Source organism: Mesocricetus auratus, unplaced genomic scaffold, assembly GCF_017639785.1.
Source record: "Mesocricetus auratus isolate SY011 unplaced genomic scaffold, BCM_Maur_2.0 scaffold_1961_pilon_subseq_17204277:17276671_obj, whole genome shotgun sequence".
Taxonomy (NCBI): Eukaryota; Metazoa; Chordata; class Mammalia; order Rodentia; family Cricetidae; genus Mesocricetus; species Mesocricetus auratus.
In genome coordinates, this window is record NW_024432609.1 from 1 (window position 1) to 72,089 (window position 72,089).

At 41.4% G+C, this 72,089-nt stretch overlaps 3 protein-coding genes across 7 annotated transcripts; all 3 read right to left on the bottom strand.

The window, feature by feature from the left end:
• Nucleotides 1-1,684: 1,684 nt before the first annotated feature.
• Nucleotides 1,685-27,540, bottom strand: LOC101826240 (tripartite motif-containing protein 30A). Of its 5 annotated transcripts, XM_040741088.1 has the most exons (9): nucleotides 27,365-27,540; nucleotides 20,396-20,871; nucleotides 10,931-11,026; nucleotides 10,116-10,346; nucleotides 8,720-8,759; nucleotides 4,935-4,957; nucleotides 3,325-3,425; nucleotides 3,023-3,049; nucleotides 2,596-2,771 (listed from the first exon to the last, which is right to left on the bottom strand). In XM_040741088.1, the coding sequence occupies exons 2-9, from the start codon at nucleotides 20,813-20,815 to the stop codon at nucleotides 2,741-2,743; spliced, it is 969 nt and encodes a 322-aa protein (XP_040597022.1). In that variant the 5' UTR covers nucleotides 20,816-20,871; nucleotides 27,365-27,540; the 3' UTR covers nucleotides 2,596-2,740. The 5 variants fall into 5 exon arrangements, with proteins under 5 accessions (XP_040597019.1, XP_040597020.1, XP_040597021.1 ...); XM_040741085.1 differs by lacking the exon at nucleotides 8,720-8,759 and having other exon boundaries at nucleotides 1,685-2,771; XM_040741086.1 differs by lacking the exon at nucleotides 8,720-8,759 and having other exon boundaries at nucleotides 1,685-2,771; nucleotides 27,226-27,540.
• Nucleotides 27,541-60,388: 32,848 nt separating this feature from the next.
• LOC121138371 (THO complex subunit 4-like) lies at nucleotides 60,389-61,145 on the bottom strand. The gene is made up of 2 exons (XM_040741084.1): nucleotides 60,857-61,145; nucleotides 60,389-60,780 (listed from the first exon to the last, which is right to left on the bottom strand). Exons 1-2 carry the CDS (start codon nucleotides 61,143-61,145, stop codon nucleotides 60,389-60,391), a joined length of 681 nt encoding a protein of 226 aa, XP_040597018.1.
• Nucleotides 61,146-63,729: 2,584 nt separating this feature from the next.
• On the bottom strand, nucleotides 63,730-65,821 carry LOC121138372 (THO complex subunit 4-like). Its single transcript, XM_040741090.1, has 2 exons — nucleotides 65,666-65,821; nucleotides 63,730-64,930 (listed from the first exon to the last, which is right to left on the bottom strand). The coding sequence occupies exon 2, from the start codon at nucleotides 64,872-64,874 to the stop codon at nucleotides 64,104-64,106; it is 771 nt and encodes a 256-aa protein (XP_040597024.1). The 5' UTR covers nucleotides 64,875-64,930; nucleotides 65,666-65,821; the 3' UTR covers nucleotides 63,730-64,103.
• Nucleotides 65,822-72,089: the final 6,268 nt, after the last annotated feature.

Sequence of the window (72,089 nt, forward strand, 5' to 3'; positions counted from 1 at the left end):
TAACAGCAAGACATCAGGAAAGTCAAATCTTTCTTTCCAGATGCCCACTTTTGCATGGAACACCAGACTAGGAACGACTACCCAGTAATTAATAAAACAACCATGTACTGTGTATGTAATGGATGTTTGATACATATTGAACTTCCTCTTTTGCAAATATTACATAATTTATTTGACATTTGGGTATGTGTTTAGGCCTGTGTGTGCTACAGCATATCTGTAGAGGTAGGGGTTAATCTGTAGGACTTGGCTGCCTCCTTCTACCATGTAGTTTAAGTAACTGAACTCAGGTCACTGGGCTTGGAAGAAAATGCTTTTATCCTCAGAGCCTTCTAACACATCTCTAATTTATTTTCTGACACTAACCTACAGCATTTGTGAATTCTTTGCAGTAAAATTATAAAACACAACAAACAAATCAAAAACAACCCCCCCAAAAAAGTATAGGCTTTTGAGGATGTTACTCAGGGTTACAGTGCTATGTGGAGTAGTAGAAGGATTAGAACCCAGATACTGGGAACACATGGTTTAGTGAGTTTATTAGAGTGGGTAACATTGGAGATGTTTACTTCTTTTTTTTTTTTTTTTTTTTTTTTTTTTGGTTTTACGAGACAGGGTTTCTCTGTTTTGGAGGCTGTCGGTCCAGCCTGGCCTCGAACTCACAGAGATCCGCCTGCCTCTGCCTCCCGAGTGCTGGGATTAAAGGCGTGCGCCACCAATGCCCGGCGAGATGTTTACTTCTTGGAGCACAAGCATGTGATTAAACTAACAGTAAGTGTTGCAGCATAGGTGCTGGGTTCTCACAGGTCCATGGAAATAAGACTCAGAAGCACCTTAAGAATGACTGTAGCCTTTCTCTCTCTACTACAGGGTGGATCCAGCCTCTAAGAACTCAACCACTTTCCTTTTACCCAGGGATTCTTTTACTGTTCTCCAATTTTACACTTTAGCAAGTTGGTTTCCATTATCCTCAAAAAAAAAAAAAGAAAAAAAAGAAAAAGAAAAAAACCTGATGAAGCTCCTATAGGGATAATCCAGAGTACAAATTCTCAATTCCAGAGGTACCACGGTTTTCCAGGTTTCTCCTCAACCAGGTTTTGCATAGGCTTTGTATTCATGGGGAAACTCTCAGGCAAGATTCACGTATAGGACAACAGGAGAAACAAAAAGTATCTGCTAAACAAAAAATGGATGAGGGCTGGGTGCTCACATTCTGGAGCCAGACCAGGTATAGCCCAGTGGGAATGCTCCCACAACCAAAGGCTCATTCCTAGACTAGAGACTCCTACATAGAATTTTAAAACTAATAGATAAGCGAGTGAAGACCTTTCTTTCACATTTTGTCAGTGACAGAGGAATGGGGTTGTGGAGCCATGGCAGAGTTGAGACAAAGTAACTCAGTGACAGAGCACCTCCTCAGCATGCACAGGGCCCTGGCTTCCTTCTGTGGTACCACAAAATGGGCGGTGGGGGGTAGCAGAGGTAGCACCTAATGAGGAAGAATTATTTTCTTTTGGAATGTGGGAAATGATGAATTACTATTGCTCTATAAATAGACAAGCAACAGGATCAAGGAAAAGATTTGTATGAGAAGTGAATATTACTAAAGAGAAAGACCAAATGTAAGTGCCAGTGTTTACCCACCAGGCTAAGGTTGGCTGCAAGGAATGAAGCCAGGCACAGGTTGGAGGTGCCACAGCAAGACTGAAGCTGTGACAATTTTATTGAGAGCAATCAGGCTTTTTATACTTTTATCAGAAACAAAATATGATGATAATTTCCAGGATCAATACAGTTGCAGTTACCAGGAAATAATGAAGTTTTCAAGCTATACAGGCTACACAAAATTAACATCTAATACCAATTGTCCTGTCAAGCTTCCCTGGTTCCTTGACTACTAAGGGAACAAGCAGAGAAACCTAAAGTGGCCCCAACACTTCACTGCCTGAGAGAATGCATTGGTCTGTCAGGAATTGGAAGGTACATTGTGCCCCAGGAACCATGGACTCTAACCTGACAAACTCACAATACATGTTTTTCAAGGCAGCTAGGCAATACAACTCCATGGTTCACTGAACCAAAGATTACAAAAAAAAGTTAAAATGATCCCACAGAGCTCAGTTACATGAGACAAAGAAGACAAGGAGGCACTGTGCAGATATGGGTGAGGGTTTAGGGGGGTGGTCCACAGATTGTCATTGGTTCTGAACATGCCATAGGATTAAAATATGGATAAAGTGCATCAGGGAAGGAAGGTTCATAGACTTTGTAGATGAGAGCTCCACGGTTGGAAACATTATAAAATGAGAGAGTGCAAGCTTCTCTGTCCAAGAAAACTCCAACACGACTGGGAGGACGAATCAGGGAGAGGGCCAAGTCACTGACACTTTCGGTGAAAGAACACTGTTCAAAGCCATGATATAAAGACCTATTCGCCATACCTATAACCCAGTAGCCATGTTTAGGCTGATAATTTACATGATGTTTAACAACAGAATTATATATGACTTTAAAGCCATGCATTTCATTCACTGCATGAAGGTAGGATTGAGCACATCTTCCATCATTTAATCCCAGCAGCCAGGCATCACTTCCAGACACGTCTACTTCCCAGTAATGTTTCCCTGAGTAGATAGCTGGATATCCAAGGACACCCAAATCATAGGTCTCAAAAAATTGCAAATGAGTTCTATACTTTCTATGTCGTATTTGTCTTTTATCCATGTTAATGACAACATTTTTATTGTAGACTTGAGGCAGGGTCACGTGAACTGCAGAAAAATGAGACATATAAGTTAAGGGTCACATTAGAAGCAAGGTACAATCTTATTTGTGATGTAAAGAGCAGAAGCCTAAGGGGAGAGTGAAAGGGAACTTAGAGAAACCATGTTTAAAGTCAAGAAGAGACAGAATGCTGTGTTTATTGACAGAAGTAACATGAATCACATAAGGGTTGGTAGAGAAACAAATTCTGAAAGGCATTAAGAAGAGAGTGGCATATAGTGCTATGATTTCTCCTTACCCCAGTAGCGTCGGGCATACATGAGCCCTGAAATGATGAAAATTCACAGCATTAAATGGAAGCAAAGGAATCAAAACATTAAAGTCAATGTCCTCTCCAGATGAGGGGAAAGGTTGCAAATAGTGATATGGGAAGGGATGAATAATGATTTTTCCATTAAATATGGTGACATCACTGGGATACACTATCTGTTCTTCAGAGCCCAGCTATCCAAATGCAGAAACATCACTCTCTTCCAAGAGAGTGTAGCCCCAGCCCCAGCTAGAATCCCCCAGTTACCCACAGAATGCAGCTGCTCTCACCATGAAACACTTCCAGCATGTCTTTCAGATCTGAAGCTTGAAAGTTCCTTCTCTGTTTTCTTGGAAGCATTTTGGGCTGTTTCAGTATTAAGGTCTGATTCCTAGGAACAAAGGATAGACCTCCACATATCAGATAGTGTGACCTTGACCACCGCTGACTCCCTATCATTCTAATCATAGACATCCTGGAGCTCTCCAGAGAATTCTGAGACTGGAAAGAGGGTAGACTACTAACTCTATAGACACTTAATTGGTTATGTGATGTTGGGAAAGCCTTAATCTTCAGGAGTAGAACTCCTCACTTGTATAGTCAAAAACTTGCTAATGATGAATTGGAAAATTTTTAAACAAATCAAACTAAAGTACCTAAAAAATAATTTTTTGGGGCAGGCATGAAGTCAAAGATTTTAATCCCTAGACTTAGGGGGTAGGGGCAGTTGGATCTCTGAGATCACGACCGGCATGAATAGTCTGCAGAGTCAGTTCCATACAAGCAAAGGCAAGAAAGAAAGAGAGAGAGAGAGACAGACAGACAGACAGACAGACAGAGAGACAGAGAGATAGACAGAGAGAGAGGGAGAGAGGGAGGGAGGAAGGGAGGGAGGGATAGGGGGAGAGGGAGGGAGAGAGGGAGAAAGAGACAGAGAGAGGGGGGAGGAAGAAGAAAGAAAGAAAGAAAGAAAGAAAGAAAGAAAGAAAGAAAGAAAGAAAGAAAGAAAGAAAGAAAGAAAGAAAAAGAAAGAAGGTGGATTTTCATGGACAGTGTAACGTGGGCAATTCAGAAGCTGTTCTTGGGTAATAGAGTTATGTAGTGTAAGAACACCATCTGGAGAAAGCCAAAACTTCAAACACCTTTTGTCAGTGTGAACACTCTTGGCCAGCTTCTGAATCTTCAAGTTCTTTTTTGGAAACATAGATAGGAACATCAAACTAAAGCTGACATGAGTCCCATATGTTCAGAACAAGCTGATGTCAACATCCTGAGTGTGACTCTTTACATACAAGGTCACAGCTTTCCAGTCTTCTGAAGTATGTGACTCATGTGGAGCAGCTGGACCCACAGACTCAAGTCTGTTTGTGAAAAAGGTAAGCACAACCACAAAGGAACTCTGGATCTCTTCCATCCCACCAGAAACACACAGATCCCCAGGAATTTTCCCAGTGTGCAAATCTGTGAACATTGCTGACAAGGAACACACGGCCTACCTAGGATGAAGCTATGAATCAAGTCTTGTTAACTGCAGACAGAGCCAGACACAAGCACACAGCGTGGACAGAATGATGGACCCACGGGGAGTCTGTTCCATTTGCCTCGTCTCACTGCTGAGCCTAACTCTGGACTCCCCATTACCCAGTCCCCTAAAAGAATCAATCAATCTGTTCTCAGTAGTTACAAAACATACAGAGCCTGCCTCCTCCTCCTCCTCCTCCTCCTCCTCCTCCTCCTCCTCCTCCTCCTCCTCCTCCTCCTCCTCCTTCTCCTCCTTACTGGAACTTCAAAATAACACTTTGTCTAAATCCCCCAAACCCATGACACTTTTATTCAAGTTGGACACTAAATCATTCTGGCCACACAACAGGGCTAATCTTCCCTGTCAGCCCACACATACCTTGTTAGGACAGAATTCACACCCTAGGGAGGAGGAAGAAAACACAGTTAATAGCATGTTCTGCATGTTCTTACTCATCCTGGTCATACTCTCACAGGCCACAGAGACAAAGTCAAAAGAGAATGAAGCCAGCCACCCCCAGTTCTCCAAGACATGATATAAATATGATACATGGCCCCTTACTGACTTACATGTAAATTAATAGACTATTTCTGTCTCATGCTCTAAGGCTTTGGAGACCAACGATGAAAAACAATAGTTTGAAAACTTCCATAGGTTTTTGCTGTGTGTACAACTAAACACATAAACAAATTATTTTTCACTGGCTACATGTTAGTGATCCATTACCTTACTTGCAACTAACATTATGAGAAGCTGATTTCCATATTATTTTAGTCATTTAGACACAATTTGATATATTAGTAATGAAAATGCCACAAGGACCAGAATCTTAGTTCATTTGATACTTAAAACCCAGCTAACTGGCCGAGCGGTGGTGGTGCACGCCTTTAATCCCAGCACTCAGGAGGCAGAGGCAGGCGGATCTCTGTGAGTTCGAGGCTGGGCTGGACCAACAGCCTCCAAAACAAATCAGAGAAACCCTGTCTCGTAAAAACCAAAAACAAAAAAAAAAACCCCCAGCTAACTGTCCGCCTTCCACTAGCCCTCCTTGGTGGTCTCCTGGCTTGGGGGATGGTGCACAGCTGGATTTGCACCAGCAGGCCAAGGTATCCAGAGTCTGCCGACATCCCAGGGCTAGTCCCGCCTCCACACACCTGGAGACTACTTCATAGCAGCATTATTTGTAATAGCCAGAACCTGGAAGCAACCTAGATGTCCCTCAACCAAAAAAGGATAAAGAAAATGTGGTACATTTTTTTCTGTGGAATACTACTCAGCAAAAAAAAAAAAAAAAAAAAAAAACAATGAAATCTTGAAATTCCCAGGCAATGGATGGAACTAGAAGAAACCATCCTGAGTGAGGTATCCCAGTCACAGAAAGACAAACATGGTATGTACTCACTCATATATAGATTTTATACACAGAGGAAAGGATTACCAGCGTACAACCCACACCTCAAAAGAAGCTAAGAAACAAGCAGGACCCTAAGAGAGACATACATAGTCCCTCAGAGAAGGGGAAAGTGGCAAGAGTTCCTGAACAAATTGGAAGCATGAAGGAGGGAGAAGGGGAGAGGGAGGGAGGGAGGAGAAAGAAGAAGAGAGAAGAGAAGGGGAAAGGAGACCATGAGAGATCAGGAAGATTGAGTTAGGGGATGAATAGAGGAGAGCAAGAAAAGAGATACCTTAATAGAGGGAGTCATTACAGGTTTAAAGAGAAATCGGGCACTAAGGAAATGTCCAGAAATTCACAAGGATGACCCCAACTAACAATCTAAGCAACAGTGGAGAGGCTACCTTAAATGCTCTTCCCCTATAATAGATTGATGACTATCTTAAATGCCACACTAGAGCCTTCATCCAGAGAGACACAACTAAGCACTGAGCTGAACTCCTGGATTCCAGTTGTAGAGATGGAGGAGTGATGAGCAAAGGGGTCACAACCATTCTGGTGAAACCCACAGAAACAGCTGACCTGAGCAAGTGGGAGTTCATGGGCCCCAGTCTGACAGCCAGGGAATCAGCATAAAGCCAAACCAGGTTCCCTGAATGCGGGTGTCAGTTGGGGGTCTGGGCAGTCTATGGGGCCTCTTTCAGGGGAACCAGTATTTACTTCTAGTACATAAATGTTCTTTGGGAGTCCATTCTCCCATTGAGGGATACTCTCTCAGCCTAAATACACCAGGAAGGGTCTAGGCCCTGCCCCAAATGATGTGACAGATTTTTATGATTCCCCTGTAGAAGGCCTCACCCTCCCTGGGGAGCAGAAGGGGGATGGGATGGGGGCTTAGTGGGGAGCATAGGAGCATGGGTGGATGGGAGAGAGCGGGAACTGGGATTGATATGTAAAATATGATTGTTTCTTATTTAAATTAAAAAAAAGAACAACAATAAAAACAGTTAATCATATCCCTCTTTCTCTTTTTATTCTCTCCCTGTAATTGTCCTTGTAGGAAAAGAAGTTAATCTAAAGAGACATGTTTGTCTCTCAATTTAACAAACCCTTGAAACAATGATCATGCCCAAAAATGGTCATTTCCCCAGGAATCTCATATTGGGAGAAGGAAAACAGCTTTAGCCAGAGAGAGAGCTGGCCTCCTAAAAGATTTCAAACAGTTTTAATTTCTTGCACTACTACCTTAAGAAGGAGTCTGTAACCCAGATAATGATGACAGAATTAAGGACAGGACCACACCTTGACCTGGACTCCTCATGTATGCACATCCTAGATTCTGTTTAAACTTTAATCTCACTTAGGGAAACTGAAGATGGACAGAGGGTTTGTTTTTAATTTTTTTATCTCTTTGTCCATTTTTCAAATGCTGCCACATTAATGAATATCCTTTTCCAACTTTCCTCAGCTAGCCATTTGTTCTGAGTTTGAGACCTAAAACTACGAAAGTGTTCTCAGGGAGGTTAGCTGAGATGATCTAGCCTCACAGAATACTCTAGCCAGGACTTGAGACAAACTCTGCACTCTCCCATTATGCTTAGACTGGACAAAAAATGATATAGCTTGACAGTTAACTCAAGTCTTTGTTTTCAGGATCCCTTAAAGAAGCCATGATCTCCAGACAGCAGGAAGTGACTTTAAGAACATGATGCCCGAGACAGCTGATCCGAACAGGGGAGAGCTCTTGGACCCCAGACTGACAGCTGGGAGGCCAGCATGGGACTGATCCAGACCCCCCTGAGTGTGAGAGTCAGTGAGGAGGCCTGGGCAACCTATGGGGTCCTGAGCAGTGAATCGGTGTTTATCCCTCGAATACTAACAGACATCTTGTGTCCATAACACAAAGAGGGATGCTCTCTCAGCCTGGACTCTTAGGGGAGTGCCTGGACCCTACCCTGAGTGAAATGACAGACTCTAGATATCCCCTATGTGGAAGGAATTGGCAATAGGGTGGGATGATGGGGGGGATGGAGAGGGGTGCAGGAGGAGGGGGAGGGAGAGGGAACTGGAATTGACATGTAAAACAAGCTATTTAAAATTAAAATAATAAAATATATATATAAAGAACATGATGCCCACATTCCCAAGAGGTAGGGTGGATAGTTTTTGGTCACTCGTTGTGTTATGGATATTTGTCATTGTTTAGGGAGATTGGTTACCAAGTATTGTTGGTTACAGTCAGGAATAAAGTTGAGCAAAGGGGATTGGATTCAAGATTTTTGTTGTGAAAAGAAAAAGGATACAGATATGATAGGGAAAAAAAGGGTAGATTATTGAATTTACTCTGAAAAGAAAAAAGGAGGCTATAGATATGATAAGATATATAAAATGTAAAGTATTTAGAGACAGTAAAATATAATTTGATAATGCAAATTAGAATAAAAATTAAATTAGGTACAAGACTTTGGACTCGCCAAGATAGAATAGATAATGGAGTATTTTCTCTGAATTTGTCAAATGCAAATTAACTAGACATTGTTAATGAATTTGTTACCTCTATTATTGTACTTATTGTACGTAGTTTTTCTTCTGTTAGTTGTAGCCTTCTTTTGTATTAGACAAAAAGGGGCAACTGTGGTGATATATTATTTATGATTTATTAAAGCTTGCCTGAGGATTCAGAAAGTAAAGTCAGTCACAAGCTATAGAGGTCAGGCAGTGGTGATACACACCTTTAATCCCAGCAGCCACAGAGTTAGGCAGTACATACCTTTAATCCCAGGACTCAGGATTAAGAGGTCGACAGATCTCTGTTAGTTCAAGGACACATGAAATCAATTCAGTCCTAAAAGAAACAGCTCATACAAAGGTGATCTCAGCACTTGGAATCATGTGGCTTTTATCCCAGCACTAGAGAGGTGGAGACAGAAGTGATACGCCAGGGCAGAGAAAGGACTATAAGGGGGAGGAGACAGGATCTGAGAGCTTTTCTGAGGATTTGTGGAGACGGGATTGCCATTTCAGCTGGGTAGAGGTAAGAGCTACTACCTTGGCTGCTTTGCTTTCTGATCCAGCTTGGAGCTTGAATCCCAATATAAGTCTCTGGGACCTTTATTTTCTTAGTTACACGTATATGTTAAAATATTAACCATTCAAAGCAAGAAGTATTGATATTTGTGACAACTTGGCTGAACTCAGAAAACGCATGTTATACTAAACCAGCTGGGCACAGGAAAAGACAACACTAAGTAATGCTATTTAAGTGTGTCAGGTACAAAAACTGATCTCACAAAGCAAAGATTAGAATTTGTGTCATTATGGACAGAGGCAGAGAAAGGTGAGCAGATTCTTTTGTCAAGAAATACAATCTCAGGCTGGTAGAGTATTGTAGCTGTAGTTAGTATCTATGGGAACTAGCTTAACTTAGTCTATACCTATAATTCCATCTAATATAGGTAATAAATGAGTGTTCTCAATAATAATTAAATCCACACAATGGAAAGCAATTAATTAAAGGGAGTATGAAATGTTCCTAGAACTACCAAGGTCTATAAGATTGACAATTGAGACTAAAGATACAAATTTCCTACAGAGATATTCATCACCAGAATATGACTTTTGTTTAAATTACTTAAAAATGTCATAGAGATAAAACACAATACAAACTTTGCACCTGTGAGGATAAAGAAGACACAATTCATCTCAGCAATTCAAAGATAGAATCAGGGATAACTTTCTGAGATCTCTGAAGGTAACTCTTCTCCCTCTGACCACATCACTGCAATAGGAGACTGTGGGAAAGTCTCCAAACATCCCAGGGGAGGAACAATTTCTACTAATTTAAAATTCAGGTACAGTGATGACAGTTCAAAATGTGCTTCACACATGCTCAGCATTGCAGCAGGGTAGAAACTACCCATGATGCAACACATCTTCTCTACCAGGTTCTGCATCTTTACTGTACTTGATAACCTAAAAAAATGCAATTTCCCCTTGCCACCATGCATGCAATGATTCCACAGCCTCTGAAACTGGCTCAGGAAAGAGTTCAGGGAGGGCACAGAGAGCCCTACTGTCCTCACCAGGAAGATCTCAGAAGCACAGAGGGAGGGCAATGGCTTCCAGGTCTCCTGACTCTCTGATGCTGGGACCTCCTGCGGTCTTACCTGCAGCATTTCAAAGGTTGAGCACTGCAACTGATGCTCCACATCTGAGATGAGGTCTCTCACTGCCTCCCTCTGCTTCTCCAGCTCAGTTTGAGACTCTCCCAGGCTGTTCATGATGCCTTCCTTCTCCTGCATCAGCTTCTGCAGCTCACTCTTCTCCTCGGAGTCCAGGAATTCCCGCAGCCTTTTAAACTCCATCCGAACATTTTCTTCTTCACTGTGTATTTGGTTCTTGAGGGATAAAAAAGGGGAGAGAAATTCAGACTGTCCTGAAGGGACTGGAGAACAGAAAACCACTGTGGTGATGAGAACTTCTCACAGGGAACTGAGCTTGGGGAGGGAAGGGAGTCTTAGGGAAGCATGTGTCTCCTTTCAATGTCTGTTCATGACATTCCAAAACAAAGATCTTAGGTCACCTTTACCAAGGCCACCTGGGTCACAGTGGGATGCCTGGGTGTGGCTCAGTTTTCACACAGCTGCTCCAGACTCTATTTCTGCCTCATTCTACCTCTGAAGCCCTCAGGTAATTTAACCCCAAGAATAAAATAGTGAATGTTCCCAAGCATCTTCCCAACAGTCACAGCTCCAGAAAACACCACAGGAGTGAGACCCAGGACTCAGTGCCCATTCTCACCAGGCCTCTCCATGGCTTCAGCTCCTAACGTAGCCAGGCTCAGTTGTGCATGCACTGTGCAGCCCCAGCTCCAAGGGAACAGGTAGAGAGGACTAATCAGGCCCCTTGGCCTCATCAACTACCAAGGAATGAAGAGTCAGGGAGCATCAGGCTGACTCCCTCAGGAAGGGTCCTCACTTGCCTCCCAGAAAGTTCTCTCCTTTTGCAGGTCAACTTCCCATTCATCACATCTTTTGTTATTTGCCATCTGCATCTCCATAGCAACCTGGAGCTTCTCCTGTGGGAAAGGAATTACATCAGAATCAAGCTGGGTGCTTGGTAGTACTGCTGCCCCTAATCAAAGGTCAAGAAACCCTTGTGGAAAGACAGCAAGCCTAAGATAAGATTGTTCTTTTTAAAAACTTGTGCCAGGATTTATGCACAAAATGTATGTAAATCTTCAGTTTGTAGTTCAATCTTTTTATTTTTACTTTTTATTGAGCTACACATTTTCTTCACTCCCCTTCCCTCCTCCCCTCTCCCCTTCCATCTTATATCCTATCCCCCATGCTCCTAATTTACTCAGTAGGTTTTGTCTTTTTCACCTTCCTAGGCAGATCCTAGGGTCCTCTTTGTTACATAGGTTCTCTGGTATTTTGACCTGTAGGCTGTTGTCTTTTTGTTTTATGTATAGTATCCACTTATGAGTAAGTACATATTATATTTGTCTTTCAGGGTCTGGGTTACCTCACTAAGGATGGCTTTTTCTGAGTCTATGCATCTGCCTACAAATTTCAAGATGTCCTTTTTTTTTAACCACTGAGTAGTACTCCATCTGTTATGCAAATGTACCATATTTTCCTTATCTGTTGTTCAGTTGAGGAGCATTTAGATTGTTTCCAGGTTCTGGCTATTATGAATAATGCTGCTATATGAACATAGTTGAGCAAGTGTCCTTGTGGTGTGAGTGTGAATCCTTTGGGTGTATGCTTAAGAGTGAAATTGCTGGGTCTTGAGATAGACTAATTCCCATTTTCCTTAGAAACTGACATACTGATTTCCAAGTTAGCACTCCCACCAGCAATGGAGGAGTGTTCCCCTTTCTCTACCCTCTCCAGAATACCCTTTCATTAGTGTTTTTGATCTTGGTCATTCTGACAAGTGTAAGATGGTATCTCAGAGTCCTTTTGATTTACAGTTCCCTGATGACTAAGGATGTTGAGCTTTTTCTTAAGTGTCTTCCTCCCATTTGAGATTCCTCTGTTGAGAGTTTTCTGTTTAGATCTTTCCCCATTTTTTATTGGATTATTTGGCTTCTTGATATTGAGTTTCTTGAGTTCTTAGTATATTTTGGAGATCAGACATCTATCAGTTATAGGGTTGGTAAAGATCTATTCCCATTCTTCAGGCTTCTTTACTGTTTTGTCTTATTTACTGTGTCCTTTGCTTTACAGAAGCTTCTCAGTTTCAGAAGGTCCCATTTATCAATTGCTGCTCTCAGTGTCTGTGCTACTGGTGTTATATTTAGGAAGTGGTCTCCTGTGCCAATGTATCCAAGGCTACTTCCCACTTTCTCTTCTAAGAGATTCTGTGTAGAAGCCACATGTGGAGGCTTCTACTATGTCTTTTCCAGCTCAGAGGCAGCTTCCTCTGTGTCTCTCCTGGAATGGTGCACGGCCTCAATCAATTCTTATATTTATACATACACAGCCCCCTACAGAGACACGGAAATCTCTCTTAGTCAATCATCCTACCAAGTACAAACCTCTTACTTTGATTCTGGCATCAGAGAACTAGGGTAATTAAGTTAGCTTTTTGATCTTTCATATAAATATATACATACATAATATACCTCGCAACATATATCATATGCCCCCACAATATACACAGGCACTTTTTTTGATAATGAATCTCTCCATGTAGCCTGGCTGGTCTGGAATTCCTGTGTAGACCTATATACCTTCAAACTCTTCAGTTGTCAGAGTTCTGGGACTGAGCCATGCACCAGTACACTAGCCACATGTACTTTCTTTGTCGTTTCTTTTCCTTTTTTCTGTAGTTAGGTTTCTTTTTCCTTCACTGAAAACAGATTTTTCACACAATACAATGTGACTACAGGTCCCCCTGACTCTACTCCTCCCAGTTCCTCTCTACCTCCCATCCCATGCAGATCCACGCCCTTTATGTCTTCTGTTTCAAAGCAGGTATCTGTTTCTCAGCCTCAACTGATTGATGCAAATATAGCAAAAGTTTTGCTGAAACATCTCACTCAAAACCAGACATAAAGGCTCTACTTTACATATCACTACAGCCCATACTTAACATTATGAGAAAAAAAAACTCCAAATGTGGGTTCACTACATTTTGTGTGGTCAGTCATCTATGGTTTATCTCCCCATTGAGACTACCTTGGAGAAAATTAATGTTTTTCATTTACAAGAAGCTATCAAATGGATATCGTATGTGGGTTAGGGATGGGGGCATGTGCCCACCTCTTCCAGCTCCAGGATCCCATCTGGTGTAGACCCTTGCAGGCCCTGTGCATGCTGCAACAGTCTCTGTGGATTTATATGGGGACTCAAAAACAAACAACAGAAAATAAAGACCCAACACAGACCTTGCCTCTGTGTATCTCATTATAGAATTCTTTCCCCTCTTTCTATATGTTTCAGTTGTCGTATGCACATTCTATTGCTGCTGTATGTCATTCATTTACTAACCCCAGTATTGATGGTCACTAGACTGGATTTTAGGTACTATAAATGAATCTCACATGAGCATTGAAAGAAGATAAATATGGGATAAACTGCTCTTGGCTTTTCTTAGTCATGGACTTAAACTCACAAGGACAATTCCATGACATTTTTGTTGTTTTTTATTAATTTTTATTTAAATTAATGGCATTCTTCTTTTACATTCCAATCAGGTTCTCTCTCTCTCCTGTCCTCCCATTCTCCATACCAACCCCCATCCACTTCTCACTCCTCAGAGGGTGAGGTATCCCATGGGGGATCATCGAAGTCTGTCACATCATTTGGGGCAGGGCCTAGATCCTCCCCCATGCATCTAGGCTGAGATGTGTACATACAGCCGGAAGTGGCAGTGACCACATCTCTAGGCCGGCAGCTTTTGCTGGATCTCAGTATAGACTGTGACGGTGGGCTGGAATCACGCTTACGCCTACCATCTTGGAAAAACTGCAGTTTAAACCGCCACGGTTTTAACAGATAAGACACGTGGCCAGAAAAACATAAAGATTTGCAGTAAAGTCAGACTTGGATGAAGAAAAATCTCTAAATGTTTACAGTGTGTTTTAAAATATACGTTAAGATTGAGAGAGAAAAAGAAACGGCATAGTGGTAAATAAATACAGAAGCCGGCTGTGGTGGCGCATGCCGGTAGGATTTGCTGCAGAGGCAGAGGCAGGCGGATTTCCAAAGAGAAACCCTGTCTCAGAGAAAAATAAATAAAAGTAAAAGAAATAGAATAATAATAATAGATAAATAAATAAGCCACGTAAAGATGGAAAATACACAGAAAGTCTGGATACTGTACGCTATTGTGTTTTTCAGTTTTTTGATTGCTAAGGAACAATGACTAAAGTACACTTGATTATAAATGCTGCTGAATTAATTCAACTTATATCTTTTGAAAATGCCTTGACTTCAAAATTTGAGTATAAGGATATGTTACTTTAGAAAGGAGTTATTGTTTGTGTTTCTACAGAAAATGAAAAGCTGAGGATTCCTTCCAGGCTTCTGTGGTTTGATGAAACAAGACCTATCCAGTGGTGAGAGTGGAGTGTTGAAGTCTCCCACTATAACTGTGTGGGGTTTAATGTGTGATTTGAGTTTTGGTAATGTTTCCTTTACCAATGTGGGTGCCTTTGTATTTGTGGCATAGATGTCCAGAATTGAGACTTCATCCTGATGGATTTTTCTGTGATGAATATGAAATGTCCTTCTTCATCTCTTTTGATTAATTTTAGTTTGAAGTCTATTCTGTTAGATATTAGGATAGCAATACCCGCTTGCTTCTTATGTCCATGTGATTGGAAAATCTTTTCCCAACCCTTAACTCCGAGGTAAATTCTGTCTTTGAAATTGAGGTGTGTTTCTTGTATGCGGCAGAAGGATGGATTCTGTCTTCCTATCCATTGTGTTAGCCTGTGTCTTTTTACAGGTGAGTTAAGACCATTGATATTGAGAGGTATTAATGACCATTGATTGTTGATTCTTTTTTGTTTTAGATTCATTTTTGGTGGTAATATTGTGTGTGACCCAACTGGGTTTAACAGACATCTATAGAACATTCCACCCAAACACAAAAGAATATACTTTCTTCTCAGCATCACATTGAACCTTCTCTAAAATCGACCACATACTTGGCAATAAAGCAAACTTCAACACATACAAAAAAATGGGAATAACCCCTGTATCTTATGGGACCACCATGGCTTAAAATTAGAATTCAACATCAACACAAATTGTAGAAGCCCCACAAATTCATGGAAATTGAGCAATGCTCAATTGCATCACTCCTGAGTAAAGGAAGAAATAAAGAAAGAAATCAAGCCGGGCATTGGTGGTCCACGCCTTTAATCCAAGCACTCGGGAGGCAGAGGCATGTGGATCTCTGTGAGTTCGAGGCCAGCCTGGTCTACAGAGAGAGTTCCAAGACAGCCTCCAAAACAATACAGAGAAACCCTGTCAAAAATCAAAAACAAAACAAAAAAGGAAATCAATGACTTACTAGAATTCAATGGAAATGAAGGAACTACATATCCAAACCTATGGGACACTCTGAAAGCAGTTCTAAGAGGAAAGTTCATAGCACTAAGTGCCCACATGAAGAAACTGGAGAATAGCCACACTAGAGAATTAACAGAACACCTGAAAGCTCTAGAACAAAAAGAAGTAAACTCACCCAGGAGGAGTAGATGCCAGGAAATAATCATATTGAGAGCTGAAATCAATAATGTAGAAACAAAGAAAACAATACAAAGAATCAATGAAACAAAGAGTTGGTTCTTTGAGAAAAATCAACAAGCTAGATAAACCTTTATCCAACCCAACCAAAAGACAGAGAGAACATGCTAATTAACAAAATCAGAAATGAAAAGGGGGACATAACAATAGATGCTGGGGAAATCCAGAGAATCATCAGGTCATACTTGGAAAACCTGTACCCTGCTGGAGATGGCTCAGTGGTTATGAGCACTGACTGTTCTTCCAGAGGTCTTGAGTTCAAATCCAGGCAACCACATGGTGGCTCACAACCACCTTGAGTGAGATCTGGTGCCCTCTGCTGGCATGCAGGCAGAAGACTACACACAAAACAAATAAATAAAATATTTAAAAAAAAAGAAAACCTGTACTCCACAAAATTGGAAATTCAAAGGAAATGAATGATTTTTTGGATAGATATCACTTACCAAAATTAAATCAAGAAAAGATAGACAATCTAAATAGATCTATAATCCCTAAAGAAATAGAAAACCATAAAGGAAGGTGGCAGGATACAAAATTAACTCAAAAAAATCAGGAGCTCTACTATATATAGACAATAAAGGGGCCGAGAAAGAAACCTTTTTCAGTAGCCACAAACAACATAAAATATCTTGGAGTAACTCTAACCAAACAGGTGAAAGACCTGAATGACAAAAACTTTGAGTCTTTAAAGAAAGAAATTAAAGAAGATACTAGAAAATGGAAAGGTCTCTAATGCTCTTGGATAGGTAGGATCAACATAGTAAAAATGGCAATCTTGCCAAAAGCAAGCTCAGATTCAATGTAACCCCTATCAAAATCACAGCACATTCTTCACAAACTTTAAAAGGACAATTCTCAACTTTATATGGGAAAACCAAAGACCCAGGATAGCCAAAACAACCCTGTATAATAAAGGAACTTCCAGAGGCATCACCATGCCTGACTTCAAGCACTACTACAGAACTATAGTCCTGAAAACAGCTTGGTATTGGCACAAAAATAGCCAGGTAGTAGACCAATGAAATCTAATTGAAGACCCTGATATTAACCCACACACCTTTGAATACCTGATCTTTGACAAAGAAGCTAAAGCTATACAATGGAAAAGCATCTTCAACAAATGGTGCTGGCATAACTGGATGCCAGCATATAAAAGACTGCAGATAGATCTATATCTATCACCATGCATAAAACTTAAGTCCAAATTAATCAAAGACCTCAACATAAATCCAGCCACACTGAACTTCTTAGAAGAGAAAGTGGGAAGTACCCTTGAACAAATTACTACAAGACACCGCTTTCTGAACATAATACCAGTAGCACAGACATTGAGATCTACAATTAATAAATGGGACCTCCTGAAACGGAGAAGCAAAAGACACAGTCAACAAGACAAAAAGACATCCCACACAATGGGAAAAGATATTCACCAACCCCACATCTGACAGAGGGCTGATCTCCAAAATTTACAAAGAATTCAAGAAGCTAGTTTCCAAAACACCAAATAATCCAATTAAAAAGTGGGGTACAGAACTAAATAGAGAATTCTCAATAGAGGAGTCTAAAATGGCTGAGAGACACTTGAGAAAGTGCTCAACATCCTTAGCCATCAGGGATATGCAAATCTAAACAACTCTGAGATACCATCTCTCTCCCATCAGAATGGCTAAAATCAAAAACACTAACAACAGTTTATTCTGGAGAGGATGTGGATAAAGGGGAACACTCTTCCACAGTTGGTGGAAGTGCAAACTGGCACAGCCACTTTGGAGATAAGTATAGAGATTCCTCAGGAAAACTGAAATCAGTCTACCACAAGATCAAGCAATTCCACTCTTAGGCATATACCCAAAAGATGTACATTCATACAATAAGGACATCTGCTCAACTATGCTCATAGAAGCATTATTTGGAATAGCCAGAACCTGGAAGCAACCTAGATGCCCCTCATCTGAAGAGTGGATAGAGAAAATGTGGTACATTTACACAGTGGAGTACTACTCAGCAGAAAAAACAATGGAATCTTGAAATTTGCATACAAATGGAAGGCACTAGAGGAAACCATCCTAAGTGAGGTAACTCAGTCACAAAAAGACAAACATGGTATGTATTCACTCATATATGGATTTTAGACATGGAGCAGGGGATTGCCAGCCTACAATCCCACTGTCAGAGAGTCTGGGAAACAGACAAAGAGAGAGATGCATGGTAACCCAGAAAAGGGGAATGCAATGAGATCTCCTGAGGGGATTGGGAGCGTGAGGGGAGTGGAAGAGAGAGGGAGATGGGAGAAAAAGAGGGGGAGAAGAAGGGGGCACAGGAGGACATGGGGGAGCAGGAGGGTTGAATCAGGTTAAGAATGGAGGAAAACAGGATGAGAGATACCATAATAGAGGGAGCCATTGTGAGTTCAAGGAGAGATCTGGCACTAGTGAGATCTTCACAGATCTACAAGAATGAACCAACTAGCATTAAGGCTACCTTAAATGCCCTCTCATGATAATGAGAATGATGACTACCTTATATGCCATCCTAGAGCCCTCATCCAGTGTCTAATGGAAGCAGAGGCAGACACCCACAGCTGGACACCAAGCTGAACTCCTGGAACCTAGTTGCAAAGAGGAGTGATGAGCAAAGGAATCAATACCGGGCTGGTGAAGCCCACAGAGGCAGCTGACCTGAACAAGGGTGAACACATGGACCCCAGACTGGTGACTGAGAGGCTAGCATGGGACTGATCCAGATCACTACCACCCCGCACCCCCACTCTGCCCCCCACACCCTCCCAGGCTGAGTGCCAGAGAAGAGGCCTCGACAATCTGTGGAACCTCGGATAGTGGATCAGTATTTATCCCTGGCATATGGATGGACTTTGGGAACCCATTCTACATGAAGTGGTGCTCTCTCAGCCTGGACACATGGAAAGGGCCTGGGCCCTGTCTGGGATGATGTGACAGACTTTGAAAATACCCCCATGGAAGACCTTACCCTCCCTGAGAAGCAGAGGGGGGATGGGGTGGGGGGTTGGGAGGATTGGGGGGCAGGGGAGGAAGGGAGGGAGAGGGAACTGGGAGTAACATGGGTAAAAAGTTAAATAATCTAAGAATTAATAAAAAACAAACAAACAAATATATATGGATTGATGCTTATGGAAGAGCTGGAATATGAATGAATATGAATATGAATGAATATGAATGAATCAACTCCATTTAAACCATTAAATTAAAAATAAATAGATTTTGCCAAATGTTAATGGACTAAATATTGTTAAGTATAGTTTTTACTTAATAACTGTCTTGTTATATATAATTTTGCTATGTTAAAGTTAAAACCTTTTTATTTAGACAGAAAAGAGGAGATGATGGGGGATATCCTTCTGTATATATGCTTCTCTTATTCGCTGATGACTAAAACACTGATTGGCCAGTAGCTAGGCAAGAGGTATAGGCAGGACTAGGAGATGAGAATTATGGGGAAAGGAAAGAGAAAGAAACCACCAGGGAGAGACGCCATGCTGCCAAATGAGTAACATGCCAGATTACAGGTAAGCCACATGGCAATACATAGTTTAATAGAAATGGGTTAATAATTAAGAGAGAGCTAGTCAGTAAGGAAATTAAGCCATTAGCCAGTTTAACAATTAATGGAAGTCTCTATGTATTTATTTGGGGCTAAATGGCTGTGGGACAAAGCAGAACAGAAACTTCTGTCTAAAGCTCATTTTTTAATTGGATTATTTGGTGTTTTGGCGACTAGTTTCTTGAGTTTTTATATATTTTGCAAATCAGCCCTCTGTCAGATATGGAGTTACTGGAGATCTTTTCCCATCCTGTGGGCCTCTGTTTTGTCTTTTTGACTGTGTCTCTTGCCTTACAGAAGCTTCTCAGTTTCAAGAGGTCCCATTTATTAATTGTCAATCTCAGTGCCAATGCATTCAAGGCTACTTCCAACTTTCTCTTATAAGTGGTTCAGTGTGGCTGAATTTATGTTGAGGCCTTTGACCCATTTGGACTTCAGTTTTGCAATACCCATCAAAATCCCAGCACAATTCTTCACAGACTTTGAAAGAACAATACTGAACTTTATATAGGAAAATAAAAAAAACCAGGATAGCCAAAACAACACTGTACAATAAAAGATCATCTGGGGTCATCAGCATCCCTGACTTCAAGATCTACTATAGAGCTATAGTAATGAAAGCAGCTTGGTATTGGCACAAAAACAGACAGGTGGACCAAAGGGATTGAATTGAAGACCCTGATATTAATCCACGAATTGAAGACCCTGATATTAATCCACAACCTATGAACACCTGATTTTTGATGAAGAAGATAAAATTATAAAATGAAAAAAGAAAGCATCTTCAACAACTGGTGCTGGCATAACATGATGCTGACGTGAAGAAAATTGCAGATAGATCCATATCTGTTGCCATACACAAAACTTATGTCCATGACATTTTTTCAGTCCTAGTATTTGTAGTTCAGATAGATTCTCATAGGATTAAGAGGAATAAATCATCATGTATTTTTAGGATTGTAAATGTAAGGAAGGATGGAATGATATATCAACCCTTAAGTCTATGATGTCCAGGTTAATTGACCTGTCACACCAAGTAGAGATTTCCTATCTGTTACTGTTTCATGCTCTGTGTCCCACACCCTCCCACTTCCTACCTTGTACTCATGGGCCACCTCTTCAATGAGAGCTGTTTGGTGACCACGGTGATCCTGAGATCTCTCACAAAGCCAGCAGATGGCCACCATGTCATTCTCACAGAAGAGCTGGAGTTTTTCTCCATGTCGTGCACAGACATTGACCTTCTGCTCCTCCTCTGGGCTGGACTTGAACCCTGTTAGCCTCTCCACTATGTTGGCCATGGGTCGATTAGGTTTCAGATTCTCAAACAGGTAAGTAACTTGGCACACAGGGCAGATGCCCTCCCCTTCTTTGACTTTGCTGTACTCATAGTTCAGTGTGATGCAGGCTCGGCAGAAGCTGTGGTCACAATCTGCACTCACAGGTTCCTTCAGGAGCTCCAGGCAGATGGGACAGGTCACCTCCTCCTTGATCATCACCAGGACTGATGAGGCCATTGTTGCTGTGATCCTGTTTCTGACTGGTCTGACTCCTGATGCTTTTGCTCAGGTACCTATGTGATTGGAATGAGGACAATTGAGCACAAGTAAGAAAGGGAAAATGGTCATGGACACTGTGCAGAGATGAATGAATGACCTCAATGATAAGGGAAAAGAACAAAGGAGAGAAATATGGAAAGAAGTTCAGCGATATGGCAAAGGAAGTGTTTTGTCATACTTTCAAGTCCTCTACTATATTTAATCCCAAATGACAAATTTCAGATACAGTATTCCTATTTCCTTTTACTGGAGAGCAGAAAGGAAGTGTTTCCTTCCAACAGCCTCGCGTAACCTACTTTCTCTCCTTCCCTTTCTGTCCCAGGGCAACATCACATCTTCAGTGTTAAAAGCATCAACCTAGTCATGTCTCCACTACCATACTTCCTCCTTTATCAGCATCAGTCAGTGTGACTGTGTCTCATCCTCTCCTTACAAGTTTCTGACATGAAAGAGCTGGTGCTGCCCTGGAGTTCCATCTCCTGAGACACATAGGCAATGATTTCTCTTATTGCCATTTAATAAATGACAATATATGTATTTGTACACATGATTAAGTTAAGCCCTGCAGTAGATATGTAGAGATGGTCACTTACAAGGTTCATTCGTCTTAATACACTGAAAGGGAATTAAAACCATCCCTTTAGAGTCTTTTGGAGGTGCCTGCTCTACTCCATAAGTTCATCAAAGGAAAAAGAGATGACAGCCAGAACAGAATTGACATCCAGAACCTTGGGTGTGTGGAATTATACCTCCACCCACTGCTAGTTCTTAGCAATCTGTGTCTATAAATGTTGAAAATTTATCTTGATCTAGAAATTTGACAAAGACCATGATGGGAGACTCCATGTATGAATGCCAATGAGATAATGAGTTCAAAACCACATCAAAAAGTGTACTAATCATATGAATTAAACTAATTTCCCCCAATAACAGGCAATATTAGTTCAGCAGGCAAAACCAATGGATAACCTACACCTTATAAGCAAATGGAAGATAAGATTCTGCCCATTATTTGCATCAAACTATTTGACAATACACACCTTGTTTCAGGAATAAAAATTCTATGAATGCTTAGGTATACACATACATGTCGTTATTTTAAAGCCATACATGAATAGCCCACTGCTACTCTCATAACAAATTTAGGGCAATGGAAAGCCTTTTCTGTCATAAAACAATGGTGCTTACTGTTCTTGTTTCTAGGAAACAAAGCAGGGACAGGCACAGTACCAGCAACACCAGAAGACTGGAAAAATAATAAACGGTGTGCATATTAGATTTTTTTTTTGGTTTTTCAAGATAGGTTTTCTTTGTGTAGACTAGGCTGGCCTTGAACTCCAGGAGTTCCACCTCTCTCTGTTTCTTGAGTGTTTGGATTACAGGCTTGTACCACCACCACCACCAGGTCATATTTGTTTTCCAGATGAAAGAAAAGGCAGTGAGCTCAGTAAAGATTCACATGCAATAGTACAGAAAAGTCACAAATAGTGAGGGACCTGAAAGGAAACTAAGAAGCTGGGCCTGTTGGTGCTGGTCTCTAAGCATGGTTTCTTGGAAGGCTGATGCCAGAGAACAGCGAATTCAAGACTCTATAGCAAAACGGTGTCACATATGTAACACAGTGAAAGGGCTGGAGGGATGTCTCAGTGGTTGAGATTACCTGTTATCACAGAGAGCCTGGGCTCCATCCCCAGAGCTCAGATGACTGCTCAATGGCACCTGTAACTCAAGTTCCAGAAGACCTCACACTCTCTAGTTGCCTCTGAGGGCACTGAATCCATATGCAACAGAGATATACATACAGGCAAATACCCACAGACATAAAATGAAAATAAATGAGTCAATAAATTTAATAAAACAAAGACAAAGATTTATTATATTTATAAAACCATCAAAACCAAGAATGAATGAATGAATGACTAGGGAAAGTAATTACTGCAAAATGAAATTCCTGCACCCAAAAATTATAAAAGTACTGAAAGAAATCGAAGATGATACAATATATATAAAGATGCCTATAATCATGGATTTGCATATTGTTAAAATGTCTATACTGGGGATAGATAGACGGTTCATGGCATTAGAGCACTGGTTGCTCTTCCAGAGGACCTCTGTTCTGTTCTCAACACCCACAAGATGAGTCATGACTATTTGTAACTCCAATTCCAAGGAGTTATCAGACACCCTCTTCTGCCATCTGTGGGCAGCAGGCATTTAAGTGGTCCACAGACATATATACAGGTAAGGTACCAATACACATAAAATAACACTAAAACAAAATAAATAAATGAATCAATAAAAAGCCATATGCTCTAGGGCTGCAGAAATGGCTCAGTGGTTAACAATGCTTACTGTTTTGTAAACGATGCTGGTTCAGCTCCCGGCACCCACATGAAGCAGATCACAACTAACTGTAACTCCAGCTTCAGGGAATCCACCAGCCGTGACCACCCCAGCCATCCTTTCAAAAGTGTATACACACAGGCAGACTCACAAATACACAACTGAAAACAAAATGAAACAGTATTTGCTTGTTTTGTGTTTTTCTTTTTTTCTTTTAAGATCAATAGTGTTTGGTTTTTACCCTAGGTCTCTGGGATACCTAGTCTCTGATTCTTAGTTACCCTTGCAGTGTTAGGTATGGGTTTCTTCCCATAGAGTGGGCCTTAAGTCAAATCACATGTTGGTTGGCTACTGCCACAAGTTCTGTGCCACCATTGCCATAGCAGAGTTTGTAGGTAGGACAGACTGTAGGTAAAGGCTTTATGAGTTGGTTGGTATTTCCTTTTCTTTTGGTAGCCTGCAGAGAACCTTCCTACACCAAAGAGACTAGAATGTAGGAGTGAAGGCTCCTTCTAGGCACCATCTCAACTCCTTCATGTTCAATGAATTCTGTGGCTGTTGTCCTAGGCAATGAGATTCTACTGTCAGTTTCTAGAGGGCAACCCTTTGTCTTATCAACAGTCTGGGTTTTGGGGATATTTTCATGTGACCCACCTTGATCAAGAATTCAATGAATACAACCAAGTCCCACCACTGGAAGTTTTGTTTGGTGACATGAGATTGGGAGTTGGGACTCCATATTCCCCATTAATAGAAGATCTCATTAGGGTTGCTTTAATATTAGGATTGCTTTAATATATCTTAAATAGTTTCTGTTGGTATCTCTAGCTCAGGGCTCCATTCCATGCTCAGATCTCACTCCTCCCATTACAAACCCTGCCTTTGGTGGCCCCTCCCCTGGAGCTGCTGTCTCCATATTCTGCTCCTTAGAAAGCCCAACAAGAGTCAACCCCTCTCTCAGGGCTGCTCAAGACCATGCCTATAGGCTATTTAAGACCTGCCCGCCCCACATATTTTCCCTCCTGCCTTTCTGAGAATCACCAGGGTGTTGTTTTGCCCTATTTATTAAACCTGAATTGTTAATTCGGCTTAACTGGCTTATTCCATCGGTGGTGGAGGATACCCAATAACCAGGGATCCAATACTTACAGTTTCCATTTCACTAGGTTGATATAACAACCTTCAAATGCTCCCCCATTCCAGAAGATTTAATCCTTTTTTAAAAAGACAAGGAACACTAACTAGGTTTGTTCATTTCAAACAATAAGGCTGCAGACAGCTTGTTTTGGGGGGGGAGTTGTTTGTTTGATTTTTGTGATTGGAGTATGTGATAGCTAAGGAAAGCTCCAATTTGTGTTAGACCCATATTCTAAATTCCTAAAAGAGAAGCTCCTAGAAATTCTCACTCCTCACTACCCTCTCCCAAATTGTAAAAGTCCTATGAGATAATTAACTCCTTCCTCTGGCTCTTGTGACCTACTTACTGCTGTATAACAGGAAGTGAGATCGCTCCTCACAGTTGAGGTGAGTACAAGCAGTTTCTTACTCAGCTACACATTCCACACAAAGGAGACAAATGTGTTGCCTACCTAAAAAAAACCCTTCCTCCAGCCTCTTCTATATGAAAAGCCTTTGACTTCTCTTTAAGGATGTAGTTGACCTACCAGCAGTAATTAATAAATTCATTTAATTATGACTTAGTAGAGTTTGTGGTCTTTTCCTGATGGATTTGAACTTTCTCTTTTTTTGTATTAATTCCTTTATGTATTTTTGTTTTGTTTTTACATCCTGACTACCATTTCCCCTCCCTTCTCTCTTCCCAGTCTTACCTCCAACCTCTCCACACCCCCACCAACTCCTCCTCCAGTTCTCTTCAGAAATGGGCAGGGCTCCCATATGTATCAACCAGCCATGGCATATCAAGATGCAGGTGAAACTGTTTAAGATTGATGAAACTTCAAGGTATTGATGTCATAAGAAAAATGGAACTTTTTCCCAATAGGCTTGGCAAAGAATTTGTCCTAGGGCTCATTTACTAAGTAGTATTATCTGGAACAATTTTATGTGTACTCCCTACATGCTTGCAAATTTAAAAACTGGACAACTCTAATGTGAGCATTGCAGTATCTCATAACAGATCGTAGTAAAAGAGGTCAATGCCTAAATTCAGAAGAAAGGTGTCCACACTGACCAAGAGGAGGAGAGAGCAAAGGGAAAGAGGATGGGCTCAGGACAGTCCTGAATGTCAACCTGGACACAGGAGGCCTGGCCTGTGTCCTCTGGTATCTACATTGCCTTGGATGAAGTTGGGATTCCCTGAGCCCTGTCCTTCCTTTCATGGCTCTCAAGATCTTACCAGCAGACATTTTTCAGTCATCACACCATTAAAATCCCTCAGAAGCTTTGCTATCCTTGAAAGGTAGAAAGTTCTGGGATGCAATGTCCACCTGTAATCCAGGGTCTGGAGAGGGTGACATGTCAAGAGTCATGAAAGTTATAGCATGTGACAACTAGTGTTCACATGTCAACCCACCAGAGTAATAACTATCTGTCAGAGGTTAATCCTGTCTAGACAAGATCTTCAAGACCATCTACTCTGAAAGTCATTCACTTTTGCTAAAGCAGCTTGGTGTCCCCCAAATACCTGCAATGCTGTATGTAATCTCATGTGTATATGTGATCTCATGGTTGCATCTAAATCTTATGGGCACATATATCTGTGGATGGTCAGATAGATGACTTTTCTATACTGTTTTAGTATGTGGTATACTGGGACATGCTTCATTACTATTTGCCCTGCAAGGACTGTCAACACTTAAAAGCCTGAGTTGTTCTTTTGCTTATTGAGTCACTTCCCCCCACTCTGTGGGGCCTCCGGTGAGAAATTTGGTCATGCAGTCAATAACCTTGGTTCCCACAGTGCAATCTCTGCTCCGTTACCTGAGATAGACTTAGAAGCCAGCTCCCTGCAATTATCCTCTATTTAGCAGGACCTTTAGTCAGGTGAGGAGTCCCTCATATGGGTCACATTCAGGATTGTTTGATTCTTAATCTGTCCTTATGACCCTGAAAAATGTAGGTCCTGTAACATTGCTATAGCCAGAGAACTGCTGATAGTGTCCATATGTATAACTGGAAACTTTGGAGGCTCACAGAACAATAAAGAAACTGGTTTGAAAAAGAATATAGTGGAGAATTCATTTTGCCCTTAGATTTTTTTTCTAAGTCCCACGCTTGCTTTAAGTTTTCTCTCTGAACTCTGAGAGGTCTGAGGGGCTGGTAACCAAAAGACCTGGATGTTGACATAGCCCAGTTACATGAGGTTAGCTTGGGCTGAATAAGGGTATTATGTCCCAATGAAACAGAAGTGCTGTGACTTCTAGAGAGTGTGCTCTCCTGGTGTTCGCACACATACCCTCTCTTTTTTCCCCTGTCACCTCTTTCCCTGTCTCTTTTCTTGGGATAGAATCCTGGACCTAGTGCAAACTCGAAAGTGTCACCACCACACTAACTGTACCCCAATAAGCAACACCATTTGAGTATTTTCTTTTTTCTTTTCTTTGGACATGCTCTTATTAGGTCCCTCAGTAGGTCTTGGACTTCAGATCTTACTGCATCAGCTATCTTTGTAGTTGGAATTACTAATCTGGGCTGAATTTCATTTCGGTGTGGCACACATGGACCAAGGGAAAGGCAGGCAAATGTAATGACATTTAAGTAACATTAGCAATTCCCTACAGACTTGTGACTTATAGTACAAGTAAATGTATAAGAGGCTTCAGGAAGAGTGGGACATCTAATCACAGAGACAGAAGCAAAGGGAATGAACCCATAGAATCATTACACCATTACAAATAGAGACGTTAAACTCTTGTTTTCAAGCACCACTCTGACTTTACTCTGTCAGTGGGGGAAAGGGAACAAGGTGACACAAAGAGCAGTGTCGTCTTGGAAAAAGGAAATTCTTGGTAAGTCCAAAATAAAACATTAGGAAAGAAGAGAGTGTTCTCCATCTACAGAAATACCTGGACGTCTCTGGACCTTGAAGCCTGTCTGTCTTTCCTCAAGGCCTCACCTCCATTTGGTTCCGCAATCCTAGAGCACTCAGCAGGAAGTCAGCAATCCCTGTTTCTCCTCCCCTTCTCAGTTTCGATTTTAACTCACCAGAACAAAGACAGTATTTTCAGAATTCTCCCAAACTCTGCCCTCTAAACTTGTTCTCACACCCTCAGACATCAACCAAGAGATCCTGAACCTGTGGAGAGGTGAGAACGTCGGGCGGCGAATGAGGGCTGAAGGGTCCTCAGGAGAGCCAGGAGAGAAATGAAAGTCAAGACTTTGAGGGCTGGAACAATGAGAAACTGCAGAGCTCCCAGCCAATGGGGTGCAAGCATGTATCTGAGATTCTAACAGCAGAGGGAGCCAGTCGCCTTGGGTCAGCAATGCCATTCCAAGAGCTTTGGACCTTTTTCAGTGCCACAGCAACTTGTTATGACACCTGTTCGGGTTCATGTCACAATCACCCTAAAAGATCCTGACCCTCGGGAAAGCTGCCCCCAATAGAAAGAAAGACTTCTCCATGGGCTCTTCTTGTACCTGAGCTCGTGGCTGGGTTTTGCCTTGGGTGCCGGGTGTGGCCCAAAGGGAAGGAAAAACAAGGTGAGGGACAGAGGACTGCAGTGTTCCTCTGGAGTTGGACTTGGACTCTTACAGGATGAGAACAGGAAGGAAGCTGCATTCAGGGCAGCTGGCACACAATCAAGATTTCCCACCCAGCAGGGACAGGATGGGGAGGATTCCACTGCAGAGCCATGCAGAAACACTTCCCCACACTCACAGCAGTGAAACTAGCAAGTGCAGAGGCTCTCCAGCTGCTCAGTGCTGTCCTACAGATTATATCGTCTGTTGCTGAACAGACCAAGTCCTCTTCACACTGCTGATGTGATACATTCATTGTATCCCTTCCAGGAATCCCTCACCGGAATGTTTCAGGAGTCCCCACATGAGTTAGGATTTCGATTGAAGACTTCTTATATTTCTTCAGCACCCCTGAATTAGAAGCTGAAAATGTGTAGAGCTCTGAATGAGGTTCAGCTGGCACAGTGCATGACTAGTCCTGGGGTAGATCCTCAGCATGTACAAAACTACTTGTGACACATGTATATAGTCTGCTCCGTTACTTCATTATTATTGTGTGTTTTGGTATCAATTTCTATTGCTGTGAAGAGATACTGTGACCACATGAACTGTAACACAATAAATAAAAGACCCAGAGACTGATATTGGGGTTCAAGCTTCAAGCTGAAGATCAGAAAAGCAAATCAGCTGGTCACTAGCTCTTATTCTACTTCAGACTGAAAGGTGATCCTGACTCCACCAAACCTCAGACTGCTGCCTCTTCTCATTGTGGCTGGAGAATGAATCTCTGGAGTTCTACTAAAGATCCTGCTCCTATCTTTTATAACCCTCTAGTGCTGGGATTAAAAGCATGATATTCCAGGTGCTGAGATCATCTCATCTTTGTGTGAGCTATTTCTCTTTAGGACTGGATCAATCTTGTGTAGATCACAGAGATCTATCTACCTCTTAATCCTGAGTCCTTGGATTAAAGGTGTGTACCATCACCGCCTAATCTCTATAGTTTGAGGCTGACTTTGCTTTCTGAATCCTCAGGCAAACTTTAATAAATCATAAATAATATATCAGCACAACAAACTCTTATGAATGAAAACATAATTATAGCAGGCTTACAGTTCAAAAGTTTACTACATTGTCTTTATAGCAGGAAGCATGGCAGCATGGAGGTAACATGGTGTTGGAGAGGTAGCTGAGAGTTCTACATCAGCATCAGTAGACAGCAGAAAGAGAGTTAGCCATTGAGCATGACTTAAGTTACTGAAACCCCAAAGCCCACCCCCACTGATACATATCCTCCAACAGGACCAAACCCTACTCAAACAAGGTCATACTTCCTAATAGTGGCACTTCTTATGAGACAATTGAGCAATTTTCATTCTAACCATCACACTGTGGGAAAAAAATCATGACTAAGTCACTTTATAAGTACAGTGTTAGATTTGGGGCTTGAACTTTCAAAGGGTTAGAGATCATAACCACCACAGTAGACAGTTGGCAGCAGGCAGGGAAGCACCATGCTTATTTGTCAACTTGAGTACACCTGGAATTAGCTAAAACCCAAATGACTAGGTACATATGAGACATTTTTTCCTAATTAAATCATTTGAAGTGGAAAGACCCACTTCTAATCCAGATCTTTCAGATAGGAAGACACAATCTTTAAGTTAGGTCTTTCCAGGTTGGAAGATCCATCTTTGATCTGTACCACACCTCCTGATGGTTGCCTGTATAAAGAGCATGGATTTAAGGAAACTTGCCCTCTCTTTGCATGTTTTTTTCTTGCTCTCATTAGCAAGTCCATTGCTTCATTGGTATTAGAGACCATCTCTTTGGGATTCTGACATAAACTGAAGACCAATTGAGACATCAACCTATAGACTGAATAACTACTGGATATTTGGACCTTCTATTGGTAGACAGCCATTGTTGGTCTAGTTGGCCTGTAAGCCATTCTAAGACACCACCCCGTGTATAGATTCATTCTATAATTTCTATTCCTTTAGAGCAGTGGTTCTCAACCCAAGGATTGGCCCCCTTTGGCAAACCTCTAACTCAAAAATATTTACCACATGATTCATAATAGTAGCAAAATTACAGCTATGAAGTAGCAACAAAAGTATTTTTATGGTTGGGAGTCAGCCCAACATGAGGAACTGTATTAAAGGGTAACAGCATTAGGAAAGTTGAGAACCACTGCTCTAGACAACCCTGACTAAAACAGTGCTGAATCAGGAAGTGAGAGGTCACAACTTGAGACACAAACATGAAGCAGAGTGAGAAGAGCATCAGTAATGGCCATATCTATTGAAACTTCAAAGCCTGCCCCCAATGACACAGCTCCTTCAATAAAGCAACACCTACTCATTTATTTCTTGTATTCTCAGATCTACTAAACAGTGACATAAGGTGTGATAGTTAACCAATATGGCACTACAATTTGCATTTTATTTAACATTCTTGTTTTTCTTCCTATTTCTCTTCTTTCGAGATATGGTCTCATAGTGAACCTCACCCTGACCTCCGAGCTCTTCCTCCCTCAGCTTCCACAGTGCAAGAATCATAGGTATTTGCTGCCTGGCCAATGGTCAGTGTTTTATTCATCCACTAATAAGAGAAACATATATACAGAAGAATGTCCCCCATAGTCTCCTCTTTTCTGTCTACATGAAAAGAAAGATTTTAACTTTAACCTAGTAAAATTATATAACAAAAAGATTCTCAAGCAAGAACTACAGTTAACAATTTTTAGCTCAATAACATTTGGGAAATTTAAAGAAAATATTCTATCATCTATCCAAACATTATGAGTCTAAAGTTTTATATGTAACTTATCATCTATCATAACTAAGGAAAACCATAACCATAGCTACCTGTCTTCAACTCCATCACAAACCTCAGAAAGATAATACATAAAAACTAGAATTAACACAGACATCCTGTTGCTTGGATAGTCACCCAAAGTTTTGACCTAGCTTTGGGGCATCTATCTTCAGCCTGTAGGCCTAGAGTGTCTGACAGACTTCTTAGTGAAGCAGGAAATTTGAAACTGTCTCACCTGTATTGGCAGTTTGTCAGTAATTTTCTCTGTGTCCTGTAGAATGTCTGGCAGACTCTTCCATGAAGCAGGAACCCTGAAGGACTATCCCATCATGTTTTGGCAAGTTTAGCAGTCACTTTCCTATGGGTCCTGCATGTCCAGTTTATACATCACACAGCAAACAGTCCAGGCAAGAAGAGTTGCTTGCCCAAATGACTAGTTCTGCCATGTTGCAGGGAAACTCCATAACAAGTTTCTTCAATGCCCATCTTCCTCTCTGATGTAATTGGTGGTTCCAGGCATAGTTGTATCTTGTTGTCATGAAAAACCTTAATAAACAATTTTAAATGACATATTCTGTAGTTCTGTAGGTATTTGAAAAGTTTCAAGGAATACCTATTCACGTACCAACTGGAAGGGAACCTTGGACCTGTACACACCAGGAAAAGAAGAGACTCCTCCTATACCCACTGGAAGAAGGGATGAGAAGAAGACAATATAAAAACACATTCAACAACAGAAAAACAACATGTCACCATCAGAGTCTAGGGACTCTACACCAACAAGACCTGAACATCCCAACACAAATGAAGCAGAGGAGAATGACCTTAAAAACAAGTTCATGAAATCCTTTAGCTCCCAGACCCAACCCCCAGCACTCCCCACACCCACGTACCCAGATTTAGGAAAGAAGGAGACCAGTGGAGACAGAGAGACACCAACTGCACCCACTGGAAGAAGGGATGGGAAGATGAAAGCATAAGAACACACTCAGCAATAGAAAGACCAACATGACTCCACCAGAATCTAGAGACCCCACACCAACAAGACCTGAAAAGCACAACATAGATGAAGCAGATGAGACAGACCTTAAAAATTATTTTATAAAGATGATAGAGACCCTTAAAAAGGAAACGAGAAAACCCCTTAAAGAAATAGAACAAAAAACAAACAAAAAATACATGAAATGGAAGAAAAGACAAACCAAAAAAATCAGGAAATAAATAAATGTCTTAAAGAATCTAAAGAGAGCCAAGAAAAAACAATCAAACAAATGAAGGAAACAACTCAAACAGTTGAAGGTTTGAAAGCTGAAATAGAAACAATAAGGAAAACACAGAATGAGGGGATGCTGGAAATAGAAAAGCTGGGTAAACAATCAAAAACTACAGATGCAAGTATAACCAATAGAATACAAGAGATGGAAGAGAGAATATTAAGGTGTTGAAGACTCATTAGAGGATATACAGTCATCAAGCAAAGACAATCTCAAGACCAAAAATTCCCGAACACAAAATATCCAGGAAATATGGGACACTGTGAAGAAGCCAAACCTGAGAACAATACGTATAGAAGAAGATGAAGAAATACAATTCAAAGGTACAGAAAACATATTTAACAAGATCACAAAAGAAAACTACCCTAACCTAAAGAAGGATATGCCTATGAAAATACAAGAATCTTACAGAACACCAAATAGGCTCCACCATAAAAAGAAGTCCCCTCGCCATATAATAATCAAAACATCAAACGTACAGAATAAACAGAAAATATTAAGAGCACCTAAAGAAAAAGGCCAAGTAACATACAAAGGCAGACCTATCTGAATTATACCTGACTTCTCAATGAAACTATGAAAGCCAGAGATCCTGGACAGATGTCCTACAAACACTAAGGGAACAAGGATGCCAGGAAAAACTACTGTATCAAGCAAAGCTTTCAATTACCATAGATGGAGAAAACAAAATATTCCACAACAAAGCCAGATTTAAACAATACATATCCACAAACCCAGCCCTACAGAAATTACTGGAAGGAAAACTTCAATCCAACAAAGATAAGTACACTCACAAAGACATAGGTGATAGATAATCCCACTTTACCAAACACCAAAAGAAAAAGGGAGGAAAAACTACACACAATAACACCACCACCAATGAAGAAAAACAAACAAGAATCAACAATCAATGGTCTTTAATATCCCTCAATGTTAACCGTCTCAACTTGCCGATAGAAAGACACAGGCTAACAGAATGGATACGAAGACAGAACCCATCCTTCTGCTGCATACAAGAAACACACCTCAACTTCAAAGACAGACATTACCTCAGAAAAAAGGTTTGGAAAAAGATTTTCCAATCAAATGGACCCAAGAAACAAGCTGGTGTAGCAATCCTAGTATCTAACAAATTAGATGTCAAACTAAAATCAATCAAAAGAGATGAAGGACATTTCATATTCATCACAGGAAAAGTCCATCAAGATGAAGTCTCAATTCTGAACATCTATGCCCCAAATACAAAGTCACCCACATTCATGAAAGAAACATTACTAAAGCTCAAATAACACATAAAGTCTCACACACTAGTAGTAGGAGACTGCAACACTCCGCTCTCACCACTAGACAGGAACTCCAGACAGAAACTTAACAAAGAAACAAAAGAACTAACAGAAGTTATGACTGAACTGGGTTTAACAGACATCTAGAGGACATTCCATCCAAGCACAAAAGAATATACTTTCTTCTTAGTACCACATGGAACCTTCCCTAAAATCGACCACATAATTGGAAACATAGTAAACCTCCACAGATACAAAAAAAATTGGAATAACCCACTGAATCTTATCAGACCACCATGCTTTAAAGTTAGAATTCAACAACAACACAAAACGAAGAAACCCTACAAACTCATGGAAATTGAACAATGCACAATTACACCATCCGTGGGTCAAGGAAGAAGTAAAAAAAAAAAAAAGAAATTAAAGACTTCATGGAATTCAATGAGAATGAAGACACAACATATCCAAACTTATGGGACACTCTGAAAGCAGTGCTGAGAGGAAAGTTCATAGCACTAAGTACTCACATGAAGAAACTGAAGAACAGTCACACTAGAGAATTAATAGCACAACTGAAAGCTCTAAAACAAACAGAAGCAAACTCATCCAGGAGGCGTAGACCCCAGGAAATAATCAAATTGAGGGCTGAAATCAATCAAGTAGAAACCAGAAAAACATTACAAAGAATCAATGAAAAAAAGGTTGGTTCCTTGAGAAAATCAACAAGATAAACAAACCTTTATCCAAGGTAAAACAAAAGGCAGAGAGAGAACACACTATTTAACGAAATCAGAAATGAAAATGGGGACATAATAACAGACACTGAGGAAATGCAAAGAATCATCAGGGCATACTTTGAAAACCTGTACTCCACAAAATTCAAAATTTTAAAGGAAATGGACAATTTTCTGGATAGATATCACTTGCCAAAACTAAATCAAGAACAGATAAGCAACCTAAACAGACCTATATCCCCCAATGAAATAGAAGCAGTCTTCAAAAGTCTCCCAATCAAAAAAAGCCCAGGCCCAAACGGCTTCAGTGAGGGATTCTACCAGAAATTCAAAGAAGAGCTAATTCCAATACCCCTCAAAGTGTTCCACACAAGAGAAGCAGGAGGTTCATTGCCAAACTTTTTTTACGAGGCTACAATGACCTTGGTACCTAATCCACACAAAGACACAACTAAGAAAGAGAACTACAGCTGGGCATTGGTGGTACATGCCTTTAATCCCAGCACTCGAGAAGCAGAGGCAGGCAGATCTCTGTGAGTTCAAGACCAGCCTGGTCTACAGAGCGAGTTCCAGGACAGCCTCCAAAACAATACAGAGAAACCCTGTCTCGAAAAAACAAAAAAGAAAGAGAACTACAGACCAATTTCCTTCATGAACACTGATGCAAAAATACTCAATAAAATACTAGCAAATGGAATCCAAGAACACATCAGAAAAATCATCCACCATGATCAAGTAGGCTTCATCCCAGGGATGCAGGGATGGTTCAACATTAGAAAATTCATCAGTGTAATCCACCATATAAACAAGCTAAGAAACAAAAATCACATTATCATCTCACTAGATGCTGAAAAAGCCTTTGACAAAAACCAACACCCCTTCATGATAAAGGACTTGGAGAGATCAGGGATAACAGGAACATACCTAAACATAGTAAAAGCAATATACAGTAAATCAACAGCTAACATCAAACTAAATGAAGAGAAACTCAATGCCAATCCTCTAAAATCAGGAACAAGACAAGGCTGTCCCCTCTCTCCACATCTCTTCAAATACTGTATTTGAAGTTCTATCTAGAGCAATAAGACAACAAAAGGAGATCAAGGGATACAAATTGGAAAGGAAGAGGTCAAACTTTCACTATTTGTAGATGATATGATAGCTTACATAAGTGACCCAATAACTCTACCAGGGAACTCCTACAGCTGATTAACACCTTCAGCAAAGTGACAGGATAGAAGATCAATTCAAGAAAACCTGTAGCCCTACTATATATAGACGATAAAAGGCCTGAGAAAGAAATCAGAGAAATATCACCCTTTACAATTGCTACAAACAACATAAAATACCTTGGGGTAAGCCTAACCAAACAAATGAAAGACCTGTATAACAAAAACTTTGAGTCTTTAAAGAAAGAAATTAAAAAAGACACCAGAAAATGGAAAGATCTCCCATAATCTTGGGTAGGTAAGATCAACATAGTAAAAATGGCAATCTTGGCGAAAGCTATCTACAGATTCAATGCAATCCTCATTAAAATCCCAGCACAATTCTTCACAGATCTTGAAAAAACAATTCTCACCTTTATATGAAAGAACAAAAGACCCAAGAGAGCCAAAACAGCCCTGTTCAACAAAGCAATGTCTGGTGGCATCACCATCCCTGACTTCAAGCTCTATTATATAGCTATAGCCCTGAAAACAGCTTGGTATTGGCACAAAAATAGTCAGGTAAACCAAGGGAAATGAATTGAACACCCCGATATTAACCCATACAAGTATGAACACCTGATCTTTCACAAAGAAGCTAAAATTATACAATGGAAAAAAGAAAACATCTTCAACAAATGATGCTGGCATAACTGGATGCTGGTATATAGAAAACTGCAGATAGATCCAGGTCTATCACCATGCACAAAACTTAAGTCCAAATGGATCAAAGACCTCAACATAAATCCAGCCACACTGAACCTCTTAGAAGAGAATCTAGGAGGGTACCCCTGAACAAACTGTTACAGGAGACTGCTTCCTGAACATAATACCAGTAGCACAGACACTGAGATAGACAATTAATAAATGGGACCTCCTGAAACTGAGAAGCTTCTGTAAGGCAAAAGACACATTCAACAAGACAAAAAGGCAGTCCACATAATGGGAAAAGGTCTTCAACAACTCCACATCTGACAGAGGGGTGCTATCTGAAGTCTACAAAGAACTAAAGAAGCTAGACACCAAAACACCAAAGGATCCAATTAAAAAGTTGGGTACAGAACTAAATAGAGAATTCTCAATAGAGGAATCCAAAATGTCTGAAAGACACATAAGAAAGTGCTCAACATCCTTAGCCATCAGGGAAACAAAAATCAAAACAACTCTGAGATACCATCTTACTTCTGTCAGAATGGCTAAAATCAAAAACACCAGTCACAGTTTATGCTGGAGAGGATGTGGAGAAAGGGAACAGTTCTCCACAGGTGGTGGGAGTGCAAAATCATACAGTCACTTTGGAAATCAGTATGGTAGTTCTTCATGTGAATCAGGTTACCACAAGACCCAGCAATTCCACTCTTAGGCATATACCCAAAAGATGCACATTCATACAAAAAGGACATCTGATCAACTACGTTCATAGCAACATTGTTTGTAATAGCCAGAACCTGCAAGCAACCTAGATGTCCCTCAACTGAAGAATGGATGGAGAAAATGTCGTATATTTACACAATGAAGTAGTACTCAACGGAAAAAAACAATGGAATCTTGAAATTTGCAGGCAAATGGATGAAACTTGAAGAAACCTTCCTGAGTGAGGACCCAGTCACAAAAAGACAAACATGGTATGTACTCACTCATATATGGATTTTAGATGTAGCATAAAGGATTACAAGCCTACAATTCATACTGCCAGAGAAGCTAGGAAACAAAGTGGACCCTAAGAGAGACAGACATACATGATCTCCCAGAGAAGGGGAAAGGAACAAGACCTCCTGAGCTAATTGAGATCAATGGGGTAGGGGATTGGGAGTTAGGAGAAAGAGAAGGGGAGAAGAGGAGGGGAGGGGAGGACATGAGAGAGCAAGATAGAATCAGAGGAAAAATAGAGGAGAGCAAGAAAAGAGACACCATAATAGAGGTAGCCATTATAATTTTAAAGAGATATCTGGCACTAAGGAAAGGCTCAGAGATCTACAGGGCTGACCCCCAACTAACAATCTAAGCAATAGCTGAGAGGCTACCCTAAATGCCCATCCCCAGTAACAAGATTGATGACTACATTATATGCCATCCTAGACTCTTCATCTAGTAGCTGATGGAAGCAGAAGCTAAACACTGAACTGATCTCTGGAATCCAGTTACAGAGAGGGAGGTGTGATGAGCAAAGGGTCACGATCAGGTTGGAGAGACCCACAGAAACAGCTAACATGAACCAGTGGGAGTTCGCAGAACCTAGATTGGTAGATGGGAAATCAGCACAGGATTTTCCCAGACTCCCTGAACGTGGATGTCAGTTTGGAGGTCTGGTTAATCTATGGAGCCTCTGGCAGTGGATCAGTATTTATCCCTTGTGCACTAATGAATTTGGGGGGCCCACTACACATAGAGGAATATGCTCTCAGCCTAGACACACGGGGGAGGGTCTAGGCCCTGCTCCAAATGATATGACAGTCTTTGAAGATTCCCCATTGAAGGCCTCACCTACCCTGGGAAGCAGAAAGTGGATGTGATAGGGAGTTGTTGGTGAGCAGAGGAAGAAGGGAGGGAGAGGGAACTGGGATTGACTTGTAAAACAGTCTTGTTTCTAATTTACATTTTTTAAAAAAGATCAGAGACAGCTGACCTGAGATTATGGGAGCTCACAAAAAAATGAATACCTATTCGGTTGATATATTTCAAATATAGTGTTGTATATCTAGAAAACCTAACTAACATAACTATGTAACTATAAGTTACGCATTTTTAAAATATCTGTATAAACATAATACCTAAACAATAGTAGAAATATACATATAATAAAATTGACCGATCTTCGGGGCCGCTCCCGGCTTCCAGAAGAGCCGCCCACACAGGAAAGAGATCAGCTCCCCAAGACCCCAACCCAGCGAGTCCAGCTTCAGGTGAGATTGGGTCTCTGGCTGGGACCACCCGCCCACCACCCATCCCCTCCATCTTCGGGGCCGCTCCCGGCTTCCAGAAGAGCCGCCCACACAGGAAAGAGATCAGCTCCCCAAGACCCCAACCCAGCGAGTCCAGCTTCAGGTGAGATTGGGTCTCTGGCTGGGACCACCCGCCCACCACCCATACCCCTCCATCTTCGGGGCCGCTCCCGGCTTCCAGAAGAGCCGCCCACACAGGAAAGAGATCAGCTCCTCCAAGACCCCAACCCAGCGAGCCCAGCTTCAGGTGAGATTGGGTCTCTGGCTGGGACCACCCGCCCATCACCCATCCCCCTCCATCTTCGGGGCCGCTCCCGGCTTCCAGAAGAGCCGCCCACACAGGAAAGAGATCAGCTCCTCCAAGACCCCAACCCAGCGAGCCCAGCTTCAGGTGAGATTGGGTCTCTGGCTGGGACCACCTGCCCATCACCCATCCCCCTCCATCTTCGGGGCCGCTCCCGGCTTCCAGAAGAGCCGCCCACACAGGAAAGAGATCAGCTCCTCCAAGACCCCAACCCAGCGAGCCCAGCTTCAGAAGAGCCACCCACACAGGAAAGAGATCAGCCCCTCCAAGACCCCAACCCCAGCGAGGCCAGCTTCAGCTTCAGCTGCAGTAAAGAAGGAGACCAGTGGAGACAGAAAGCCCCCACCAGCACCCACTGGAAGAAGAGATGGGAAGAAGACAGAATAAGAGATCACTCAGCAATAGAAACACCAACACGACCCCACCAGAATCCAGGGATCCAACACCAGCAAGACCTGAAAAGCACTACATAGATGAAGAAGAGGAGACAGACCTTAAAAATTATTTCATGAAGATGATGGAGAGCCTCAAGGAAGAAACGAGGAAATCCCTTAAAGAAATAGAAGAAAAAACAAACAAAAAAATCCATGAAATGGGGGAAAAATTCAAGAAATAAACAAATCTCTCAAAGAATCTAAAGAGCACCAAGAAAAAACAACCAAGAAAATTAAGGAAACAGCTCAAACAGTTGAAGGATTGAAAGCTGAAATAGAAACGATAAAGAAAACACAGAATGAAGGGATGCTGGAAATAGAAAAGCTCGGTAAACGGTCTGGAATCACAGATGCAAGCATCACCAATAGAATACAAGAGATAGAAGAGAGAATCTCAGGTGTTGAAGACTCATTAGAGGACATAGCATCGTCAACCAAAGAAAATCTCAAAACCAACAAATCCTTAACACAAAATATCCAGGAAATATGGGACACCGTGAAGAAGCCAAACCTGAGAATAATAGGTATAGAAGAAGGTGAAGAACTTCAACTTAAAGGTACAGAAAACATATTCAACAAAATCATAGAAGAAAACTTCCCTAACCTAAAGAAAGATATGCCTATGAAAGTACAAGAATCTTACAGAACACCAAATAGGCTTGACCAGAAGAAGAAGTCACCTCGCCATATAATAATCAAAACATCAAACCTACAGAGCAAAGAGAAAATATTAAGAGCAGCTAAAGAAAAAGGCCAAGTAACATACAAAGGCAGACCTATCCGAATTACACCTGACTTCTCAATGGAAACGATGAAAGCCAGAAGATCCTGGTCAGATGTCCTACAAACGCTAAGGGAACAAGGATGCCAGCCCAGACTACTATATCCAGCAAAGCTCTCAATTACCATAGATGGAGAAAACAAAATATTCCATGACAAAGCCAGATTTAAACAATACGTATCCATGAATCCAGCTCTACAGAAAATGCTAGAAGGAAAACCTAGAGCCAAGGAAGATAACTACATTCACAAAGACACAGGCAATATAGAATCATACTTTACAAAACACTAAAAGAAAAAGGGAGGAGAAACTACACAAAATAACTTCACTAACAATAAATCAAGCGCAAACAAGGATCACCAATCAATGGTCATTAATATCCCTCAATGTCAATGGCCTCAACTCACCTATAAAAAGACACAGACTAGCAGAATGGATACGAAGACAGAACCCTTCCTTCTGCTGCATACAAGAAACACATCTCAACACCAAAGACAGACGTTATCTCAGAGTAAAGGGCTGGGAAAAGATCTTCCAATCAAACGGCCCCAAGAAACAAGCGGGCGTAGCAATCCTAATATCTAACAAATTAGACTTCAAATTAAAATCAATCAAAAGAGATGAAGAAGGGCACTTCATATTCATCAAAGGAAAAATACATCAAGACGAAGTCTCGATTTTAAATATCTACGCCCCAAATACAAAGGCACCTACATTCGTGAAAGAAACATTACTAAAGCTCAAAATGCACATAAAATCTCACACACTAATAGTAGGAGACTTCAACACTCCGCTCTCACCGCTAGATAGGACCTCCAGACAGAAACTTAACAAAGAAACAAAAGAATTAATAGAAGTTATGACCCAACTGGGTTTAACAGACATCTATAGAACATTCCACCCAAATACAAAGGGATATACCTTCTTCTCGGCACCACATGGAACCTTCTCTAAAATTGACCACATAATAGGAAACATAGCAAATCTCCACAGATACAAAAAAATTGGAATAACCCCCTGCATCTTATCAGACCACCATGCATTAACATTAGAATTCAACAATAACACAAATCGCAGAAACCCTACAAACTCATGGAGATTGAACAATGCACAATTGCACCATCCCTGGGTAAAGGAACAAATAAAAAAAGAAATTAAAGACTTCCTCGATTTCAATGAGAATGAAGACACAACATACACAAACTTATGGGACACTTTGAAAGCAGTGCTGAGAGGAAAGTTTATAGCACTAAGTGCCCACATGAAAAAACTGGAGAACAGTCATACTAGAGAATTAATAGCACAGCTGAATGTTCTAGAACAAAAAGAAGCAAACTCCCCAGGAGGAGCAGACGCCAGGAAATAATCAAATTGAGGGCTGAAATCAATCAAGTAGAAACCAGGAAAACATTGAGAAGAATCAATGAAACAAAGAGTTGGTTCTTTGAGAAAATCAACAAAATAGACAAACCTCTGTCCAAACTAACCAAAAGACAGAGAGAGAACATGCTAATTAACAAAATCAGGGATGAGAAAGGGGACATAACAACGGACTCTGAGGAAATCAAGAGAATCATCAGGGCATACTTTGAAAATCTGTACTCCACAAAATTTGAAAATTTAAAGGAAATGGACAATTTCCTGGATAGATATCACTTGCCAAAACTAAATCAAGAACAGATAAATAATCTAAACAGACCTATAACCCCTAATGAAATAGAAGCAGTCATCAAAAGTCTCCCAAACAAAAAAAGCCCAGGCCCAGATGGCTTCAGTGCAGAATTCTACCAGAAATTCAAAGAAGAGCTCATTCCAATACTCGTCAAAGTATTCCACACTATAGAAGCAGGAGGCTCACTGCCAAACTCTTTCTACGAGGCTACAATTACCTTGATACCCAAGCCACACAAAGACACAACTAAGAAAGAGAACTATAGACCAATTTCCCTCATGAACATTGATGCAAAAATACTCAATAAAATACTTGCAAACCGGATTCAAGAACACATCAGAAAAATCATCCACCATGATCAAGTAGGCTTCATTCCAGGAATGCAGGGATGGTTCAACATTAGAAAATCTATCAATGTAATCCACCATATTAACAATCTGCGAAAGAAAAACCACATGATCATCTCACTAGATGCTGAAAAAGCCTTTGACAAAATCCAGCACCCCTTCATGATAAAGGTCCTAGAGAGATCAGGGATAACAGGAACGTACCTGAACATAATAAAAGCAATATACAGTAAACCAACAGCTAACATCAAACTAAATGGAGAGAAACTCAAAGCAATTCCTCTAAAATCAGGAACAAGACAAGGCTGTCCACTCTCTCCATATCTCTTCAATATTGTACTTGAAGTTCTAGCTACAGCAATAAGACAACAAAAGGAGATAAAGGGGATACAAATAGGAAAAGAAGAAGTCAAGCTTTCATTATTTGCAGATGATATGATAGTTTACATATGTGACCCAAAAAACTCCGCAAGGTTACTCCTAGAGCTGATAAACAGCTTCAGCAAAGTGGCAGGATACAAGGTAAACTCAAAAAAATCAGTGGCCCTATTATATACAGATGATGAAGTGACTGAGAAAGAAATCAGAGAAACATCACCTTTTACAATAGCCAAAAACAGCATCAAATATCTGGGGATAATGTTAACCAAGGAAGTGAAAGACCTGTATATCAAAAACTTTGTGTCTTTGAAGAAAGAAATCAAAGAAGATACCAGAAAATGGAAAGCTCTCCCATGCTCTTGGATTGGTAGGATCAACATAATAAAAATGGCAATCTTGCCAAAAGCAGTCTATAGATTCAATGCAATCCCTATCAAAATTCCATCACAATTCTTCAAGGACCTGGAAAGATCATTAATCAACTTTATATGGAAAAACAAAAGGCCCAGGATAGCCAAAACATCCCTATACAATAAAGGAACTTCAGGAGGCATCACCATACCTGATTTCAAGCTCTATTATAGAGCTATAGTCCTGAAAACAGCTTGGTATTGGCACAAAAATAGGCAGGTAGACCAATGGAACCGAATCGAAAGCCCTAATTTTAACCCACACACCTATGAACACCTGATTTTTGACAAAGAAGCTAAAACTGTACAGTGGAAAAAAGAAAGCATCTTCAACAAATGGTGCTGGCATAACTGGGTAATGGTATGCAGAAGACTGCAGATAGATCCATGTTTATCGCCTTGTACAAAACTTAAGTCCAAATGGATCAAAGATCTCAACATACATCCAGCCACACTGAAACTTTTAGAAGAGAAAGTGGGAGATACTCTTCAACGAGTTGGTACAGGAGACCACTTCCTAAACATAACACCAGTGGCACAGGCACTGAGATCAACAATTAACAAATGGGACCTTCTGAAACTAAAAAGCTTTTGTAAGGCAAAGGACACAATCAAAAAGACAAAAAGGCAGGCCACAGAATGGGAAAAGATATTCACTAACCCTACATCTGACAGAGGGCTAATCTCCAAAATTTACAAAGAACTCAAGAAACAAGTCTCCAAAACACCAAAGGATCCACTTGAAAGGTGGGGTACAGAGCTAAATAGAGAATTCTCAGTAGAGGAGGCTAAAATGGCCAAGAGACACTTAAGAAAGTGCTCAACATCCTTAGCCATCAGGGAAATGCAAATCAAAACAACTCTGAGATACCATCTTACTCCTGTCAGAATGGCTAGAATCAAAAACACCGAAGACAATTTATGCTGGAGAGGATGTGGAGAGAGAGGATCACTCCTCCATTGCTGGTGGGAATGCCGACTCATACAGCCTCTTTGGAAATCAGTATGGAGATTCCTCAGGAAAATGGGAATTAATCTACCACTAGACCCAGCAATTCCACTCTTAGGCATTTATCCAAATGAGGCAGGTTCATACAACAAGGGCATCTGCTCCACTATGTTCATAGCAGCATTGTTTGTAATAGCCAGAACCTGGAAGCAACCTAGATGCCCCTCAACTGAAGAGTGGATAGAGAAAATGTGGTACATTTACACAATGGAGTATTACTCAGCAGAAAAAAACAATGGAATCTTGAAATTCGCAGGGAAATGGATAGCACTGGAAGAAACCATCCTGAGTGAGGTAACCCAGTCGCAAAAAGACAAACATGGTATGTACTCACTCATATATGGATTTTAAATATGGATCAGGATAGTGCCAGTCTGCACTTCCACAGATAGAGAGTCTGGGAAACAGGAAAGAACCTAAAAGATATGCATATATGCATAGTACCCAAGAGAAGAGGATGGAGACAAGATCCTCTGAATGGATGGGGAACAGGGCGAGGGGGGGTAGTGGGACCTGGGAAGAGTAGAGGGGGTAAAGAGGAAGGGAGTGGGTCATGGGGGAACAGGAAGTTGAGGGGGTGGGGGTAAAATAGGGGGAAGAGGGAATCATAGGATCGAAGACAGATCAGGCACCAGAGTGACCTCGAGTGATCTAAAGGTATAACATCAATTGGCAAGCTAAGCAATAGTGGAAGGACCACCTCGAATGCCCATTCCTGATAATGAACTTGATGTCTATAACTATCCGGGAGCCTTCATCCTGGGACTGATGGAAGCAGAGGCAAACACACAACTAAGCACTGAACTGAACCCAAGGAACCCAGTGACAGAGAGAGAGGAGTGATGAGCAAATTGGCAAGGAATGGGCTGGCAAAACCAGCAGAGACGGCTGATCTGAACAGGGGAGTGCTCTTGGACCCCAGACCGACAGTGGGGAGGCCAGAATGGGACTGATCTGGTCCCCCAAATGTGAGTGTCAGTGAGAAGGCCTGGGCAACCTATGGGGCTCTGAGCTGTGGATCAGTGTCTATCCCTGGTATACAATCTGTCTTCATGTGCCTATGGCACAAAGAGAGATGCTCTCTCAGCCTGGACTCTTAGGGGAGTGCCTTGACCCTACCAAGAGTGAAATGATAGACTCTAGACATCCCCTATGTGGAGGGATTTGGCAATAGGGTGGGAGGGAGGGTGGAAGGGGAGTGCGGGAGGAGGGGAGGGAGAGGGAACTGGGATAGACATGCGAAACAAGCTATTTAAAATTAAAATAAAAAATGATTAAAAAAAAAAAAAAAAAAAAAAAAAAAAAAAAGAAGGACAGTACCTGGATTCTTAACATAACACTGTACTCAAGTAGTTAAAGATATAGGACACAACAGGTGATTCCCCATTTGTCATACACAGGCTAAACACTGAAAATACCTCGAAACCACCTTCAGTGAATGTAACTTGAATGCCACTTCTGATCACTTCCCATTCAAACCTCAGGAGCTGAAATGGAACTGAATGTTTGGGATCACAAAAGCACACAAAATGAATTATTTCATTTACCACAGAACAAATTTAATGAAAATCTACCAGAAAAGAATACTATTAGCTGGTAATTTTCCAAGAAACCCTCAGGAAGAGCAAGAGACACAGCAAGCAAACTGTTCTCACACACAGAAAGCAGACGGGAAGTCTGTAGAATCCATTCTCGGTAAAAATCGGCCTGAGCAATTAAGGAAACAACTCAAACAGTTGAAGGATTGAAAGCTGAAATAGAAACGATAAAGAAAACACAGAATGAAGGGATGCTGGAAATAGAAAAGCTGGGTAAACGATCAGGAACTACAGATGCAAGTATCACCAATAGAATACAAGAGATAGAAGAGAGAATCTCAGGTGTTGAAGTCTCATTAGAGGATATAGAGTCGTCAACCAAAGAAAATCTCAAAACCAGCAAATCCTTAACACAAAATATCCAGGAAATATGGGACACCATTAAGAAGCCAAACCTGAGAATAATAGGTATAGAAGAAGGCGAAGAAATACAACTCAAAGATACAAAAAACATATTCAACAAAATCATAGAAGAAAACTTCCCTAACATAAAAAAAGATATGCCTATGAAAATACAATAATCTTACAGAACACCAAATAGGCTGGACCAGAAAAAGAAGTCACCTCCCCATATAATAATCAAAACATCAAGCCTACAGAGTAAAGAGAAAATATTAACAGCAGCTAAAGATAAAGGCCAAGTAACATACAAAGGCAGACCTATCCGAATTACACCTGACTTCTCAATGGAAACGATGAAAGCCAGAAGATCCTGGACAGATATCCTACAAACACTAAGGGAACAAGGATGCCAGCCCAGACTACTATATCCAGCAAAGCTCTCAATTACAATAGATGGAGAAAACAAAATATTCCATGATAAAGCCAGATTTAAACAATACGAATCCATGAATCCAGCTGTACAGAAAATGCTAGAATGAAAACCTAGATCCAAGGAAGATAACTACATTCACAGAGACACAGGCAATATATAATCTCACTTTACAAAACACCAAAAGAAAAAGGGAGGAGAAAGTACACAAAACAACTTCACTAACAAGAAATCAAGCACAAACAAGGATCATCAATCAATGGTCATTAATATCCCCCAATGTCAACGGCCTCAACTTGCCTATAAAAGGACACAGACTAGCAGAATGGATACGAAGACAGAACCCTTCCTTCTACTGCATATAAGAAACGCATCTCAACATCAAAGACAGACGTTATTTCAGAGTAAAGGGTTGGGAAAAGATCTTACAATCAAACGGTCCCAAGAAACAAGGGGGTGTAGCAATCCTAATATCTAACAAATTAGACTTCAAATTAAAATCAATCAAAAGAGATGAAGAAGGACACTTCATTTTCATCAAAGAAAAGTACATCAAGACGAAGTCTCAATTTTAAACATCTACTCCCCAAATACAAAGGCACCTACATTCGTGAAAGAAACATTACTAAAGCTCAAAATGCATATAAAATCTCACACACTAATAGTAGGAGACTTCAACACTCCGCTCTCACCGCTAGATAGGACCTCCAGACAGAAACTTAACAAAGAAACAAAAGAACTAATAGAAGTTATGACACAACTGGGATTAACAGACATCTATAGAACATTCCACCCAAATACAAAGGGATATACCTTCTTCTCGGCACCACAGGGAACCTTCTCTAAAATTGACCACATAATAGGAAACATAGCAAATCTCCACAGATACAAAAAAATTGGAATAACCCCCTGCATCTTATCAGACCATCATGCATTAACATTAGAATTCAACAATAACACAAATCGCAGAAACACTACAAACTCATGGAGAATGAACAATGCAAAATTGCTCCATCCCTGGGTAAAGGAACAAATGAAAAAAGTAATTAAAGACTTCCTCGATTTCAATGAGAATGAAGACACAACATACACAAACATATGGGACACTTTGAAAGCAGTGCTGAGAGGAAAGTTTATAGCACTAAGTGCCCACATGAAAAAACTGGAGAACAGTCATACTACAGAATTAATAGCACAGCTGAATGTTCTAGAACAAAAAGAAGCAAACTCCCCCAGGAGGAGCAGACGCCAGGAAATAATTACATTGAAGGCTGAAATCAATCAAGTAGAAACCAGGAAAACACTGAGAAGAATCAATGAAACAAAGAGTTGGTTCTTTGAGAAAATCAACAAAATAGACAAACATCTGGCCAAACTAACCAAAAGATAGAGAGAGAGCATGCTAGTTAACCATATCAGGGATGAAAAATGGGACATAACAACGGACTCTGAGGAAATCCAGAGAATCATCAGGGCATACTTTGAAAATCTGTACTCCACAAAATTTGAAAATTTAAAGGAAATGGACAATTTCCTGGATAGATATCACTTGCCAAAACTAAATCAAGAACAGATAAACAATCTAAACAGACCTATAACCCCTAATGAAATAGAAGCAGTCATCAAAAGTCTCCCAAACAAAAAAAGCCCAGGCCCAGATTGTTTCAGTGCAGAATTCTACCAGAAATTCAAAGAAGAGCTAACTCCAATACTCCTCAAAGTATTCCACACAATAGAAGCAGGAGGCTCACTGCCAAACTCTTTCTACGAGGCTACAATTACCTTGATACCCAAGCCACAAAAAGACACAACTAAGAAAGAGAACTATAGACCAATTTCCCTCATGAACATCGATGCAAAAATACTCAATAAAATACTCGCTAACCTGATTAAAGAACACATCAGAAAAATCATTCACCATGATCCAGTAGGCTTCATCCCAGGAATGCAGGGATGGTTCAATATTGGAAAATCTATCAATGTAATCCACCATATTAACAAACTGCGAAAGAAAAACCACATGATCATCTCACTAGATGCTGAAAAAGCCTTTACAAAATCCAGCACCCCTTCATGATAAAGGTCCTAGAGAGATCAGGGATAACAGGAACGTACCTGAATATAATAAAAGCAATATACAGTAAACAAACAGCTAACATCAAACTAAATGGAGAGAAACTCAAAGCAATTCCTCTAAAATCAGGAACAAGACAAGGCTGTCCACTCTCTCCATATCTCTTCAATATTATACTTGCAGTTCTAGCAACAGCAATAAGACAACAAAAGGAGATAAATAGGATACAAATAGGAAAAGAAGAAGTGAAACTTTCACTATTTGCAGATGATATGATAGTTTACATAAGTGAGCCAAAAAACTCCGCAAGGTTACTCCTAGAGCTGATAAACACCTTCAGCAATGTGGAAGGATACAAGGTAAACTCAAAAAAATCAGTGGCCCTATTGTATACAGAAGATGTTGTGACTGAGAAAGAAATCAGAGAAACATTGCCCTTTACAATAGCCAAAAACAGCATCAAATATCTGAGGATGTTAACCAAGGAAGTGAAAGACCTGTATATCAAGAAATTTGTGTCATTAAAGACAGAAATCAAAGAAGATACGAGAAAATGGAAAGATCTCCCATGCTCTTGGATAGGTAGGATCAACATAATAAAAATGGCAATCTTGCCAAAAGCAGTCTACAGATTCATTGCAATCCCTATCAAAATTCCATCACAAGTCTTCAAGGACCTGGAAAGATCATTAATCAATTCAATATGGAAAAACAAAAGGCCCAGGATAGCCAAAACAACCCTATACAATAAAGGAATTTCAGGAGGCATCACCATACCTGACTTCAAACTCTATTATAGAGGTATAGTCCTGAAAACAGCTTGTTATTGGCACAAAAATAGGCAGGTAGACCAATGGAACCGAATCAAATGTCCTACTTTTAACCCACACACCTATGAACACTTAATTTTTGACAAAGAAGCTAAAACTGTACAATGGAAAAAAGAAAGCATCTTCAACAAATGGTGCTGGCATAACTGGGTACTGGTATGCAGAAGACTGCAGAAAGATCCATGTTTATTGCCTTGCACAAAACTTAAGTCCAAATGGATCAAAGATCTCAACATAAATCCAGCCACACTGAAACTTTTAGAAGAGAAAGTGGGAGATACTCTTCAATGAGTTGGTACAGGAGACCACTTCATTAACATAACACCAGTGGCGAAGGCACTGAAATCGACAATTAACAAACGGGACCTTCTGAAACTAAAAAGCTTCTGTAAGGCAAAGGACACAGTCAAAAACACAAAAAGGCAGGCCACAGAATGGGAAAAGATATTCACAAACCCTACATCTGACAGAGGGCTAATCTCCAAAATTTACAAAGAACTCAAGAAACAAGTCTCCAAAACACCAAAGGATCCAATTAAAAGGTGGGGTACAGAACTAAATAGAGAATTCTCAATTGAGGAGGATAAAATGGTCAAGAGACACTTAATAAAGTGCTCAACATCCTTAGCCATAAGGGAAAGGCAAATCAAAACAACTCTGAGATACCATCTTACACCTATCAGAATGGCTAAAATCAAAAACACAGAAGACAGTTTATGCTGGAGATGAAGTGGAGAGAAGGGAACACTCCTCCACTGCTGGTGGGAGTGCCGACTCATACAGCCTCTTTGGAAATCAGTATGGAGATTCCTCAGGAAAATGGGAATTAATCTACCACTAGACCCAGCAATCCCACTCTTAGGCATATATCCAAATGAGGCAAATTCATAAATGAAGGGCATCTGCTCCACTATGTTCATAGCAGCATTATTTGTAATAGCCAGAACCTGGAAGCAACCTAGATGCCCCTCAACTGAAGAGTGGATAGAGAAAAGGTGGTACATTTACAATGCAGTATTACTCAGCCGAAAAAAACAATGGAATCTTGAAATTCGCAGGCAAATGGATAGCACTGGAAGAAACCATCCTGAGTGAGGTAACCCAGTCGCAAAAAGACAAGCATGGTATGTACTCACTCATATATGGATGTTAGACATGGATCAGGATAGTGCTAGTCTATACTTCCAGTGATAGAGAGTTTGGGAAACAGGAAAGAACCTAAAAGATATGCATATATGCATAGTACCCAAGAGAAGAGGATTGAGACAAGATCCTCTGAATGGATGGGGAACACGGCGAGGGGTGGGGGGGAGTGGGAGCTGGGAAGAAGAGAGGGGGTGAAGAGGAAGAGAGTTGGTCATGGGGGAACAGGAAGTTGAGTGGGTGTGGGTAGATTAGGGGGGGAGAGGGAATCATAGGATAGAAGACACATCAGGCACCAGTGTGACCTCGAGTGATCTAAATGGATAACACCAATAGGCAAGCTAAGCAATAGTGGAGAGACCACCTGGAATGCCCATTCCTGATAATGAACTTGATGTCTACAACCATCCGGGAGCCTTCATCCAGTGATTGATGGAAGCAGAGGCAAACACACAATTAATCACTGAACTTAACCCAAGGAACCCAGTGACAGAGAGAGATGAGTGATAAGCAAATTGGCAAAGAATGGGCTGGCAAAACCAGCAGAGACAGATGATCTGAACAGGGGAGAGCTCTTGGACCCCAGAGCGACAGTGGGGAGGCTAGCATGGGCCTGATCTGGACCTCCCAAATGTGAGTTTCAGCGAGAAGGCCTGGGCAACCTATGGGGCCCTGAGCTGTGGATCAGTGTCTATCCCTGAAATACAAACAGTCTTCGTGTGCCTATAGCACAATGAGGGATGCTCTCTCAGCCTGGACTCTTAGGGGAGTGCCTGGACCCTACCAAGAGTGAAATGACAGACTCTAGATATCCCCTATGTGGAAGGATTTAGAAATAGGGTGGGAGGGTAGGGGGAAGAGGAGTGCGGGAAGAGAGGAGGGAGAGGGAACTGGGATTGACATGTAATACAAGCTGTGCAAAATTTAAAAAAAAATTTTGTCTAGTGAAAAAAAAACTCTTTAAGGAAAAAAAATCGCCATGAGCTGGTGGCAGGCATTGACTCTCCTCCTGTGGTAATTACACAGTCTCACCACTAATGTCATCTCACAACAAACGGTAGCCAGAATTCAGTTTTTATTTTTTTTTCCTAAACAAAATTCTAGTTTATTATATCAAAGGTGAACGTGCAACCTTCTCCACAACAGTAACCAAAATAACTCGGTAAAAAATAAGCCTGTTTCTGAATTAAAACTAGAGAAAGAAAAAACCTTTACATGAGTTTTTAGATCCCATTTTAAAACAGGGAAGAAGAGAGAGAGAGAGAGAGAGAGAGAGAGAGAGAGAGGAACGAAAAACAAATCCACCATTGAGTTCCTGCTCGTACCTCTCCCTCTTCCAGGGCTGCCTTCACGGGTCCCTCTCCGGATGAGGCTACCACCAAAACACCCTGAGCCATGGTTTCTCCTCACGGCACCTCTGATCATTCTCTGTGCGGGTTTTCCCAGTCAGTTGACGAAGCCTTAATTTACCTTTCAATATCAAATCGGAGATCTTTTCTATATATGTTTTCAATTTTTTATTCTGTTTATGTGGCAGAAATACCCATTCTAGAATGATGTCTTCCCTTTGCATTAATATTCCTGAGGGGTATTCTCTAGACGGTAAAATAACCAGAATACAGTCCAGATTTGGATCCACACAGTACACATGTGCTTCTAATATTGTATTTTCTACCCATTCTAATTCTTTTTCAGCCTCAGCTGATAGTACTCTTGGGCTGTTTAGGTCTTTATCATCTTTTAAAGCCATTTTCAGGTGTTTTAAATCATGCCCTTCTACACCGATCATTGTCTGTAATTGAGAGATTTCTCCTAATAGTTTTTGAAGATCATTAAGAGTCTGGTAACGATCTCTTCTGATCTGTACTTTCTGAGGTCTAATTTTCTGAGCATCTATTTTATAACCTAAATAGTTAATAGAATCTCCTCTTTGTATTTTTTCTGGGGCAATTTGTAATCCCCAGCAAGGAAAAATTTCCATTAATGCTTCAAACATCTTTTCCAAAGTATCCTTATTTGGATCAGATAGTAATATGTCATCCATATAATGATATATTAACGAATGTGGAAATTTTTTACGAATTATTTCTAGAGGTTTATTCACAAAATATTGACACAAAGTTGGACTGTTTAAGATACCTTGAGGTAGTACCTTCCACTGGAATCTCTGTACCAGATGGGAATTATTACAGGTAGGTACCGTGAAAGCGAACTTTTCTCTGTCGTTTTCTTGTAACGGTATGGTGAAGAAACAATCTTTTAAGTCTATAACTATAATTGGCCAATCCTTAGGAATTAGAGAAGGTAACGGCATCCCAGGTTCTAGAGACCCCATAGGCTGAATTACCTTGTTGATGGCTCTAAGATCAGTAACCATTCTCCACTTACCAGACTTCTTTTTGACAGCAGAACCAGGTGAATTCCATGCACTAGTTGATTCCTCAATATATACCCAGCATCTAGCTGTTCATGAACTAACTTCTCCAAAGCATCTATCTTCTCAGATGTCATAGGCCATTGACCAACTTAGACAGGTTCATCTGTCAGTCATTTTAAGAGTAGAGCTTTTGGTTGCTCTGTAGGTTTGGCATTAGCACCTTGCTTCTGTACAGACTGTATATTTGGCATCTGTTTTCTGTACTGCCTTACTATATTCTTTCTACCACTAAGGGCTTGTCTATAATTCCTAGCTGATACAGGAGGAATGTTAATCTGCGTATTCCATTGCTGGAGTAGATCACGACCCCAGAGGTTTATAGCAATACCTGCAACATATGGCTTTAACCTTCATCTCTGTCCTTCTGGCCCAATAAAGTCAATCCATCTAATGCTCTATTTAACTTCAGATAGGGTTCCAATCCCTAAGATTTGAACATTAACCTCTTTTAAAGCCCAATAGGGGGCCAGGACTTCTGATTAATTATAGTGACGTCACTTCCAGTGTCTAAAATGCCATTAATCACCCTATTATTTACTTTAACTGATAGCTTGGGTCTATGATATTGTATAGAATTTTGCCAAAATTTATGTTTTGTATCTCCTCCTGATATAATTGATACATCCTCTGGAGCTAATGTATTATCCAGTGCCATATTATTTACAATGGGCAGTGGATCTTCTAATTGTCCTGGGATAGGCTGTCCTCCACTGTCACTGGGAAAGACCGGATAATTTTTCTTTTTGGGGCTCGATTGAGCCCTTGATCCCCGTTTCCCGGCTTTAAAGATCTACCTCATCTATCTATTGTGGACCAGCATTCATCAGTCCAATGTTGCCCTTTCCCACACCTCCAGCAGAGACCAGGAGGCTGAGGCCTTCTGTTGGATGCATTCCTGGTAAAAGCATTATTTCTAGGAATGCTTTGTCTACAGTTCCTACCCAGATGTCCTATTCGACCACAGTTAAATCATGTTGCATCTTTATGTCTATTTAAATTCTTGGAGATTGCCTTCCCTACCCAGGCATCTATATCATCACAGGTAGGGTATTGGGCATCCTGGTGCCTCCTCAAGCCTGTAGAAATAGCTTCACCTACGCTAGCTCACGTATCCTGACTTTTACATTCCAGGTTTGCTGTATGTATGACCCATTCCTCCAATGGCGCTGATCTTATTTTAATGGCCAAATTACCTGCCTGCATTGAGGATTCACATTCTCATATGCCAACGATTCTGTAAGGAGTCGCCTGGATTCTGGATTCGCTACCTGTACTTCTACTGACCTGGATAATCTCTCTAAAAATTCAGTGAACCTTACCTTTGGGCCCTGTAATACCTTGGTATAGGCTTGCATTATCTCTCCTGTTTCACAAACCTTATCCAACACATTTAAAGCAGCTGCACGGCACAAAGACAAAATGTGCTCGTCATATGCAGATTGAACCTGCGTGTCAGCGTAAGACCCTCTCCAAGAATCTTGTCTTGGGGTACCTCATGACTGTTCTTTAATTCCTGAATCTCTATAGCTTTTGCTTCTTGCCTCCATAAAGCTCTCCATTGAATTTGACAAGAATTTTCGAGCACTGCAGAGGCTAATTGGCCCAGTCTTTTGGGGTTACTTTATTTACGGTAGCCCATAAGGTTAGGAGCTCTCTGTCAAAGGGAGAATGAAGACCATACAAAACAATGGCCTCCTTGATGCCCTTTCGATCATTCATCTGTATAGGTTCCCAATGATAAGCAATGGGACCTTTTGATTGTTTTTTCGTTGCTGGTTTTTCTGTCACAGTTACTGGAAAAACCATAGGTGAATGCATAGCAACATTAGGGAGATCTTTCCGGCATTTGAGAGGTGTTGGGAAACTCCTGTCCTGACCTGTGGCCTGTATGTCTAATTCTGAAGTATTAGATTGAACGTCTTCTAAATCCTGCAGTCTATTCATCATTGTTTCTCTGAGCTCTTGAAGTTGTTGGGACAAATATTTTTCTAAGGATATCATGGAATCTTTCATTTTTTTACATTCATCATTTACATGTGATTCCAAATATTTAATATTCTCATTCTTAGAAAGTACCTCAATGACATGTAAACTGCCTTCCACAAATGATATTCAGTTAGTTTATCATTGCTCTGAGACATGGAACAATTGTTTTCTGTCAGCATTTCAATTTTAGGTTCCAGTCTTTGTAATTTGCTAGTGAAATCATCAAACTTGGGACAGTGTTTTTTGTTAGATGTTTCAACATTATATTCCCCTTTTTCAATTCTATATATGGAACACATTCTTCCTGAAAGCAATTCAATTTTGTGTTCCGTCTCTTTAAACCTGTTTGTCAGACCTACATTATCATTTTTAATATCCTGAATATTTTCTACCAACCCTTTCTTACTATCCTGCAAGGATTTTGCATTCCCTGAATTCTTTTTATTAAGATTTCAAAACTATCCTGCGATGACTGTATGACCTGTTTAAGTATAGTCCCATTTTTGAGCCATTTCATTAGCAAAATTATATTGATTATGAAACTAATAATCACCATCGTGGGTAGGAAATACCTTTCAGGTAGGTCTTCAACCCTTTCTAAAATCCCACCCATACAAAAAACAAGAAAATCTTAACATCCTATGTTAGACATTGTATAAAGCAGTTAAGTTTGTTACCAGTGGAGTAATTCAAGTCGAAATCAACAGGTTGCCAGTAAAACAGCACGTTTCCGCCAGAGAAATCTCAGAATACCATGTAAACTTACTGGCACGTAGTAGGAGCTGGTTCCTGGTGGCAGAAATCATGCATTGGCGAGCGAAGTGGTGAGGAACTTAGCGAAAGGAGAGTCTACATGTGCCTGGTCCGGCAGAGGAGCAGCTGCTTTTCTGGGCACTTGGATCCGGATTCCAAATTTTTTAACACAAAATTAGGCTCCAAATGACTCTGTAAACGAAAAGCGACACAATTACTGAAAGTAAAATTAAGTATTTATTGTAGAAATTACTCACAAGATACCAAACAAGTAACCCTGATGAGCCAAGTAGTTTTCGCACTGCAGAACCGGAACCTGAACTCCGGGAAAAGAGAGCGAGACTTCCTGTGTGCTGTCATTTATTCCTTACCCCTTAAGGTCCCATAGCCAGGACCAAAACTGGGCCTGACTAGTGACAAATTTCACCACCTACGTATGTATACGTCTTTACGTCTGGCCGTATACATCTTTAGACATGCCTAAAGTGGGTGTGGTTAGCGGTATGTTAAACCACCCTTTTAATACCTCATCTGTATGCCCCTCTAGTAAGTAACATGGGTACAGGTTTTCTCCTAAATTATGTAGAAAGACTTCTAATAGCTATAGCAGGATAATCCTGATATCTTTCACAGTGGAACTCTATAGAATTATTTCTAGTAAAACAGAATGCAGGAAAAGTGAATTGTGTCCCACCGGATCATTCAGTACGGTCTCCTCCCACTCCACTTTCTAGGACTTTTAGTCTAGCTCCACGGGTGAGCAGATCTGAGTGACTAATTGATCCCAACATGAGCAAGAGATCATTCAGAAGGAAAGTGCCTGGATTGTTAAGGCAGAAATCTACATGAGTAGTTAAAGATATAGGACCCTACAAGTGCTTCTCCATTTGAAATAAACAGGCATAGATCTGAAAATAACTAGAAACCACCTTCAGTGAGTGTAACTTGGATGCCACATCCAAACACTTCCCAGGCCAACCTCAGAGGCAGATATGGAACTGAATGTTTGCGATCACAAAAGCACACAAAATGATTTACTTAATTTACTAGAGTCCAAATTGAATGAAAATCTGCCAGAAAGAAATACACTTAACAAGTAATATTCCAAGAAACCCTCAGAGGAGCAAGGGAGACAGCAAGAAAAATTTTCCCACCCACAAAAAGCAGACTGCTGCAACTCTGTCCCATGGATTCTCTGAAAAAATCACACTGAGCAGGCTGAAGGCATTGAACCTCCTCTTGTGGGAATTACACAGTCTCACCACTAGGTGTCAGCTAACAACAAATTAAAACACAATAGGTTTGTTGCCAGAAATCTCTTTATATTTTGTTTCCTATACTCAATTCTTGTTTATTATGGCAAAGGTGAACATGCCAACTTCTGCACAACAGAAACCAGTAAAACTGATCGCCAAAATAACTCGGTACAAAACAGGTCTGTTTCCGAATTAAAAAGAGAGGGAATAAAGCCTTTACATGAGTTTTTAGATCCCATTTTAAAAGAGGGAAAAAGAGAGAGAGTGAGAGAGAGAGAAGAACAAAAAAGAAATCCACCATTGTGTGCACAGTCCAGTTGCCAGGCCTCCCTCGAGGGATTACAGACAAAGCTTCTGGGTCCTGTCACTTCTGTGGATTTGCCCGGTTGTTTAACTGGTGTCCATCTGTGCATTGTACTCATCCAGCTGTGCATCCAACTCCTCGGCAGAAAGATGCTGGTTTGAGTTCCTGCTCGTACCTCTACCTCAAAATGGCTGCCTGCATGGTTCCCTCTCTGGATGAGGCTACCACCAAAACACCCTGAGCCATGGTTCCTCCTCATGTTTCCTCTGTTCATTCTCTGTACAGGATTTCTTTGTGAGTCACTCTGTGATAGGACAAGTTGAATGATCATGGGGCAACCGCCTAAAGGGACACCATTGTACTGTTTCATAGCCTTCAGATCATCTGCCTTCTGTCGAAAGTGCAACAGGGCTGTCCCTAAACTTCCTCCGGAGCGATCGTAGTGCACAGTGTCTTCAGTGTTCCAAACTCTCAGAAGAGTTCCTGAATATATGCTTCTGACAGCTGCAGTCAAGATTTGACACAAACAGCTTGCCGTCCATCCCCTTGCTCCCTCCACCACAGAAGTGGCTATCGAATTGCTCATGTTGCCACTTGTTGAAAAGTTGTATAGGCCTGCTATAGGGAACCGGCCGTTTCCTGCCTCCTCCTGCAGAGCCACCACTCATGGTAGGCCGGTTCTTCAGAGACCAGCTGCGTCGATTCGCCCACACAGGGGACAGCCTGGCACCACCTTGGCGGCCCTGGCAGCCGGCACTGCTCCAGCCCTGGCCTTTGCCGCGACTGCCTTGCTTGCTCCGGTTCAGCTTAATGATGTCATCCAAAGACATATCCATTTTGTTGGCCATGGTGGTCTCGGAATCAGACCTCGTGTTCTCCAGAATTCTAATTCGTGCTTAAAAACCTGGAATCAGATACCAGCACAATACGGAAAAATTGGATTACAGACCTGTGTCGACACCAGCTTGTTTAAAACTCCTTTTCTAACTGGGAAAATACGGTGGCCTGGTACCATGAAACAGGCTCAAGAGTGTAACTGTAAGGACCCGGCACAAAAACACAAATTTCTGTTTTTCTTTTTCTTTTCAGAGAAATATTCTCACCACGAAGCCCAGGCTGAAGTAGAAATCAATACAGTGAAGGGATAGCCTGTATCTCACTGACTTCCAGCTGTCTTTGCCTCACCAATGGTGGGATAAAACTTGTTTCCCACCAATCTGTCAAATTCCTATTTAGAACGCTATATTAACTTGACAGTGCATATTTCTCAGTTGAAAAAGTAATGCTGGGTAAAAATTTCAATGTTAAATGTTAGTGTTTACAACTATGCGCATGGAACTCAAAAATGCTAATTTTGGATGTGATTTCAAACAAGCTGTTCTCACCCACAGATGCTAGACTGCTGCAATCCTAGAACATCATTTCTGAGTACAAAGCACTGTAAGTAAGCTGCAGACATTGACCCTCATCATGTAAAATGTCCACAGTTACATTCCTGGGGTTTAGCAAAAACACAAATTAAAACAACAGGTTTTGTAGCCAGAATACTAATTAGTCTTAGTAAACCCAGAGTCAGAAATCAGAGTTAATTCTGAAAGGGCAGAGAATCAAAGACCCAATCCCAAGTGTGACTTCTTACCTCTCGTGAATCCTTAGGCACAAAGGAGGAGAACCGGTGTCTAGAATCCTCAGACTGAATGGGGTGAGCTGGCTCTCTTCCTGCATTATATACCTCCCTCTGCCAAGCCACACCCCTTCTGTCTCCACCTCCTCAGTGCTGGGATTAAAGGTGTGTGCTCAGTTTCTCTGAGAATAATTCAATCTCTTGTAGTGCTTGGTGACCTTGAACATTTCCTCATTTCAAATGCTTGGTTTATCTGGGCGGTGGTGGCACACGCCTTTAATCCCAGCATCGGGAGGCGAGAGGCAGGAGGATCTCTGTGAGGTCGAGGCCAGGCTGGTCCGAGAGCCTCCAAATCCATACAGGAAAACCCTGTCTCAGAGCCAGGAGTCTTGATGTGCACAAGAATTTAAAGCCTCCACCATTGTGACCAGCTTCCTTGGTATCATAAGGCAATCTGTAAACTTTTAAAGCTGTAAAGGGAAGCCTTCCCGCCAGCCTGGTTTCAGAGCGGCATCAGGGCCAAATAAATACACAGGAGGCTACATTAATTATGAGGCTGTTGCCCTTGTATGTTTCCTACTGGCTAGCCCTGACAAAAGTTTTTATCCCATAATTGATAATCGAATTATTTCTCTTACAGGAGAACTTTACGGGCGTCCTAAACCATGGCCTAATATCTTGAAATCTGTGTTTCTCCTTCACAGAGTCCTCCTTGATTCCTAGTCCCACCTATCTTGCTTTGCTATTGGCCAACAGTTCTTATCGACAAATACACAAGACTTCGCCCAACATAAAGCCAAGTGCCCTTCCCAGGTATGAAAATTATGAACCATAACAATGGTCTGCACTGCGTGATAGCCTGAAGGCTGCAAGAGCAGCACACAGACATTGGTGGTAACCAACAGCTTATAATTGGACTTCAGGAGGAATCAACCACAGGAAAGTCATGTCTGCATCTGAAAGCCTAGCCTGTTTCTGAGCATTAGGCAAGGATATATCTTGAAGGAGAACCTAAATGTACAATGCATGACTCACATGAATATCCATATAAGATTGATTTTCCCACTAGTAGCAATTTTTATATATAGAAAGTCTTCTCATAGCTATAGCAGGATAATTCTGAGATCTTTCTCGTTGGAAGTCTATAGAATTATTCCTAGTAGAACAGAATGCGGGAAAACTGAATTGTGTCCCACAGGATCATTCTCTACCGTCTCCTCCTTCTCCACTTTCTAGGACTTTTTGTCTGGCTCCGCAGGTGCGCAGAACTGGGGGAATGATTGCCCCCAACATGAGAAAGAGATCATTCACAAGGAAAGTGCCTGGATTGTTAACACAGAAGTCTACACGAGTAGTTAAAGTTATAGGACTCTACAAGTGATTCCCCATTTGACATAAACAGGCATAGCATGGAAAATCACTAGAAACCAGCTCTTCAGTGAGTGTAACTTGAATGCCACTTCCAATCACTTCCCAGTCAAACCTCAGGAGCAGAAATGGAACTGAATGTTTGGGATCACAAAAGCACATAAAATGAATTACTTAATTTGTTGTAGACCAAATTTAATGAAAATCTGCCTGAAAGAAATACACTTAACAAGTAATTTCCCAAGAAACCCTCAGGAGGAGCAAGGGAGGCAGCAAGGAAACACTTCTCACCCACACAAAGCAGACTGCTGCAACTCGGCCACATCCATTCTCTGTAAAAATCCCCCCCTGAGCAGGCTGCAGCCATTGACCCTCCTCTTGTGGGAATTACACAGTCTCACCACTAGGTGTCAGCTCACAACAAACAAAAACACAATAGGTTTTGAAGCCAGAATTCTCTTTTTATTTTCTTTCCTACACACAATTCTAGTTTATTATGGCAAAGGTGAACATGCCACCTTCTCCACAACAGTCACCAGTAAAACTGATCGCCAAAGTGACTCGGTACAAAACAGGTCGGTTTCAGAATTAAAAAAAGAGGGGAAGAAAGCCTTTACATGAGTTTTTAGATCCCATTTTAAAACAGGGAAAAGAGAGAGAGAGAGAGAGAGAGAGAGAGAGAGAGAGAGAGAGACAAACGCAAAAGAAATCCCCCATTGTGTGCACAGTCCAGTTGCCAACCCTCCCTCGAGGGATTACGGACGAAGCTTCTGGGTCCTGTCACTTCTGTGGATTTGCCCGGCTGTTTAACTGGTGTCCATCTGTGCATTGTACTCATCCAGCTGTGCATCCAACTGCTCGGCAGAAAGAGGCTCCTTGGAGTTCCTGCTCGAACCTCTTCTACCACTTCCAGGGCTGCCTCCACGGGTCCCTCTCCGGATGAGACCGCCACCAAAACACCATGAGCCATGGTTTCTACTCATGGAACCTCTGATCATTCTCTGTGCGGGTTTTCTTTGTGAGTCAGTCTGTGATGTCACAAGCTGAATGTTCATGGGGCGGCCATCTAAAGGGACACCATTGTACTGTTTCAAAGCCTTCAGAGCATCTGCCTTCTGTCGAAAGTGCACTTGGGCTGTCCCTAAACTTCGTCCGGAGCGATCGTAGTGCACAGCTGCTGTCTTCAGTGTTCCAAACACTGAGAAGAGTTCCAGAATATCCGCAGTCAAGGTTTGACATCAACAGCTTTCCGCCCATCTCCAAGCTGGCTGCACCACAGAAGCGGCTGTCGAATCGGTCATGCTGCCCCTTGTTGGGAAGTTGTATAGGCCTGCTGTACGGAGCCGGCCGGTCCCTGCCTCCTCCTGCAGAGCCACCACTCATGGTAGGCCGGTTCTTCAGAGACCAGCTGCGTCGATTCGCCCACACAGGGGCCCGCCTGGCACCACCGTGGCGGCCCTGGCAGCAGGCACTGCTCCAGCCCTGGCCTTTGCCGCGACTGCCTTGCTTGCTCCGGTTCAGCTTAATGATGTCATCCAAAGACATATCCATTTTGTTGGCCATGGTGGTCTCGGAATCAGACCTCGTGTTCTCCAGAATTCTAATTCGTGCTTAAAAACCTGGAATCAGATACCACGACAACACGGAAAAATTGGATTACAGACCTGTGTCGACACCAGCTTGTTTAAAACTCCTTTTCTAACTGGGAAAATACGGTGGCCTGGTACCATGAAACAGGCTCAAGAGTGTAACTTTAAGGACCCGGCACAAAAACACAAATTTCTGTTTTTCTTTTTCTTTTCAGAGAAATATTCTCACCATGAAGCCCAGGCTGAAGTAGAAATCAATACAGTGAAGGGATAGCCTGTATCTCACTGACTTCCAGCTGTCTTTGCCTCACCAATCGTGGGATAAAACTTATTTCCCAACAATCTGTCAAATTCCTATTTAGAACGCTATATTAACTTGACAGTGCATATTTCTCAGTTGAAAAAGTAATGCTGGGTAAAAATTTCAATGTTAAATGTTAGTGTTTACAACTATGCGCATGGAACTCAAAAATGCTAATTTTGGATGTGATTTCAAACAAGCTGTTCTCACCCACAGATGCTAGACTGCTGCAATCCTACAACATCATTTCTGAGTACAAAGCACTGTAAGTAAGCTGCAGACATTGACCCTCATCATGTAAAATGTCCACAGTTACATTCCTGGGGTTTAGCAAAAACACAAATTAAAACAACAGGTTTTGTAGCCAGAATACTAATTAGTCTTAGTAAACCCAGAGTCAGAAATCAGAGTTAATTCTGAAAGGGCAGAGAATCAAAGACCCAATCCCAAGTGTGACTTCTTACCTCTCGTGAATCCTTAGGCACAAAGGAGGAGAACCGGTGTCTAGAATCCTCAGACTGAATGGGGTGAGCTGCCTCTCTTCCTGCATTATATACCTCCCTCTGCCAAGCCACACCCCTTCTGTCTCCACCTCCTCAGTGCTGGGATTAAAGGTGTGTGCTCAGTTTCTCTGAGAATAATTCAATCTCTTGTAGTGCTTGGTGACATTGAACATTTCCTCATTTCAAATGCTTGGTTTATCTGGGCGGTGGTGGCACACGCCTTTAATCCCAGCACTCGGGAGCGAGAGGCAGGAGGATGTCTGTGAGGTCAAGGCCAGGCTGGTCCGAGAGCCTCCAAATCCATACAGGAAAACCCTGTCTCAGAGCCAGGAGTCTTGATGTGCACAAGAATTTAAAGCCTCCACGATTGTGACCAGCTTCCTTGGTATCATAAGGCAATCTGTAAACTTTTAAAGCTGTAAAGGGAAGCCTTCCCGCCAGCCTGGTTTCAGAGCGGCATCAGGGCCAAATAAATACACAGGAGGCTACATTAATTATGAGGCTGTTGCCCTTGTATGTTTCCTACTGGCTAGCCCTGACAAAAGTATTTATCCCATAATTGATAATCGAATTATTTCTCTTACAGGAGAACTTTACGGGCGTCCTAAACCATGGCCTAATATCTTGAAATCTGTGTTTCTCCTTCACAGAGTCCTCCTTGATTCCTAGTCCCACCTATCTTGCTTTGCTATTGGCCAACAGTTCTTATCGACAAATACACAAGACTTCGCCCAACATAAAGCCAAGTGCCCTTCCCAGGTATGAAAATTATGAACCATAACAATGGTCTGCACTGCGTGATAGCCTGAAGGCTGCAAGAGCAGCACACAGACATTGGTGGTAACCAACAGCTTATAATTGGACTTCAGGAGGAATCAACCACAGGAAAGTCATTTCTGCATCTGAAAGCCTAGCCTGTTTCTGAGCATTAGGCAAGGATATATCTTGAAGGAGAACCTAAATGTACAATGCATGACTCACATGAATATCCATATAAGATTGATTTTCCCACTAGTAGCAATTTTTATATATAGAAAGTCTTCTCATAGCTATAGCAGGATAATTCTGAGATCTTTCTCGTTGGAAGTCTATAGAATTATTCCTAGTAGAACAGAATGCGGGAAAACTGAATTGTGTCCCACAGGATCATTCTCTACCGTCTCCTCCCTCTCCACTTTCTAGGACTTTTTGTCTGGCTCCGCAGGTGCGCAGAACTGGGGGATTGATTGCCCCCAACATGAGAAAGAGATCATTCACAAGGAAAGTGCCTGGATTGTTAACACAGAAGTCTACACGAGTAGTTAAAGTTATAGGACTCTACAAGTGATTCCCCATTTGACATAAACAGGCATAGCATGGAAAATCACTAGAAACCAGCTCTTCAGTGAGTGTAACTTGAATGCCACTTCCAATCACTTCCCAGTCAAACCTCAGGAGCAGAAATGGAACTGAATGTTTGGGATCACAAAAGCACATAAAATGAATTACTTAATTTGTTGTAGACCAAATTTAATGAAAATCTGCCTGAAAGAAATACACTTAACAAGTAATTTCCCAAGAAACCCTCAGGAGGAGCAAGGGAGGCAGCAAGGAAACACTTCTCACCCACACAAAGCAGACTGCTGCAACTCGGCCACATCCATTCTCTGTAAAAATCCCCCCCTGAGCAGGCTGCAGCCATTGACCCTCCTCTTGTGGGAATTACACAGTCTCACCACTAGGTGTCAGCTCACAACAAACAAAAACACAATAGGTTTTGAAGCCAGAATTCTCTTTTTATTTTCTTTCCTACACACAATTCTAGTTTATTATGGCAAAGGTGAACATGCCACCTTCTCCACAACAGTCACCAGTAAAACTGATCGCCAAAGTGACTCGGTACAAAACAGGTCAGTTTCAGAATTAAAAAAAGAGGGGAAGAAAGCCTTTACATGAGTTTTAAGATCCCATTTTAAAACAGGGAAAAGAGAGAGAGAGAGAGAGAGAGAGAGAGAGAGAGAGAGAGAGAGAGAGAGACAAACGAAAAAGAAATCCCCCATTGCGTGCACAGTCCAGTTGCCAACCCTCCCTCGAGGGATTACGGACAAAGCTTCTGGGTCCTGTTACTTCTGTGGATTTGCCCGGCTGTTTAACTGGTGTCCATCTGTGCATTGTACTCATCCAGCTGTGCATCCAACTGCTCGGCAGAAAAGGGCTCCTTGGAGTTCCTGATCGAACCTCCTCTACCTCTTCCAGGGCTGCCTCCACGGGTCCCTCTCCGGATGAGACCGCCACCAAAACACCATGAGCCATGGTTTCTACTCATGGAACCTCTGATCATTCTCTGTGCGGGTTTTCTTTGTGAGTCAGTCTGTGATGTCACAAGCTGAATGTTCATGGGGCAGCCATCTAAAGGGACACCATTGTACTGTTTCATAGCCTTCAGAGCATCTGCCTTCTGTCGAAAGTGCACTTGGGCTGTCCCTAAACTTCGTCCGGAGCGATCGTAGTGCACAGCTGCTGTCTTCAGTGTTCCAAACACTGAGAAGATTTCCAGAATATCCGCGTCTGACACCCCGCTGTCAAGGTTTGACACCAACAGCTTTCTGCCCATCTCCAAGCTGGCTCCACCACAGAAGCGGCTGTCGAATCGGTCATGCTGCCCCTTGTTGGGAAGTTGTATAGGCCTGCTGTACGGAGCCGGCCGGTTCCTGCCTCCTCCTGCAGAGCCATCACTCATGGTAGACCGGTTCTTCAGAGACCAGCTGCGTCGATTCGCCCACACAGGGGCCCGCCTGGCACCACCGTGGCGGCCCTGGCAGCCGGCACTGCTCCAGCCCTGGCCTTTGCCGCGACTGCCTTGCTTGCTCCGGTTCAGCTTAATGATGTCATCCAAAGACATATCCATTTTGTTGGCCATGGTGGTCTCGGAATCAGACCTCGTGTTCTCCAGAATTCTAATTCGTGCTTAAAAACCTGGAATCAGATACCACGACAATACGGAAAAATTGGATTACAGACCTGTGTCGACACCAGCTTGTTTAAAACTCCTTTTCTAACTGGGAAAATACGGTGGCCTGGTACCATGAAACAGGCTCAAGAGTGTAACTGTAAGGACCCGGCACAAAAACACAAATTTCTGTTTTTCTTTTTCTTTTCAGAGAAATATTCTCACCATGAAGCCCAGGCTGAAGTAGAAATCAATACAGTGAAGGGATAGCCTGTATCTCACTGACTTCCAGCTGTCTTTGCCTCAACAATGGTGGGATAAAACTTGTTTCCCACCAATCTGTCAAATTCCTATTTAGAACGCTATATTAACTTGACAGTGCATATTTCTCAGTTGAAAAATTAATGCTGGGTAAAAATTTCAATGTTAAATGTTAGTGTTTACAACTATGCGCATGGAACTCAAAAATGCTAATTTTGGATGTGATTTCAAACAAGCTGTTCTCACCCACAGATGCTAGACTGCTGCAATCCTAGAACGTCATTTCTGAGTACAAAGCACTGTAAGTAAGCTGCAGACATTGACCCTCATCATGTAAAATGTCCACAGTTACATTCCTGGGGTTTAGCAAAAACACAAATTAAAACAACAGGTTTTGTAGCCAGAATACTAATTAGTCTTAGTAAACCCAGAGTCAGAAATCAGAGTTAATTCTGAAAGGGCAGAGAATCAAAGACCCAATCCCAAGTGTGACTTCTTACCTCTCGTGAATCCTTAGGCACAAAGGAGGAGAACCGGTGTCTAGAATCGTCAGCCTGAATGGGGTGAGCTGCCTCTCTTCCTGCATTATATACCTCCCTCTGCCAAGCCACACCCCTTCTGTCTCCACCTCCTCAGTGCTGGGATTAAAGGTGTGTGCTCAGTTTCTCTGAGAATAATTCAATCTCTTGTAGTGCTTGGTGACCTTGAACATTTCCTCATTTCAAATGCTTGGTTTATCTGGGCGGTGGTGGCACATGCCTTTAATCCCAGCACTCGGGATCTAGAGGCAGGCGCATCTCTGTGTGTTCAAGGCCAGGCTGGTCCAAGAGCCTCTGAATCAATACAGAAAAACGCTCTCTCAGAGCCAGGAGTCTTAATGTGGACAAGAATGTAAAGCCTCCACCATGTGGACTAGCTTCCTTGGTATCACAAGGCAATCTGTAATCGTTTAAAGCTGTAAATGGAAGCCTTCCCACCAGCCTGGTTCCAAAGCTGCATAACAATGGTCTGCACTGCATGATAACCTGAAGTCTTCCAGAGCAGCACACATACATTGTTGGTAACCAACAGCTTATAATTGGACTTCAGGAGGACTCAACCACAGGAAAATCATTTCTATAAATGAAAGCCTATTCTATTTCTGAGCATTAGGCAAGTATATATCTTGAAGAATATCCTAAATGTACTATCCATGACTCACATGAATATTCATATAAGATTGATTTTCCAACTAATACCAATTCTTATGTAGAAAGTCTTCTCATTTCTATAGCAGGATAATTCTGAAATCTTTCTCATTGGAAGTCTATATAATTATTCCCAGTAGAACAGAATTCGGGAAAACTGAATTGTGTCCCACCGGAACAATCACTACTGTCTCCTCTGTCTCCACTTTCTAGGACTTTTTGTCTGGCTCCACAGATGAGCAGATATGGGGGATTAATTGAATTATTCTCTGAGAATAATTCAATCTCTTGTAGTACATGGTGTCCTTGAACATTTCCTCATATCAAATGCTTGTTTTAGCTGGGCAGTGGTCGTAAACGACTTAATCTGAACAGAAATTAAGAACTCAGCACAAAAACATACATTTCTTTTCATCTTTTCTATTTTATCCCAGACAGTGTCTCAGCATATAGACGTGGCTGAAGTTGAACCCTCTGTTGAGATCAGGCTCCCTAAAAAACACTTCAATCCACCAGTCTTTGCCTGACCAGTGGGGAAATTATAAGTGTTTGCTGCCAAATGCTCAAAAACGGTTTTTCGGAATGTTGAATTAAATTAAATTACAGTGTGCCAAGGTCTCAAATGAACATGAAAGAACATGTATCTCTATAGTAATATGTAGAGTCCTTTGGGCATATGACCAAGAGTGGTAGAATTGGATCTCATGGGACATCTATTTTTTGCTTCCTGAGAAGCTGCCACACTGAATTTCACTGATACACATATAAATCCACAGAGATATGGAAACACACACACATAGGACTTCATAGGTTAAAGTCATATGGGGTCCCACTGCTGAAGCAGAAAATAGCATGGTCCTCCACCCCTAACCAAGGAGCAATCTGTAATTGGTACTTGCTTGCAAAGGAAAAAAATAGTCTTCTGCAATAGAGTCTCCTTTGGGTGTGTTAGTCACACTCAGTGTAGGTCCCATGCCCAGGATTAGGTGTCCATTACAAATGAACTCAATGCTATTTGTAGACATTTAGTCTCATATATCTTTATTTGAGCACTTTTTATCTTATTGGCTTTTTGCTTATATATTTTGTTTCTTATTTTTTGTTTTTCTTTATGTACTTTTATGTATATAAGTTCATTGCTTTATGAGATAGTGGAGAACATGCAATAAGGTAGTAAGGAGATGGGGAGAATCTGGGAAGAGTTGGGACAGAATTACAAAAGGATATATTGTATGAAAAAAATTAATAAAAAATTGAAAATGTAATAAAAAAGAATATTTCATTTTATAATGTGAGGATAATCTGGCTGTGATATTAGTCACCCTATTGATCGTCAGGGTTGATTCGGCTGATCTGGCTGCACAGGCAAGTGTCCCCTTCCTCCCTCACCACTCCATGTGCATCCCTCATGAACCTGTGTGCTTGGGTAAAGAGGAATAACTTCCCCAAATGGAGGAGGACCATTCTTCGGTCAAGGGGATATGAGTAGGTTGCACTCCCCTGCTAGAATCTCCATGCAAGCACTCAGGAATTTCAATTTTAAATTTCACTGTGTATAACTGTACCTGTGTAACTCACTAGAACTCTATTTTGGTTTCAATTATATTTACAGATTTGGAATGCCAAGTCCATAGTTTTATGTGGTTCAACATGGAAGTGAGTTTGGATGAATGTTATCTTCAAGAGCTTTAATCTTTCTAACAAAGCAAAGAGAACTGTTTGGGAACATCAACACATAAATTCAAAAATTCTACTAGATTATACTAAAAGAATATTTGACAATGAAAATCAGTAAAATGGTTATTCCAGTATATATATTCTCAAATTGTGATAAGGGTTACTCACCCATAGAAGAAATTCTGAGAAATTTCATCCAGAGAAATCAATTGCACCCTGGGTCCCTTCACTCTTTTGTCCCAGAGGAGAATTTCCTGCTACTGTCTTGTTAAATAATGACTTTCTCATTACTCCAGAAGAGAAATCTGTGACTGTGGTTAGTTTTCAAGTCCCAGCCAGCATCTTGCCTTTTCTTCAGCACCCAGCAACTCTCCAAATGGCAGGCCTGTATTTGCTATCTGGGACCTTGACACTTAACTCTTTGGCTACATACTGCAATTTCACAGTCCCCAATCACTTGGCATATTAGAAGGCAATCACCGAGACTCCTCCAGCTTCTACTCTACAGTCTTCCTGTACACCTATCCAGAGTCCAAAGCCCTGCTACCTACTGTTTACAGATGAGTGGCCTTAACAGTATTCACTAGTCCCTCCCAATATCTTAGGATGCCTTCCACACAGCTAGTTGTCAGGATGCCCTAGACAGGTTCCTCACTCCTCCCAACATGTTTCCTGCCAACCTAGAGCAGAACTGGATTTAGCAGGATGCTGCATCCCTGTATCTGACGTCCAAAGTGAGCCTGAGCCCTTCAGGTAAAATCAGGCAGGCTAACTAAAACTGCACTACTATCTTCCCTGGCTTCAGGTTGCACCAAACAATAACACATAAAATTTAAAAGGCAGTGTCTAATAGCTACCAGAAGAATCCAAAACCAAAATTAGCACTAGATACTTTTGAAGAGATTCTAAATGAACTTAGATTTCGAGAAGAAAAAGGTGTTTCAAGAAGTCAGTCATCCCAAGAGATATGTAGGAACAGGAAGGTTGAGTCAGAGAAAGAATATTGAGCAGGATTAGAGATACCATAATATTGGGAGTCATTATAGTTTTGAGGAGAGATGTGGCACTAGTGAGACTTCCTGACATTTCAAAGGATGACACCACCCGGCAATCTGAGGAATTGTGGAGAGGCCCTTCCCCTATAATAATTTTGACAACTACCTTGTCTGCCATCTTAGAATCTTTATCTAGTGGCCGATGGAAGTTGAAGAAGATACCCATAGCTAAACATTGAACAAACTCCAGGAATCTAGTTGCAGAGAGGGAGGAGTGAAAAGAAAAAGGGTCATGAATGGCCTGGTGAAAACTACAGAAACAATTACCTGAAAAAGGGTTAGCTCATGGACTCCAGGCTCATGTCAGAGAGGCCATCATTGGATTTATACATGTGCCCTAAATTTTGGTGTAGTGAGGAGGCCTCGGCAATTTATGGAGTCTTGTGTAGTAGATCAGTATTTATTCCTGGCATACAAATATATTTTGGCAGACCATTCCATATGAAGGCATGCACTCTCAGCCTGGACAATTGGGGAAGGGCCTAGGCCTTGTCCTGGAGGATAAGACAGGCTTTGGAGATGCCCATGCAGGGCCTCCCGCTCCCTGTGGCAAGGAGTGGGGATTTTGTAGGAGTTTTGGGGATTATTGTGGATAGGAGAGGAGGGTAAAAGAGGGAGACAGGATTGGCATGTGAAGCAAGTTTGTTTCTAATTTATACAACAAAAAAGAAGTCAGTGACCATCCCTTTTGTAAGAGTCCAGTGTTGCTAGTGTTAAGTTCAGTGTTTCCAAGGAACCCAGTGATAGAGAGGTAAGAGTGATGAGTATAGGGGTCAAGAATGGGCTTGTTTAACCCACAGAAACAGCTGACCAGAACAGGGGCAAGCTATGGAACCCAAGAGTAAGGGTTGGGATTTCAGCATGGGACTGATCCAGACCCCCTGAATGTGGGGGTCAGTGAGGAGACCTAGGCAATGTATGGGACCTTGGGTAGTAGATCAATACTCATCCCTGGAACACATATGGAATTTGGGCCTAGATTATTGGGGGCGGGCCTAGGCACTGCACTGGAAGAAAAGAAAGACTATTACAATCCCCATGGAGTGTCTCACCCTCCCTGGGAAACAGGAGTAGTGATTGGGGGAGTGGAGAATTGGTGGGTTGGTGGGAGGGTGTGGAAGTATTAGCAGGAGAGGGACCTGGGATTGACATGTGAAGCAACCTTGTTTCTAATTTACATTTAAAAATAAAAACATTAATAAAATAGTTCTGCTTCCAATTCTAATAAGCAAGCAAACAAACAAAAAAACAAAACAACAACAACAACAAAAATACAAAAAAAAGTTCATCCTGCACTGCTCTTTCCCCTAGATGGTGGCATTTTTACTAACTCAGAAGAAACTTTATCTTCTGGAGCTCACTCAGACTGTGGCTCCCTCACACCTCCTCAAAACACTATCCCACCAACCTCCAGGTGATTGCATAGATTCTTGGCTCTACTAGATGCAGAGAATAAATAAGTTATGTGAAGTGATATTTTGTTTATAATCTAACAAGTAAATCTTGTGTGAAGATAATCAATGCAAAGCACCCATAGCTCTTACCTCTACCTCAGATCACTATAGGCAATCCTGTCTTCAGAAATCCTCAGACTTCAATGCTCCCCACCAAACCTGAGACTGCACTGCTCTTGTCTACTCCTGACTTCTATTCTTGTCTCTAACCATCTATATCCCTCCTGTTTCCACTTTCCTAGTTCAGGGATAAATGGCTTGTCATCTTCAGTGCTGGGAGCAAGCTTGTGAGCTCTGTTTCTCTTTTAGAGTTATTCCCTCTTGTGTAAGACAGGGTGGCCTTGAACTCACAGATATCCAACAATCTCTGCCTGCTTAGTGTCTGTATTAAAGGTGTGGCAGGCATTACCTGGCCTCTTTAGCTAACTAGTGGCTTAGGTATGTGGCTAATTAGTGGCTTAGCTCTGCACTCTGATCTTCTGGTAAGCTTTATTTGTTAGTTTACAAACAAATTAGCACTACATTTCCTTTTTGTTTTCTAAAATAGAAAATCTTATAACAAGTATATTAATGTAGCCAAGATATATTTCCTAGATTACAAACACAATTTCACTACAGGTATGTGATTTCTTGGCTAAAAACATTAGTTACACCATCCATCTGTGGCTCTGAGAATATAAAGTAACAGAAAAAAGTATACCTTCTTCTCACCACCACATGGAAACTTCTCAAAAATCGACCACATACTTGGCAACATATCAAACCTCAGCAGCTACAAAAAAATTGGAATAACTCCATGCATCTTATCAGACCACCATGCTTTAAATTTAGAATTCAACAACAACACAAATTGCAGAAAACCTACAAACTCATGGAAATTGAATAATGCTCAACTGCACCATCCCTGGGTCAAAGAGGAAATAAAAAAAGAAATTAAAGACTTCCTCGAATTCAATGAGAATGAAGACACAACATACCTAAACCTATGGGATACTTTGAAAGCAGTGCTACGGGGGAAGTTCATAGCACTAAGTGCTCACATGAAGAAACAGGGGAACAGTTATACCAGAGAATTAACATCACAGCTGAAAGCTCTAGAACACAAAGAAGCACACTCCCCCAGGAGGAGTAGACACCAGGAAATAATCAAATTGAGGGCTGAAATCAATAAAGTAGAAACCAGGAAAACAATACAAAGAATCAATGCAACGAAGAGTTGGTTCTTTGAGAAAATCAACAAGATAGGCAAACCTTTGTCCAAACTTACCAAACAGCAGAGAGTGAACACGCAAATTAACAAAATTAGAAATGAAAAGGGGGACATAACAACAGACTCTGAGGATATCCAGAGAATCATTAGGTCATACTTTGAAAACATGTACTCCACAAAATTCGAAATTTTAAAGGAAATGGATGACTTCCTGGACAGCTATCAATTGCCAAAATTAAATCAAGAACAGATAAGCAATTTAAATAGACCTATAACCCCTATGGAAATAGAAGCTGTTATCAAAAGTCTCCCAACCAAAAAAAGCCCAGGGCCAGATGGCC

What these genes read in the sequence shown, in the direction of transcription:
- LOC101826240 (XM_040741085.1), bottom strand. Translation starts at nt 20,815, where the DNA reads ATGGCCTCATCAGTCCTGGTGATGATCAAGGAGGAGGTGACCTGTCCC. An exon ending in CAACCTTTGAAATGCTGCAG is followed by an intron (nt 4,958 to 10,115) that starts GTAAGACCGCAG and finishes CCTCCTCCCTAG; the next exon opens with GGTGTGAATTCTGTCCTAAC. An exon ending in CATGCTGGAAGTGTTTCATG is followed by an intron (nt 3,050 to 3,324) that starts GTGAGAGCAGCT and finishes TCATCATTTCAG; the next exon opens with GGCTCATGTATGCCCGACGC.
- LOC121138372 (XM_040741090.1), bottom strand. Translation starts at nt 64,874, where the DNA reads ATGGCCAACAAAATGGATATGTCTTTGGATGACATCATTAAGCTGAAC.
- LOC121138371 (XM_040741084.1), bottom strand. Translation starts at nt 61,145, where the DNA reads ATGGCCAACAAAATGGATATGTCTTTGGATGACATCATTAAGCTGAAC. An exon ending in ATTCGACAGCCGCTTCTGTG is followed by an intron (nt 60,781 to 60,856) that starts GTGCAGCCAGCT and finishes AACTCTTCTCAG; the next exon opens with TGTTTGGAACACTGAAGACA.